The 70,916-nt window shown below is 32.4% G+C and overlaps 9 protein-coding genes across 9 annotated transcripts; 5 read left to right on the top strand and 4 right to left on the bottom strand.

The window, feature by feature from the left end:
• Positions 1 to 8,101: 8,101 nt before the first annotated feature.
• Positions 8,102 to 13,741, bottom strand: LOC122593544. Its single transcript, XM_043765966.1, has 10 exons — positions 13,601 to 13,741; positions 12,614 to 12,680; positions 12,254 to 12,507; positions 11,580 to 12,138; positions 10,215 to 10,817; positions 9,197 to 9,637; positions 8,924 to 9,118; positions 8,709 to 8,765; positions 8,379 to 8,441; positions 8,102 to 8,280 (listed from the first exon to the last, which is right to left on the bottom strand). The coding sequence occupies exons 1-10, from the start codon at positions 13,630 to 13,632 to the stop codon at positions 8,194 to 8,196; spliced, it is 2,358 nt and encodes a 785-aa protein (XP_043621901.1). The 5' UTR covers positions 13,633 to 13,741; the 3' UTR covers positions 8,102 to 8,193.
• A 2,268-nt stretch (positions 13,742 to 16,009) lies between these two features.
• On the bottom strand, positions 16,010 to 17,562 carry LOC122592628 (photosystem I subunit O). Its single transcript, XM_043764911.1, has 4 exons — positions 17,386 to 17,562; positions 16,853 to 16,925; positions 16,456 to 16,638; positions 16,010 to 16,275 (listed from the first exon to the last, which is right to left on the bottom strand). The coding sequence occupies exons 1-4, from the start codon at positions 17,468 to 17,470 to the stop codon at positions 16,179 to 16,181; spliced, it is 438 nt and encodes a 145-aa protein (XP_043620846.1). The 5' UTR covers positions 17,471 to 17,562; the 3' UTR covers positions 16,010 to 16,178.
• Positions 17,563 to 27,071: 9,509 nt separating this feature from the next.
• Positions 27,072 to 30,496, top strand: LOC122592863. The gene is made up of 3 exons (XM_043765183.1): positions 27,072 to 27,542; positions 28,691 to 29,038; positions 29,403 to 30,496. The coding sequence occupies exons 1-3, from the start codon at positions 27,120 to 27,122 to the stop codon at positions 30,024 to 30,026; spliced, it is 1,395 nt and encodes a 464-aa protein (XP_043621118.1). The 5' UTR covers positions 27,072 to 27,119; the 3' UTR covers positions 30,027 to 30,496.
• Positions 30,497 to 35,446: 4,950 nt separating this feature from the next.
• On the top strand, positions 35,447 to 39,392 carry LOC122592838. Its single transcript, XM_043765156.1, has 5 exons — positions 35,447 to 35,574; positions 36,850 to 37,737; positions 37,833 to 38,033; positions 38,538 to 38,733; positions 38,964 to 39,392. The coding sequence occupies exons 2-5, from the start codon at positions 36,937 to 36,939 to the stop codon at positions 39,146 to 39,148; spliced, it is 1,383 nt and encodes a 460-aa protein (XP_043621091.1). The 5' UTR covers positions 35,447 to 35,574; positions 36,850 to 36,936; the 3' UTR covers positions 39,149 to 39,392.
• Positions 39,393 to 40,866: 1,474 nt separating this feature from the next.
• On the top strand, positions 40,867 to 42,682 carry LOC122592888 (SWI/SNF and RSC complexes subunit ssr3-like). Its single transcript, XM_043765213.1, has 2 exons — positions 40,867 to 41,271; positions 42,287 to 42,682. The coding sequence occupies exons 1-2, from the start codon at positions 40,933 to 40,935 to the stop codon at positions 42,413 to 42,415; spliced, it is 468 nt and encodes a 155-aa protein (XP_043621148.1). The 5' UTR covers positions 40,867 to 40,932; the 3' UTR covers positions 42,416 to 42,682.
• Positions 42,683 to 44,217: 1,535 nt separating this feature from the next.
• On the bottom strand, positions 44,218 to 45,892 carry LOC122594388 (zinc finger SWIM domain-containing protein 7). The gene is made up of 5 exons (XM_043766853.1): positions 45,741 to 45,892; positions 45,613 to 45,634; positions 45,405 to 45,510; positions 44,615 to 44,722; positions 44,218 to 44,521 (listed from the first exon to the last, which is right to left on the bottom strand). Exons 1-5 carry the CDS (start codon positions 45,826 to 45,828, stop codon positions 44,420 to 44,422), a joined length of 426 nt encoding a protein of 141 aa, XP_043622788.1. The 5' UTR covers positions 45,829 to 45,892; the 3' UTR covers positions 44,218 to 44,419.
• Positions 45,893 to 47,440: 1,548 nt separating this feature from the next.
• Positions 47,441 to 52,058, bottom strand: LOC122592619 (probable E3 ubiquitin-protein ligase RHY1A). Its single transcript, XM_043764895.1, has 3 exons — positions 51,692 to 52,058; positions 48,443 to 48,603; positions 47,441 to 47,815 (listed from the first exon to the last, which is right to left on the bottom strand). Exons 1-3 carry the CDS (start codon positions 51,887 to 51,889, stop codon positions 47,482 to 47,484), a joined length of 693 nt encoding a protein of 230 aa, XP_043620830.1. The 5' UTR covers positions 51,890 to 52,058; the 3' UTR covers positions 47,441 to 47,481.
• Positions 52,059 to 54,754: 2,696 nt separating this feature from the next.
• Positions 54,755 to 56,978, top strand: LOC122592620 (leucine-rich repeat protein 2-like). The gene is made up of 7 exons (XM_043764896.1): positions 54,755 to 54,964; positions 55,281 to 55,413; positions 55,516 to 55,587; positions 56,011 to 56,154; positions 56,233 to 56,304; positions 56,403 to 56,474; positions 56,661 to 56,978. The coding sequence occupies exons 1-7, from the start codon at positions 54,886 to 54,888 to the stop codon at positions 56,725 to 56,727; spliced, it is 639 nt and encodes a 212-aa protein (XP_043620831.1). The 5' UTR covers positions 54,755 to 54,885; the 3' UTR covers positions 56,728 to 56,978.
• Positions 56,979 to 62,967: 5,989 nt separating this feature from the next.
• On the top strand, positions 62,968 to 67,097 carry LOC122593295 (PXMP2/4 family protein 4-like). The gene is made up of 4 exons (XM_043765687.1): positions 62,968 to 63,432; positions 65,053 to 65,281; positions 65,402 to 65,526; positions 65,697 to 67,097. Exons 1-4 carry the CDS (start codon positions 63,094 to 63,096, stop codon positions 65,778 to 65,780), a joined length of 777 nt encoding a protein of 258 aa, XP_043621622.1. The 5' UTR covers positions 62,968 to 63,093; the 3' UTR covers positions 65,781 to 67,097.
• The last annotated feature ends 3,819 nt before the right edge of the window (positions 67,098 to 70,916 follow it).

The following is a 70,916-nucleotide window of genomic DNA, read 5'->3' as shown; positions in this document are numbered from 1 at the left end:
ATGCCATTGTTTTTGTATCTACATCCACATAACACAATCTATTCTAGTCCAGATCGACGTACACTTGCTTGCATGCCGTCTGAATTACATCACATCCATTGTGTTCTCATATATATCGATCCCCTGATTATATTTCTAACGCTTCCCGAATAACCTTTAATGGTTATTCAAGTTATGCAATTAATTAGCCACTTTTATATGACTAATATATACTACAATGAACAAATCAAATCTGAAAATTAAAAAGACGTCCCAAACATATGTGTCGTCCTATATATTACGAGTATTATATATACTATTGATCGAGTACATATGGTCGACAATGATTATCAGTAAGAGGTAGTAAACGGTTCGGTATCTGAAATAGATTCTATTAGGATGTGCTCAGTTCAGTACATTGTTGGGTCTATGGCGAGGAGCGTGCAATGATATATATTTGACGAGGACAAACTCGCTATAGATCACTAAATTAACGACATAAGATGTTCTTATCACCTGACTATTTCGTTTGGCAAGGGCGCGCAATATTTCAGATAAACATGACAAAGTAGTGTTGTTGCCAGAGACGGAGGGAGAGGGGGGGCTAGGGGGTGTTTGGTCCCTGCCAACAGTCATGATTTTTACCGGAATTTACATGTTATGGCGGAAAGAATGGTGGGTTCACAAGTGCCAAACCACCCCCAACACTAATATGCTCAAAGTGGTGGTGAAAACGCTGAAAAAGATGATTTGTTTCTTTTTTTCTTTTTAGTTGTTAGACAATACCTCTATAAAAAAAAAGATTTGAAGGTTTAATGGATACCGTTTGCAGGTTCCTAACGAGGAAGAAGACATTATTTGCAAGATTTGATAATATATATTTAATATTATATTTCATTTAGCCCCTAAACTATCACATGTTTTATAAAATAGTTATTTTAGTCATGAAAAGTTTTCTTTTAAACCCTGGACAAAATAAACTGGTGTACTGTTATGAATTTTATAATAAATGTGTTTTATTTTCTAATTTAACATGATATATTTAATAATTTAACATAATCTTTGGCTACTACAATAATAAGACGGTATTTAGATATTTTATATATATTCGAATGTTTGTATAAAAAACAATGGTTATGTTATTCGGATTTCAGACAATTGAACTAGCTCTTAACCTTCAACAATTAATTCTTCTAATTAAGTTAAATTTGCGCATAAAGGAGCCTTATTTTAAACCCTTGGGTTGTTTGTTTATAAATATTTGATAAAGGCATATTCTAGTTATCTCGCTTAGGGCCTTAGATAAACTCAAGACCGATCCTGTATCTTTCGTCACCCGGCCCCCGTGAATAACAAATCCTGGCTCCGCCCCTGCTTGTTGCCGTCACTAATCAATCCTGATATGATAATTGTCGATAACTGAAATCCATGTGTTTAGTAAATATATGATGGACGTATTTACTTTTAAAGACATAATATAGAGTTTTTCATTAGGTGATTGTAACTAAGAGGACTAATAGTGCACACATTAAACACCAAAAGAATTGTAAGTGTAAATACTTTCATTATAAATAGAGAGTCATTAACCCTAAGTTAATTAAGGTTAATCTCTTCACACATAAACCCTAAAATTCGTGTGTGTTCTCCTCACTAATTCATGCATAAGCTTACAACCAAATTACACATCCCATTATTACTCAATCATTTTGTTTTAGGAACCCAAAATCAATGACAACTATGTTTAATGCCTTTAATTTACCGGTTCTACGGGATCTTTTGGTGACGAACTCTTTGTTTTCGGTGAAATTAAGCTCTTTCAAATCTCATTGACAGTAACTCATCCAATGATTCTGTACATTAATCTTCGTCGGTGGAATAGAGTTGCCCCCATAAAAATTAACATCAATTCTTTGAGACTTGCATTGAACCGGCTTCCTACTCGGGACAACCTCATCACAAGAAACATTCCTGTTCTCTCATCATGTTGCTCAATTTGTAATGCTGCTCCCGAGAATAGCCTGCACTTATTCTACCAATTAATGCACGTTTTCAACTACAATTTGGAATTATATAAGTACCTGGTGGAACTTTAATATGCCTTTGATCATCTCGGTTTAATCTCGATCTCATCTCTTTGACTGATACTCTGGGGTTGAATTATATATAGGAAGAAGATACACTTGGATGTCGTTATTCAAACTGCTCTTTCCGGCCTCTTTGGGTTATTTGGAAGAACACTAACCAAATATGCTTCCAAAGCACCTTTTGATGAAATAGTGCTACTTTCTTTTAATTGGATAATAAATAGAAGCAAAAACTATAATTTTAGCTCGTTAGACTTGAGAATCAATAAATTCTCCTGTTAATTTTTATCTTCTAGCATTTTGCTAGAGTATATATTATATATTGCATTCCTTTAAAAAAAAAAAAAAAAAAAAACTAGAGAAAAAAAAAGTACTGTAAAAAAATGATAATATATACGAGTGTGCTTGGTAGAGGGTTTTTAAGGGTGGGGAATGGGTAATATAATGATTGATAATGCTTGTTTACAAATAATGTAGGTAATCAATACCAAAATTAGGTAATAGGTCGTTATAGAGTAATTTGGAGGGAATGGTTATCATTGCCTTATTTTTCTCACGTTATCTTTCACCACGTTCAGAGTTTTTCTATTTTTTTTTCTTTTTTATCTTTTATTTTGATTAACTCCTTCTTCCTCATCAAAATTTATTATTTATTTATAAATCATAAATCTATTTTATAAACATATAAAACACAGCCGATGTATCAAAAATTGAAGTAAAATTCAATCATCACTCAAGGTATCTCGTATTATTATTATAAATTATTTTTATTATATATATATATATATATTGAACAACACGTTAATAATAATAATGGAGGATAAGAAATACCGAAAACAGTAAAAAAAAAAAAAAAAGACGATCCTTATTGTCATTGCAAATAACATTTTTTACTTTTATTATGGGTTTGTTTATGGTGTGTATGTGTTTTTAATAAATTAAAAAAAAAAATGAGATACAAGAGAAGATAAGAAAAAAACGTATGATGATGATGATGATTGAGGAAAATATACACTAGCAAGAAGAAGTGATGTTGGGAGGTGATCATTGCATTCCATTTCCGATTCCTTTTCATTCTTTAGTTTGAACCAAGCAACACTGATACAATACTAGTATTCCTTAGTATTTGATTACATTCTCTTTTTTATTCCTTTTATCATTCCTTAGTTTGAACCAAGCACACACCCTTAATTGTACGTAGGGAATGAGCAATTAATAGCTACGTTAGACGGATTCACTTTTAATATCATCTATCATGCATGCGTCTTGCTTCATTGGGACACCTCTTGGAAAATATATACTCATATATATTAATTGTTGCTTTCATCTAAAACTTTGAACCTCTAAGTGGCGTCCGAAGTGTTTGTAACTCTTTCTTCATAGCTTACTTAAGCCTTTAATCACAAATTAAAGAACATCTCTGCACATCAAATATTTTAGGTTCATATGACTTTTTTCTTTAACGATAAATTTGAGCTCAGTGGCATACTAGCATGCTTCTTTACATACTCAACTCCAATTTTATAAGAAACTAGATTAAACACATACGTTGTGCGGGACTGACAAAAAACGTCAATACAAAAAACAATAAATCATAGCTACATTATTACTCACAATTTATGATAATATAAAAAGTGATAGATTTCAACTGATGCAGACAATAAAATTATAGCTTATGAATATATGAGTCAAATATGTTAAAATGTGACTAATGAAACATAATATTTATAAAAAACAAAAAAAAAAATTAAAACTTTTTTTAATGATAAATTTATTACAATATAATATATAAAATACTTTCCAAAAAAATAAACATAATATAATAAACAGTCTCATTTAAACAAAAATAATTATCATTAGATTATAAAAAGTATAATGTATATATGTAAATATTTTTTACTCATATAGAATAGATTAATAAATATTAATTAATGATTATGATTATGATTATGATTCGTGATTAGGGTTATAGATAATATAAAAAACTGATAGATTACAATTGATCCAAATAATAAAATTATAGTTTATGAATATATGATATATGTCAAATATTCAAAAACGTGACTAATGAAACATAAATATTAATAAATAACAAAAAAAAATTAAAACTTTTTTTAATGATATATTTATTACAATATAATATAATAAATACTTTTCAAAAAAATAAACATAATATAATAAACAATCTCATTTAAACATAAATTAATATCATTAGATTATAAAAAGTATAATGTGTATAGATATTTTTTGTACTCATCTAGAAATAGATTAACAAATGTTAAAGATTTTTTAAAAAATTAACAAATAAACCAAAATTTTACGTGGCTAACAAATAATGATAATGATGTTAACTAAGTGAAAACTTATACTTTATTAGTTATAGATTAAACCCGTACGTTATATGGTAAAAAATATATAATTATTAGTTGATAATAAAATTTAACAAATCAAAATATATTTTCATACAAAAACTATATACTGATAAATTATTTTCATCTTATAAGTTTGTTATTAAAAAAAAACTACTTAAACAATAATGATAACTTAATAAAATCATTAAAGTAGTTATAGATACTTAATAGAAAATTACATTAGTTGTATTGTATTAAAAAAAATCTATGCCATTGTATTATAAAAAAATTAACTATCCAATTAAATATAAATCTCTCAATATATATAGGGCATGTTTGGCAGAAGTTTTTAAGGAGCTTTTAGAGAGTTTTAGTTTTTATTTTTAAACGAAAAGCTCCTATATTTTTAAAAGCTTTGTTTGGAAGGATTAGTGGAGCTTTTATTTTGACACCAAAAGCTCTTTTACAAAACGTTGATTGAAGCAACGTTCCATTGTGGCTTTTAGTAAGCTTATGCTAACAACTTTGGTGAAAAGCTATAACTTAGAGCTCTAACAAAAAGCTACAACAATAATAATAAACGTACCTTTGTAAAAAAGAAAAGAAATCCATCCATATTAATAAATTTAAAGAGATATATAAAGATTTGGTTTAAAAGGATTTATTAATTAAGATATAATAAAAATAAATTTTTAGCATACACACATACATATAGCTGTCCGTAACTAAAGATAGAATATAAAACAACAATGATAACAATGATAATGATAACGATAGCATTATCATTCATTTTTATGATTCAAGATAGTAACTTTGAAAATAAGAAAATTAACTAAAATAATAATAATAATAAGAGATTTTAACCATATATACGTATCCATATATTGCAGATGTTGAAAACTAAAAAATAGCACATGGTTTCTAAACTTTCAAGTTTGTACGTTCCTATGATTTGTTAAACTATTCTGGATCGAATGTGAAATTTATTTAAAAGTAATATTTAAGAGATGATTAGATTTAAAAATGAATAAAAAGTAATATTTAAGAGATGATTTGATAGCAATATTTAAGGGAATTTTAAGGAAAATAAACTAAATTTTTACACATAAGCAAGACGCTTAGCAATTTCATAAGACATCCACCTAAGCAAAAAACTATCATTTCTTAGTTGTATAGAGAGATCCATGTTGAGAATACCTCTGCCTTCATTCCTAGAAGCATTATATATTTTATTTAAACCGGGATTTAAATTCAAGATTTCATAATGTCATGCTCCATCATATATCAATCAATCTATTGATTGTGTTGTCAGGTTCATAAGCCTTGTTGAGTGACAATACTTGTAAGATACAACTCTCTTTAAAGATATCAAGGAGTTCCAATACAGGTGTTGATATTAAATTTTTTGTAAGCAATATATTTAGTGAGTAGTACGTTAAATTTCAAAAGCTTAGTATATTTATCAAGAATTATATCAAACTTAAAAAGTTGAGTATTCGATTCCAATCATTTGTAATTTATCACACGTGTTTACTAATCATATTTAAAATTGTAAGATCAGGAAAATTGAATATCAAGTTGGTTGGGTACTTGGGTCATTGGGTGGATCTTATGTTTATGTTTATAAGCCCCTCTTATAAGTTGAGTTATCGAATAAGCTAGCCCAAGCCCAGTTTACAATAAAATCATGTAAAAGGCAAAACAATGTTTATGTGATTTTTGGATGCTTAAAAAGTCAATAAGAGTTTTCATTAAATCATACATTTAATTTGGTAAATTATTAGTTACACGATATATCACATTCAACCTACACATATAATATTTTAGTTAATTTTCAACTTTTCTTCATTGGCAGGAGAGTGTTTTGAATTTTAAATTCTAAGTTAACTGCCGTGTTTTTGTTTAAATCTTTGGTTTTTGTTATTTATTTATTTATCATTTATATATTTATATTTTATTATTTTGATTATGGTCATTTTTATCAACAAGATCAAGACTAATAATATAACTCTTGAAAAATGGAATGTCATGTACTCATGTTCAGAGCTAGTTTTTTTCTCTATTATAAATGTAATATTAAAATGCTAAAAATGAATCATGTTGTCGTCGATATTCCATATGTCACTTAGTCATCTCTGCCTCGCAAGTCTTGAGGTTATATATATTTTTTAAACAACAGTGGTGATTGGACTTAGTGACATGTCTATTCATCGTCCGGTAGAAATAAACTACGTCACCAGCACAGTCAATCCAAGGGCATGACTAACGGTGGAAGTCTCACTACTATTCTGAAAGAAACCAACTAAATGCTAGAGAAAACTTACATACCCCACCTCATTGGCAAGACTTCCCAATATGCATTTCAAAAGTTTCGAACCCGTAACTAACATTTGGCTGAAAGACATAAGGGGCATTAAATGTCCAGTTGGGCTAAATTTCAAGGACATGAGGTTATCTTATTATTGTTAAGTTTTGTGATACTTATTACTCCGTATTATACTTATTTAGTTCTATCTATCTATAGTGTTACTAAGAGTATAACTACTAAAAATGTAACTCTTATAAAATGGAATGTTATTTTCATGATTAGCTCTTTTCCGTTATAGGTGTAAGATCAAAATATCAAAATTGGATCAACTCTTGAAATTATGTTACTGATCGTGCAGTGGTTTGTGATACTTAATATCATATTTATTTATTTATTTTCTAACTTTTTTTGTGTTTTATTTTAATTGTCTTTCTATAGTGTTACACTTTCACAAGTTTCAGTCATGCTATAAAAACGTTCATGTACATTAATTTTTCTTAACTTTTACATTATATATACGATCATTCATATGCTATATAAAAAAAATCAATTGTCAGTCTATAAATATTTTCTAATATAAGTTTCTAATGTATGCACTACAACAGTGTTTATAATTAAAAGTCTAAAACTATTATAAATAACATATATGAGTTATTACTTATATATGTTACCGTCCAATGGACGGGTTTAATCTAGTAACATAATATGTCAAGCAATATTAATTCCCAAACAATTATAAAATTGTATTACATATGATTACATTTATAAGTGTAACTTAGAGGGTGTTTGGGATTACATTATAAAGTGATTATCTGATTATTACATTTGCAAAACGCAAATAATCTAAAAAGGTGTTTGTATGAAAAAGTGATTATTGGCTATGAAAACGCAGTTTTGGAGAAACGTGTACCTACATGTTTTTTCAAAACGTAGTTTGAAAAATGCATAATCTATTTTAAAAAAACGGATTTTGTTTTATAATCGCAATACCAAACACCCCCTTAATCTATAACTATCTGATTATTTTTTATGTTGTATTTTAAATTACAAATAAATTTTTTTTAATACATGTTTGGGATTTTCATAATTAAATTATAAAAAGTAGAAGTTATAATATACTAAATTAGGATATAAATTGTACGGGTATAATGTGTATTTTACATATTTAGAATTATAGAACTTAACAAAAAATGTAAAATTGTTATTATGAAAGTATAGATGAATTAAAAAAAAAGAAAAAAGAAAAGAAGGCCCCTAACAAACATAGAAGAATGTTAACTAATTGCTTGACAAGCTAAATATGTGGTGGTTTAGAAATGATTGAAACATGCCACAGACAATATAATAGTAATAATAAAGTTTTAACAGTTTTGAAAAGCTTTTTGAAAATTCGTTTTAATAATCATAACTCAAAAGATGTCATTAACATTTATACGCTACATTATTTGATACTACAACAAATGTACAGAGTTCAAGCTCCTCCCAAACCATGTGTAGGATGGGGATGCTCATCACAGAAGGATTCTTTATCAGCATCCTTGGACGTTAACATGTTGACCTGCCAATTTTGAGGCATGCAAGTCAAATTTCTCTTATGTGAAAGCAGAGATTATCATATATTACTCGTATAAAATAAAACATTAGGAGAAGATCAACCTTGACAATTTCCGGGATTGAGCTTGGGGATAAGTAGGCTGCTAATATACTCAAGTTGAAATCCTGAACACAAGAAGAAAATCATTTACTTTCAAGCGCCACAAAACTAAGATAGTTCCGTGTGCAGGGTTTGCAGGCAGAACGGAATGGATCATTCCGTAATCAATGTGTTTGTTTGCTATGTAAATTGAAACGAACTATTGCATAAGAAATGCAATCCCTTCGATTTTATTGTTTTCCATACTTAGAGGGTGGGGTATTTTTTTCTCATCCTTTCAAACAACGAATGAAATGTAAGTATACATCTGCATAGAAGAAAGAAAAACTCACTCTAAATGGATCCCCTCTCAAAGACTGCACAAACATCGACGACCCAGAACTTTTTCCCTGCATACCAGCAACCAAGCAAACATGAAAAGTGATCACAAATTACCAAAAGATGTTTGCTATTATGCATTATATTACAACAATTAGCAGTATACCAACACTTGAGCATCTTTAACTCTTACTATCACTGTAGTTTTAATGTTTGATGAAGCTCTTACCTCTAATGATATATCTCTGAGGCGTCTTCCTGTTTGAGCACAGCAAATTCTTACAACATGTTCATCACAACTTCCACTAAGAATATAATCCCTTCCATTCATGTAATATGAGCGAGTATAGTTCTGAGAACTTCCCGTTGGGGGTATACCAAAATCTAAGTGAAGCCTTCCATCAACAGCCAGCAGTTGTTTAACCTGTAAAAAAGTATGCACATAATTACTAACACGCACATAGTCCATTGAGTAAATTTAATTCATACGTTCTAGGTTTACCTCGTTGTCAACAGCCGACGCAAGAAGATAATGATCATCTGGTGAAAAACAGACCATTACATTTCCTCGACCACTAGAAGATGTGTAGCACGGGGAGTGTGGGTTTTGTCTTAAATCCCACATTTTGACATCATGATCAAATGAAGAAGTGGCGAACATAGATGGCGAATGATTTGCAAATTTCACAACATTAATGTGCTCCTGGTGCATGTCGGTGAACACCTGCAGCCGTTTACCAGTGCAAATGTCATACAAAGAAACATGTTTTGAATACCCACTGGCAAGAAACAGCTCGTCCAATGAGTTGACATGCACAGAAGTCAATTGGTCAAACTCATCGAAGGAAGCAGAAGCACCACTCCTGTAGACACTGGAATGTGTTGAAGGGATATGCTGGATATCATATAGCTTGAGCAAACCATTGTCCGAACCAGCAATAAACTGAAATATGCAACCCAGAATGAAATAATGAAAACTGTTAAATTCCATCACTTTGAAATTCTGTATAAGAATGCGACAAGCAGATTTACTAGAGGTGACCATTTTGACCCATTTAGTTAGGAATAGGTCGATTTGGGCCACAAATTATCTCTAACTGGTCAAAAGCTGGTACATAAATAATTGGTCAAAAAGAAAATGAGTCGAGAATGAATCAAAATATCAAACGTTGCCTGAAGGGAAATATAATGCATCAAACCTTGTAAACCAGTGTTTCAATAAATTAGATTATTTTATAGAAATAATACAGCTTTTGTAATCATGTTTGACACACAATTATAAAAGTTCGTGTTATGACCCAAACCCATTTTGACGTGTTACCTACCCTCCCAGCTTTCCACCTCTAAGATATATATTCAACGATAACATTATAAAAGATGAAGTTCAAAATATATGATATTGTATGCATGATGCTATCCGTTTACATATCAGTAATCTTAAGTCTTAACAATATACAGGGACGAAGACATGTATTTTTTAGTTAAACTATAGGTCAAAATTTTGAAGCATAGGGATATACCTTTGACGGATACTTTTTAAGCCAACATAGACCTAAAACACTATTCATTGCTCCATGTGACGGGATGTACCGGACAATCTTCTCACTTTCATGGTTAATGACAACAACTTCACCATCCAAAGTTCCAATAACCATGAGATTTGAATTAGTTGGATGATACTCAAATTGTCTTGGACGGAATTTTCTACCATCACCTCTTGTTAGGCCGCTGGACATTATAGAAAGTGGATGCAAAGAAGGCAATACTGCACACCCAACTTTGGAAGCACCAAGTGATCTGGAATAAGAATACTTTGATTTGATCTCACGGTTTTTCAGGATACTAACAACGCTCTCTTTATTTGCTCTTTTATATGGTAGATACTCAAAGTTATCAGAATAGATTTCAGCAGCTCGATCTCTGTCGGCCTTTCTTATTGGCTGGTTATCCAAGATGTTTAAATATGGCATTGAAGCTATCATGTATTCTCTATAATATTTTTCGTAGCATATTGGTGAAGTGTGATAAGAGCGGCGTCTTTTACGGGAAACATATGAGATAGGTCTTGATACAGATGCACTTGGCCACGACTCTTCGGCCTCTTCTGACCCCCAAGGGATAAACTGATGTAAGATAAAACAACCTTAGCATTGTAAACAGGCATTTGGCCTAGTGGGATCCAAGTGTAATGTGCAAGTCCCAAATGGTACAACGGAAGGAAGGGTGTGAGGTTTTCCATTTAAAATAAATGTTAGCATTGTCCTCAGGAGGATAGAGTTATTAAAGCTATTAGTCCACCGGGCAACATGCATATAAAGCTATTAAATGTTCAACTTGAATATTATAGCAATGCAAAATAAGATAATTAAAAAGATAAAATTCATATAAAAGTCCAATCTTTTAAAGAAAGAAAATCAAGGTAAGGAACTTAAATGATATAGTTTGGGAAGGTAACTTTTTCGTTTTTTTTCCTTCCTATTTTGGAAAGGTATTTTATTGCCAGGTTTATGAAGAATGTAGTTCAAATTATCACTAAACTTCAGGATTACCCAAAGCAAAAGCTTTTTGAAATTTTGTGCTGCTTAGTAGTTAAAATGGGGGCTAGCCCGGGAGAGTCGAGCCTTTGGCTAACATGTACACGACCTAACCGGTATTCCCACGGCCGTTCCTGGACTCTTCCCTGGCCATCACAAGGTGTTTTTTACGCAGGGAGGTTTGGAATCCAGACCTCTTCTGAGACCTTGGGGCCTCCTTACCACTAGGCTACCTTGTAGATGGTTTGCCTTTTTGGAGTGAAAAAAATAATAAACATATATTTGTGTAACTAGTCCTAAAAATACTAAAATATAAGAAGCATGGTGCTTTCCAAGCAAAATACTACTTACCTCATTAGGAAGATCAAGTAAGCCATTCCAGATACTAGATCCATAAGTGAAATCTTCCAGCAAATTCATGCCAGGGTGTGTACTTGAAAAGTCAACTTCACTATCTGTTGAATCATCAGATTCGATTACTATTTCATGAATTGCATTATAATTCATTGGTTCATCATCGCCATTAGAATACAAATCTGTGTGTTCTTCCTCAGTTTCATCCATTGGATCATAACTAGTGCTCTCATCTGTTTTTGTCCCAAAAGCTCGAGGACATGCCTTTGTGTCATCACAACATAAGCAGCTCTGAAAGCGGAGTTCAACTAAAGATGGGAGTTTTGCAAGTGACGCACTTGTACTCCACAGATTGGATATTTTTGTCTCACATAAAGATAGACTCTTTAAATTTGGCATATACGAAAAACAATCCTTCCCAAAACTGGTTAGCGATGTGCTAAAATCCAGATTGAGTGTGTGCATCTGCATGAACTTCCCAACCATATTTAGCTTCCGGAAATGGGAAAACTTTAAGTTTAAAACTTGGCATGCCAAGCCTCCCAATGAGAGCCCCCTGGCGAAAGATTCATAAGCAAACCATCATATCAAGTTATTTTACTGCTGATTATCTAATAATACATACAGAAGAATATGGAATGCATGTAAATTGAAGGAAATTTATAACATACAATAAAAAATCCTTGCCAAAAGTTCTGTCATGGAGATCCACGACCCTGAGCTTTTGGTTTACCGCACGCAATAACAATAAAACAGAATCGCCTTCCAATGAACATGATGACTTTTGAAGAATGTCGACTGCATCTATCTCTGAAAGGTCAATGTGGCCAAAAGCATTGTAAAATGGATGAAAGTCAACCCCTTTTATATCATCCAAGAAGATCACAAAGCTAGATTCTTCCTTATTCCATTTCTTATTCTCAGCCTTGCATCATAAAAAATGTTAAGTATGCAACTAATTACGATACACGCATTCTGTGATACGCCTTCACCAACACAACATAAATCAAGATAATAGCAATGTAGCGAACCTTAACGAAAGCTGACAGAACGGCTTGATTAGGTTTGGTTTTCCAAGCATTGCAAAAATCAATATACCTACAAACAAAAGAAATGTAATAAGAAATCTAACAAACATGTATGGTAAACTCTTAACAATCTCCATTATCTCCCAATCCATTACATCCAACCTAAAACAATTACATATCGTACCCAAAATGAACAAAATCCAACACATCGATAGTTAGAATAGTGCAAAAGAAGATTAAAACAATGTTACATTTGAGTGAATCATCCCAAGGATAAGCCTGCAATTACTTGTTCGATAAAGACTAGTCCTAAAACTAACAAAGGTAAGGGCATTTAGAAATATTAATAAGGAACCCAATTATCCAAACAAATTTTTTGATGATGTCAGATCAGTTGGTTGTTTCATAACTTGCAGCTACATGAGCTTGATTTACCACTCACATAATGGGCATAGAACATTCTAACGTGTGTAAGTTGGGATTGTCGCAAAATCAACTTTTTAAATACTTTTTAGAATAATCATGTTATTACCAAGGCTGGAGGTTCGATCCTCATCCCATACAAAGGCCGGAGGTCCTTTTCTACCAGTTAGGTAAAACCTAGCCTCTCTATCTAGGTAGAGGTAAGGTCTGTCTACATCTTAACCTCCTCCATACACCGTCGAGGTCAGAACCCGTTCCTTTTTTAGATAAACCCTAAAGTCATTTGGGATTTTCTTGATTTTTTTAACACCTATTCTTTGCATACTTATCAAATCAACTTAACCTCACAAAGTAAACATCTTGAGAAACCTTCCCTGTAGAGGGTCCGTTTATTTATCAAATCCAGTTAAATTTTTATTAAGTACAAATCTAACCAATGCAATTTATATAAACACATAATTTCACCATATTATCAAACACACAATATATATACATATATATATATACTAAAAAAGAAAAAAATGAAATATTGCAATGAAAAAACAACACAAAAAAAAAGGTATTTACTTGTGTTTTAGGATGCCGATATCCATTGCCATGAGGGATTGTAAGATATTGAGGACGCCGGAAAAACGTCAACGCGACGTCGTATAGCCGTACCAATCTAATTCAATTTGTGAGGTTCGATCATCATAAATCGAAATTTACGGTCCCAATTAAATGGAAGTTCCCGGAAATTTACTTTTTTTTTTTTTTTTATAATTATTATTGGTTCAAAGTCGTTGTATCATGTCAAAATTGTACTTTACTTTTCATTTTTTTTTCTTTCTATTTTTCGTTATTTAGAGTTTTGGAAAATGTTAAATTAAGCCCAAATACAGTAAGGGTTGTATTTAACGTGCATAAAAAAATTTATACCTTCCATGTTAAAAGTCTGCCCCCTGATTTTCATAGTAAATATATAAACAATTTATGCACCTTAAACACAGCCCTAAAAACTGTATTTAGCAAACCCCGAGAGTTTTTATTTATTTTGAAGTTTTCTTGTGTTATGTAATAATTTATAAACTAAAATGCCCAAAAATCAATCTAATAATAGGATTGTGACACTTGGATAAATCAAGAGATAAGATTAGGAAAGAGAATTAGTGGATACCACGTGTCAAGTTTAATAGTTTAGGTTGATTTTTAGGCATATGATTTAAGTTGATTTATCATTTTCTATTTGTATATTAAAAAAGAAACTAGTTTTTTAAGATTGTCATTAACTCACGAAACATAACGATACTACATACGTAAAAATAAATGTATATTACAAAAGCGTACATAAAACTAAAAGAAATGCATAACATAAAACTAAAAGAAATACAACACGAAGAATAAAAAGTTGTTCAAAACTTTATTTAAAAAAACAACACTACATCATAGTGTTACATAATTATTTGGTCGTTGGTCATGCATTATGTTGAAGACTCTCTGTAAAATAATTACCAATGACTATACTAATAAATGAATGAACAAACAAATGATATACCAGCATTAACGTCGTTAAAAAATAAAAAAAAAAAATCAAATTTACATGCTTAGATCTTTAAAAAACGAATTTAAAAATAAAAAACAAGCTGAGCGTCCTCAATTGAAAATGAAGTGCAACAATTAAAAATGTTTCAAACTTTCAATTACGTTTTAGCTGTGTTAGTAAGTAAGTGTTTGGAAAATTGGTTTGTGAAAGAAATCATGCCTTTTAAACACATAATTTGTTTGGAAAAGCAACATGCTTTCCTAAAATTGCATTTTATTATATAAAAACACATATAACCACATATTTGTATAATCTTTTTTTATCCTTATTTGCGTTATACACAATATATAATTGGACAGCTTATGCATTTATGAAGGTCAAACTCCTTTAATGGTCAAATTAAACTCATGTTATAAAAAGTTCGGGAAGCTTTCAATATTATGATGAAAGATACTATCGGAGAGACAAAGTGAAAACAATTTTTTCTTAGTTTTCTTACAAATGTTATAAAAAATTCGGATAAAATGTCATACAATCAAAGTGACATCTCACTGATTCAAGGATCATCTATTCATCTCATATTATTTGAGGGTAACTAAAATGGATGGCCGAAGAGTTTACAAGTTTTAAGTTTTCGCGAATCAAAATGTACATTGGTCACCAATGAAATCAAAATGAAATCAAAACTCAACAATATATGATAAAAACAAAAAGTATAATAAAATTGGTGTAAAATTAAACAACATGGAATGCTTGATATTCTAGTGGGTATATATATATATATATATATATATATATATATATATATATATATAAGGGATAGCATCGTTGCAGCGGGGTGTTTTTACCATGAAAATCAAGAGGTATTTTTGTAATAAATCAATCACTTAAATGGTATGTGAGTGCAACTGCGGCCATGGAAGTTGTAGTCGACTGCAGCTATCATTTTTTAAAAAATAAAATAAATTAAATTAGTTGTACCGGCTGGTATTAAATTAGTTTCTCATATGTAGGTGTATATATAAGTTTTTGATTTGAGTTTGTTTTGGTTTTTGATTAAATTTTTGTTTGGAGGTTTGTTAAATACAAAGATGAAAAAGGCAAAAACAACAAACCATAAGGACAAATTTTGCACTTAACCATAGGGACAAATGAGTGAAAAGACATATATGCCCCTCACGTGCCTTGATTCAAAGACGAAATGCAAACCACAGGGACGATTTTAACCAAAAGTTAACGGCAAGGATATAAATTGCTTATTAAAAAAACCACAGAGACAAAAAAAGTACTTTGGCCAATTCTTTTTAATGCAGAATTCCCACTTGTGAAATGGTCTCTAAGCCTTGTAAACATTACTAATGTACAATTTAGCTATAGCTTTCACTTGAACACTATAATTTACCTACAACTTCCGGTTATCATATTTTGGATTTCGTAGCTAACTTTTAACCTTATTAAACAAAACTGAAATCGTTATAACTTTAATTTAATGGCATAGTGATAATATATTACACAACAAGGACAAGGAAGATTAGAGAATCCGTGATTCCCAGAGGGCCATTTGGATATAAGCAAACATAGATTAGGTACTGAGAAATAAAAATTTAGAAACACACAAAGACTCTACTTCTCAAAATAATCTTCGGTCCTTCCTTTGAACCCAATTTGCCCAAAAGTGAGGCATATAAAGAGTCCTAAATGCCATGTCACCAACCACAACCTAAAAAATCAATCAATCAAGATCAACAATAAATTAACGGATTAAATTGAGAAAAAGATATATAAACGGGTAAGGTTCAAACTTCAAACAAGAAGAGGTTTTTTTCTATTCTTGTTATTTAGAAAATGGCGAGTATTTGAGTCAGATATATATTACACACGATGCAAGATTCTAACTTACCAAAAGGGGGAAGTGAGAGCCGGAGGGGTGGGGAAGTGAGCGAGCTCGGTTCCAATGCTCCCAAAGAATAAGCCACTCAAACTATCACCATTTATTGCGGGTATGCTTGAGGGTGCAAGCCATCCGATCAACCCAAACCCGATCACATTCAAGTCTCTACGTAGCCAGTCTCTTGGAAAAGTACTAGTAACATTTATTTATTTATCAACATATATAACAAGTTAGTAATCACTAGCTAGCTAGAGTTTGTGAATAAGAATCATACATGGCTAGTTAATTACCTAGTTATATATATGTCCTAATTAGACATTAGTTAAGGCTATAGCAGAATTTTATATGTCGATAACTTAATTAGTAAACGAGACTTGTCGAAAGTAGGATTTTGGTTTAAATTTACCATGTGTACTTGCCACCGGAAGCTTGTGCAACCCTTAAAGGGTTCCTTGCTATTGTGGGAGACTTCAAGAAGGCTGAAAAACATAACAAAGTATACAATTATTACAACGCTATTAAAACGTACCCTACATAGTTAGTTACTATATGTGTAAATACATATACTGGATTAAGTTAAGAAAACTAAAGGCCTATTTGTTTTTTTAACAAGTGACTGGATGAATATTAAAAAAAAAAGTGACTGAACAGTTAAATAATATTTGTATGATTTAAGTTAATACAATTGTTATTTTATTTTATCAAGTCAAAAATAAACAATTTTGATTGACTTAATGGGTTAACTATTTTTTTGTTAAGTGCATTAAGTCCTAACAAAAGGACTTAATTAACTTACATTTTGACATCGGGGCATAAAATCATTGAAAATATATACTGCAGTTTTATAACTTGGTTGTGCGTATCGCGAGCCTAAAATCTAGTTAATATTAGTAGTTTAATATATAAGTCGAAAAAGAAGCGTTGATGATGTGAACCAACCTGAATTTAAGGTGGATTTGTTGCGGTTGAGTGGTGAGAGGGAAGAAGTGGCCAAGCCCACTACGGTTGAGGTTGCTGCGGCCATGGTTAGTTTTGGTTCGCTGGCTAGCTAGCTCTCAAAAATTATTGCAAGATAGAGTAGAATGTTGAATTGGTGGTGGTGTGAAGTTTTGGACGGACTTTTTGATCATATGGGAAGGATAGATTCAAGTGGCTCTAGATTGCATTGGTTACTAGATGCTCAATAGCATCTTGCCACGTGGATTATCCGTGGATAATATAGATCTTCATTTGGTTACATATTTTGCCATGTGGAGTCCTTATGGATAATATGAATTTTTCTCAACGTTGACTACTAATTATTTTTTTTTTCTATAATACCTTAAAAAACAAACTGGATTCCTCCCTTAACTTAATTAAGAACTTAATAAGACAAAAATGCCTTTAAATAATCTTTCATGCTAAGCACCCTCTCACGTGATATACCAACTATGCCCTTCAACCATTTCGTCTCTAGCAAAGTAAAACCCTATCAACGTCACCATCAGATTGTATTCCCCACCACCGCTGCATTGCGCGGGTACTATGCTCGTTGTTCAAAATCTAAAGTATTTTTAAATTTCTAAATACATATTTGGTTATGTTATGGCAAAAAGTTTTTGTGGGTTTAAAATTGGAGTTGGACCTAGCGGGAACTTTTTTGTTTAAGGTTAACTAACTTATTAGCCTGGCTTCAATTCGAGCATATTGATAAAAGTTTTATAAAAACGTATCTTCGTTATTGAACCTGTAGTAGTACAACGATACTCATAACCTCGACATAATATACCTTATAATTAGCCTATTAACCCGCATAATATGCGGATAATTTGAAAATCTATTATGACAAAATTATTGAAATGATTCCCATCTATAAATTATTAGAGTTTTTTTAAGAAAATAAAAGTATTTTTTAAAGAAAAACATCCTTAAATAACAAAAATAAAAATGCAATAAATTTTAAAAGGAAAGTTTTTATGACATCATAAATAAATAAACTAAAAAGAATAAAACTTTAAGAATAAATTTGAAGATGACAAATAAGGTATTTATATAAACTAGTGATGTCATAACAATCTTCTTTATTTAGTATAGAGATAGAGATTACTTTAATCACCTTTGGTATTGAGGTTTTTAAAGACCAGTGATCTTCTAGGTTCTAAATGAGTTACTTTTAGATAAGTTTTCTTCAACTTTAAACTTTGAAATGCTCATAGTAAAAATTTCTTAGACACACCTAGATGAAAGTGGAGATATTTAAGCAAAATTTGTATCTTGACATCCAACTATTACATGACGTACATCGGTACATGTAGCTATGAGACAGGTATAATATATATTAATTATAGGGATATATGTATCTTTGTCTTACTTGGTATATTTGGAATCTAAAATTGATGTAGTTTTCGAACATCAGAGATCCTGATAGAAACGAGAGAGTGAAAAAGGTGCAATGAGTCAATGACTATCATTGAAATGGTGATGCTGAAATAATTCAGCTCATGTCTTTTGATGTTCAAATGTGGTTGTCTTCGTCAAGACATATACTTTTGAGCTAATTAGGAAATCTTCATGTTTTCAGGAGATATTCATGTTTTCTTTTCAAACAATAAAATTTTGAAGTCTAAAAAAATGATAGAGTAGAGGTCAAAGAGTACAAAATCTAAGATTACACCAAACTGCACAAATTAGATTGATTAATGGAAAATACTCGCACCAATTACAAATAACACGACAGGACCAAATAGAAACATGGATTTTGAAGAGGTAATACGATGCTTGTCAATGTTCAAAAAAAAAAAAATACGATGCTTGTGAAGTGTTGGGTTTTAAATTATTATTTTGGGCCAAGATATTACAATGATAATGAGCCCAATGAATTGAATAAACCAACTTTTACCAATTGAAATTTGAGAATATTAATTTTACATTTTTACTTATTGGCTTATTGTGATGATACAAATGACAAATCTATGATATATCATATATTGATGGGCTGCCTTAAAGGTTTTTTTTTAATAGTTAGTCGGTATTCGACATCAGGGAACACCTCATCGTATAATGGTAAAGCCCTGCACGTACTATAGACTACGAGATGTAGACCATAAGCCGTTACATGTGATTCTGGAAAAAAAAACCCCACATATTTATCACTCCTAAGAGTCGAACACAAGACATGTAGGAAAAAGCAGGGATGCATCTGCTAGTTGAGCTAGCTTCATTTTCCCTTAAAAGGTTTAACAAGACATATTTCCATATTTTCTAGCCATTGATAATCTAATTACTTTCATATATTTCAGTAATTTGATATTTAAAAAAATGGTGTTAAATAGTCTAGCATATGAAAATATCGATGCGTCTTGTTTGATAAAATCTGAAGTCCGTAAGAGCATCTTTTATTTTTAACCATCACATTCATAGTCACATTCACACTATTGAAGTCTGAACCAATTTTTTTACCACGATTATAACAAAAAAAGCTGGACCTAACATTTACTTAATTGTCTGGTTTGAATAAAAATACAATACATTTAATTAGGAATATACAATTCATTGTGGTTCAATGCTTTTAACTATATAATCATGAAAGCCGAAACTTCAACTATTTGTTCTCACTGTGATTGTATGGAATCACATGGCATGTTTTAACATATTTAGAGATATGGCAACGTGAATCATCATTATATTATGTTGGTTTCAAAGACGGAGTATTGGTAGAGATTTTATTCTCTATTGCATATCATATAATTAGTCTTGTCTTATAAGTTGTCTCCCAACTTTCTGAATTAAAGTTAGATGATAGGAAAAAGTTTAACTACAATTGTTTGATGGTTCACAACTGTTGTGTTGTATCTATCAACTTTTCTTGCTTATTTAACCTATAATTTGAACATATAAAACACATAATGATGGATTGGTACATGGAGAAGTCTAAGACTTAAAGGTCTTCAGTTCAAATCCTAAAGTGAGCAAAATGTTCTCAGGAATGTAAAAAATAATTTTACTATAATGAGTTTCCTTTGAAATTAGAGTTGAATATATAAATAGACATGTCGTTGAACATTTGAACTCAAATTTGCCATAAAAAATAATTGTTCCAAACAATATCATAAATCAAAATATAACAAACACAAACTCCCTTTTAATAAAATTTATAGCATACCCTTTATAAGTTTGGAAACGCGTCGTGGATCTTGCCTCTCTTAGGCAACCGAATCGATGGGTAATTTTACTTCATAAGAATTTAGTTTGATGAAGGAGTAGACTGTATCTTTAGCTACACAGATTATATGTGAATAGCTTGCGATGAAACATCTCACGTTATCTTAATGAACTTTTGTAACGTTTATTTAACAACAAGAACCATGTTTCTTTTGTTGCATTTCCACTATCCACATTCGACACACTCTATAGACTATAGGCTATAACCATAGAAAACCAAACTATAAATCGATAAAAGATACTAACTTACATCTTATAATCGAACTATAGAAATAGTCAAGTGAGCATTTGAAGCAATTTTACACAACATAATACCGCAATATCAGTCGATGCACAATGTGATTACTTGGGGTATGTTTGCCAATAATAATTGTTATTATAGCTTATAGCTGTAGCTTTTAGTTGGAACTATAAGTTTTAGATTTTAAACAAAATTGTTATTAAAGCTTTTATTTACCCTCGGTAGGCCACTAACTTGTACGTGTGAACTTGGCCCATTGTATTAAAGATATTGGACCAAAGATTGTATTGTGGGCCACTCTTAATAAAGAGCATTCATTCATTTCTTGGCCAGTCAAAATCCGTTGGAAAAGGCAGAGCAATAGCTTCATGAAATAAACACAGTTATTGTATAATGCTGCGTTCTTCAAGAGCTATCCGTAAGGTTAACAAAATACATTAATTAAGGATTTTATTACCCATACATGTTTATTTCATTTTTTTTAATGGCTATATTTGGGCTAATAGCATTGTTTATTAACATATCCGAATCTAATTACAAAAATCTTATTCTGTTCCCGTTTTTACTCATTTAAGATTTGAATTCAAGACCAAAAAATACCAAATTTTCGCAATTATCAATAATTTGTTAGCACTTGTGCATAATTACAGAACTTGTTTTTGAAGCCTAAATATACTTTACTGAAAGAAGAGTTCAATTAATGCAAATAACAATAACTTGGAAACAATGATATTGTTAGTATATTAACAATAAATAATTTTAAATTAAATTATAAAAAATACAGTGAAATTCAACTTCAAATGTGTATGTATATATATAGATATTTTTAGTATACAACTAGTTGTTGACCCCGTGCGTTGCCGCGGGTTACGTTTTTGGCAAGTATCTGAGTGAGTTGAGTGAGAAAGTGAGGGCCCTGAGGAAGCGGAGGGTATACAATACAGTTTTGGCAAATTTATGTCAAATAAACGAACCAAAACTTGAAAAATTACAACTAATTATCTAGCAATAACATTAAAAATATTGTAAATGAATAATAAGTCGTATAAGAACACAAATAATAATTATATCAATGCTTTAAATGTTTCATAAATGTAAGACGTAAGCATGATGAAAATTATTATATATTAAAAACGTTATATATATATGTATAAAAACGGAAGAAAATAATCAAAAACTAAATCTTTACAATTAAAACCATAACTGTGTACAAATTGTATAATGAAAACCTGAGAACCTAAAAGTTAAAAATGAAAACGAAAATTTTGATATGGGATACAAGTTAAAATATGAAAACTTTCAAAAGAAAAACAACTAAACATGTAACAATACAATAAAAATAATGTAAAAAATATTAAAATGTATAAAAACATGAACAATAACTATGTTAATGTTTTAAATGTCTCATTAACGTAAGACGTAACGATGATAAAAGTTATTGTATAATGAAAACGCTATATGTATGTAACACCCCAAATATTTTAAGGTAAAAGAAATTAACCCTTTTTCATAGTTTTAACATTAAATTAATTTTCTAGTATTTTATTTTTGGATATGGGGTTAATTTAGTTGGAACTTTAACGGATAACGGGTAAAATACCCACAAAAGGTGGGATGGGTCGTGGCATCTCCAAAGAGTGTCAGCCATCCATTTGACTTGTGAGTCACTTCCCACTCTCTTTTTCTCTATCTTTTCATGCATTCCTTCCCATTTCGTTCAAAATCAAAGCTTAATTCCTTCAATTCAAGATAGAAACTATCATAATAACCATCACCATTAATCCTTATCAAGCAATTTGAAGAGTTAGGGTTTGTGGGTTTTGTGGTGTGGCTGAAATTCCTAAGGAATTTGGGGGAGAAGAAATTGTAACTTAAAGTCTTGAATTAGTTCTTGAAAGTTTGAGGTATTGATTTCCTTAACCTAGTTTTATCTTCTTTTTCTCTTGAAATTAGGGTTTTTGGGGATTTCCAATTTGGGGGGTTTTTACTAGAAATTTTTTATGGATGGATTTTTTCCCAATTCCTTAGTTAACCTAGTTGTCATTAAGTTATTTGATGTGTTTGATTATGAAACTGATAAGTTCTTGTGACAATTTAAGTTTATGAGAAAAGATGAGTTTTTCTAGTTATTGAAATAGTGATGAAAATGGTAGGTTGAACTACCTTATTGTGATTGTGAGAAATGAAAGTAACTCAATGACAAATGGGTTGGGTTGGGTTTAGAAAGGCTAGTTATTTAGTATGACTAGGTTGAGCTAGTCAAGTTGTGAATGTAAACTTATACATTTTATGATATGATCATAGGTTGAAGCTTGTAGTGCATAGTCGATTAGCCTTATTTTTCCAAGTTGCGAATGAGATGAGTATATTTGCATACCTTTAGGTATATGTTGGATCAATTGACTACACATGTTGAAGCCTTTTGTCCATGGTGGTGTTGACCACCATGTTGAAGTCTATTTGTCCATGTGTGGTAATTGATGCGACGTTAGCCCATGTGGGGCATAGCATTTGTTGAGGCCTAAGAACCTCCGGGGCCTAAGAACCCCGATAGTTGATCTAATGAGGCCTAAGAACCTCCGGTGGCCTAAGAACCCCGATAGATGATCATGATTATGTTGTTTAGCTTATATGGATCCATATATGTATTGTTAGTGTACAAGGTGCATATGTAAATGTGACATGACGATGCCATTGGTTACATGTAAAAGTCCTTGTACTTTGCCCTCCTTCGTATTCGTAAATGTATGCAAGTATATTCACTAAGCCTTTGCTTATAATTTAGTTGTTTACTCTCTTATAGGTAGTTCCGGAAGAAGGAACTAGTGTGGTTGAGTTGAAAGATTTGTAGAGCTTGAAGTTGACCTTGGCAAGACTTGAAGGTATTAAGTCATTCTTGGATGAATGACTACTTTGGTACTAGAGGCTTAGAAGTCCCTCTCCCTTTGGCTCTTGATACATTTTGTTTTCATGGTCTTGTCTCTGTTAAAAAGGTGCAAATGGTCAAGTGTAAGTCTTTTTGGAAGGGTTGTGAATTGAACTTTGGGCGAAAATTATGTCTATTTTGGTAAACGACCCATTTGATGGTATCCTCGGAATTTGAAACAAGTTATATTGTAAATTTGTTCAAAATGTGTCTATATTGTTATTGGTCATCTTTGAAATGTGTTTTATAAAGTTCATGTTGAATTGTGAAGGTTGCAAGTTTGTTCAAAGTGTTGGAATGGTTTAGGTTTGCTGATCAGGTGTCTCACTGCGACGCAGTGGGGGTAGTTTTGCCCACTGCGGCGCAGTGGTTTCCCACGGAAATGGTTTTGGTTCCTCCTACGGCGGCGCAATGGGAGATGTATCGAACCTACTGCGGCGCAGTGGGGGCAGGTTCATCTTCTGGCCAAGAATTTCCACTGCGGCGCAGTGGGGGTATGTATAAAAAAAAAAAATTTCTTATGTTTTCGGTTTACCGAGTTTGGTTCTTTCAATGTATAAAAAGACAAATGAAAATAAATAAACATCAAATGTTTAAAAGTAAAACCGTAACTGTGTGAAAGTTGTTTGATGAAAACATGAGAATTTAAAAGTTTAGTGTCATGAAAATGAAAGCGAAAACTTTGATGTGTGGTAAATGTTAAAAAATAGAAATTTTAGGGGGTTAAAACGAAGTTTGGTTTAAATTAAAGGGGTTAAAATGAAACTTGGTTAAAATTAATATGTGTTTTAAAAGCTTGTACATTACATGCATAAAGTACTTGTACATTTGCATAGGGTTTTAGTATATAATCAATAATTATATAGTACTATTAAAAAACAAATAAAATTTGTTTATATTGTTAGAAGACTAACAAACTAATTAATTGTATCGGTCGTGCTAGGGATGTGCAAATGACCCGTAAATTCGTGACCCACCCGAACGGATTGCCCGAACCGACCATCCGAACCCTAATGGGTCGGGTCACATGTGAAGTTTTTGTTGCATTCCCAGGTCGCGGGGCATGCCGGGTGATGCTAAAAATCGAAAATATGTGAAGAAAACCCGCGTCCAGTCCAAAACTGACCCGAACCTTCACATGCTGGGTCATGGTTCGTTTTTCATGCACTTGCGGGTCACTTTTCGACCCGATTCGGGTCGTGTCAGACCGGATTTCGATTGGTGTAAGTGTTTACTTGTGTTTGATATATTTGAGAATGTTCAAAAAAATATTTGAACTGTTCACTAGTAATATTTGTTTTGATAACTACGATAAGTGAAAAAGTTTTACTTAGAGATATGTTATATGCGATATTTAGATTCAGACTAGATAAAAAAGTAATGTAATGCGTGATATAATTAATGCTACTTTTTTTTTCCTAGAACGGCATTTAAAATTTTATTAAAAAAAGCTAGTAAGAATTTAGCAAGTACAAGGCACATGCGAATCGATCCAACTGAAGAACGAAAATAAGGAATATCGAAAGAACTTATTTATAACACTAGACAAATATTCGTGCAGTGCAATGCAACGGTGTGGTGGTGTGTTAATAGCGGGCCGTGGTGATGGTGGAGGCAATCGGTGGTGACAACGGCGGTAATAGTGGTGATTACGGTAACGGTGTAGATATTAATATAAAAATAATTGATGTAAAATGAGATAATATATTTAAAACTTGATATATGTATGTATGTTCTGAATGATTTGATTAAGATAAATATTATCGGATACTTGGTATACTTAATTTGGTTCTTGATAGGTTATTGCATATACAAACAATTAAAATATATAAAATTATATAAACTAGAGAAACGATTTTGGGTTCGGACCAAAACTATCACGGACATCACGTTCCACATTGCGAAGTGGATACGAAGTATATAAAATAATATTTTAATAGATTTTATACATTATAATAATTATTATATGAATTAAAATATAATAATTAATATATGAATTAAAATAAATATATATACATTAAATTTAAAAATATACTTAAAAAAGAATTGAAATAATTAAATGTAAATATTGAATGATAAATCATATCAAGGTTTGATGGTGTAACATAGTTTCTTTTATACAAACTCTTCCAAACAAGCAATATCTTAACTTTGATGACAAAAATGACTGAGTTTTCATTGATGTCTTGCAAAAAGTTATTTTTTTTTGTTAGCCATGATTGTTAAAAACAATAAAAGTTGCAGCTATTTCGTGAGGTTTTTAATAATTTTGTTTGTTGTGATTTTATTTGTAGGTTTTAGTTATATAAGAAGAATATATCCTAAATATGATTTGATTTTAATTACTAATAACAATCATGATTATCTGTGATTGATCAATTGAGTTTAAATCAGTTACCTTTTAGTATATATTAAGATTAAGATTAAAATTGAATAAAAAAGTATTACCCAGAGTACTTATTGTCTCGTAAGCACTAGATCATATTAATGGTTATAATAATAACTTTTATAGGTAATTTTTATGTTATTATGATGATTGTGCTATATATAAAGTAGTTGAAAATGTGTTTAAACAAATAAATATTTGATATATATTAAGGGGAATGTTACTAAAGTTGAAGATTTTTTTTTTATTTTACCCCTTAAATTTTAATAAATGTACACAACAAATACTCGGGATGTGAGTGTCGTAATACCTAATATACGTACTACAAGCGGTACGTATATTTTTCCCATATATTAATACATAGATACATTAACAAGTAAATACTTAACTAAATTTAATCGTATATATGTGAACTAAGTTACATGTATATGATTCAAAATAGTTAAAGACTATGTTGATTTTTAGATATAATAACAAATGAAAATTTTCATATTTGATTATAAAAAAAAAAGGAAAAAGTAAAAGGGAGGTTCCGATGAAAATTCAGGCGTCGTTAAGAAAAAAAATAAAAAGAAAGAAAAATTCACCTCTTTTACCGAATATTGACTGTCAACTCACTACATACACCCTACCATACTTTCCATAGGCTTCATCCTACAATATAACTCCCCCACTATATCTATATCTATATTCTATACATACAGTCAGTTAGTATAAACACTATCCTTCTCACAGTCCCATCAATTGTCTCAGTAAGGAAGCAGTTATTATTTTTCACTCCAAATTCCCTTCTCACAGTAAATAAAAATAAAATGCCTTAACATTACATCTATTAAAAAGAATATATACTCTATTTTCTATATATATTTTGAGGGGTTTGTTTTATTGTTATTATTATTCCAAATTCCAAAAAAAAAATTATGGAAACAACAACAAAAAAACAAGGTGGTGGTGCTGGTGGTTTTTTCACAACACTAAAAAACGAGGTTGTCCGAGGTTTAAGTCCATCCCGTTCGTCACGTGCCAGGAGTCCGTCAAGGTCACGTGACATGGTTGTTTTAAGATCCGGCAGTTTGAACGGCGAGGCATTGGCACCGCTGATTGAAGGGCCTGATCCGGCGGCGTGTAATGGCGAGGTTAAACGGGTCGGGTCGGGTTTAGGAAACTGGGTTAAAGGCCATTTGTCTAGGGCTCCCTCGATGACGTCATCGTCGTCGGCGGCGGTTTATAGACAGAAGTCTGATTTGAGGCTGTTGCTTGGTGTTATGGGGGCCCCACTTGCTCCGGTTAATGTCTGCTCCGGTGAACCTTTCCCTCATCTTAGCATCAAAGATACTCCCATTGTAAGTATACATATATATATATATATTTCCATATTTATGTATTTTTTAATTTCATACTTTATATATAATATAACTTTGATTAATAGTTTTGGGGTTAGGGTTAATGACATGTGTAGTTTTTGACTCAAGTGTAAGTGGCCTGGCTGTTTTATGATTAAACTGAACTCAGTGAGTTGAACTCGGATGGCAAACAATATAGGGTGTGGAAGTAAATTAAAATATTATTGATATATAAAAGATCTGATCGAAGGGTGGATTCTAGTAAAATTCTAAATAAATTTCTTAGATACAAACTGTTTTAGTTTGGAGATATTTTTTATAGTAATATGTTTCTTTGTTTTTTTATAGTAAAATGTGATGTAATGTTTATTTATAAAAGTAAAAGGGAAAAATGGAAATCAGATTTGATTACATTTTCGATTCAGTTGGTAATGAATTAGTTGTGTATGGGGGATACGATACGTGTTGTTGGTGGTTAAGCTTTTATGTTTTTTAACTAGTTTCCGCATTTTCGGAGTATGATGATACTTTGTGATCCAATCTTGTCGATTTTAATAGATTTAAACGCAAGTTAGCATGCAAATTATACCTGCGTATGTGTTGAATGCAACTTCACCTTCAATTTTGATCCTAACTGCATTGGCTTTTCAATGTATATGTTATTAATACAAAGTTCCGTTTTATATTATATAATTTTTGCCGTGGGTTTGATCAGGACTGTTAGTGGTAGGTTGTTCATTACATCTTACTGATTCGTAGTGTAATAAACTAATATTGTTCATTTTAAATTTGAATTTCAAAGATAGAATGTCCTATATTCAAAATCAAGTTGACTTTTTATTTTGGGTATGAGGGAATGTCAATTAATTACTCTGCATCTAGATTCGGAAGAATACTCGTTAATGCTTACAAGATTGTTGGCCTCAATTATTAACGGATTACTTGTATATGCTAAGGGTAAACAATATTTTATTTTTTCTGATTACGTGTAACGAGTTCACTCTACTTCATTGAATATTGTGAAATATTGGTCAAGGCTGATCAAGCAACCTAGTTCATGAGTATTATATGCTTAAATGTGCCTGTTATTTAGTGATATTGACAGCTGCTGATTTCTTGTCGTGCCTTTTATTTTTGGTTTGCTGTAGGAAAGTTCGTCTGCTCAGTATATACTGCAACAATACATGGCTGCATCTGGTGGGCAAAACCTTCAAAGCTCCATTAAGAATGCATATGCCATGGGAAAGGTGAAGATGGTTGCATCTGAGTTTGAAACTGCATCTAGGGTGATTAAGAATAAGCATGCTGCAAAAAGTGCCGAGTCTGGTGGGTTTGTTCTGTGGCAGATGAAGCCAGATATGTGGTATGTGGAGCTATGTGTTGGTGGAAGCAAGGTTCATGCTGGTTGCAATGGAAAACTCGTTTGGAGGCACACACCCTGGCTTGGTGCTCACAGCGCTAAAGGGCCTGTTAGACCTCTACGTCGTGCTCTTCAGGTGAATCATTTTCTCTGTGAACGATTCTAAAACTTTTTTGATAATCAAGAATTGATTAAATTCTCTATACTTCTATAGAAACATCTCAACTTTTAAATGTTTGTAAATTGATAAAAAGACTAATAGGCCACCAAATCTGTTTAAAAATTTGGACATTTTTTGAAGTCAAGGGAATATTGTTGTTTTACAACTTTATGGCCTGTTTTTTGGTCAGATCATGCGTTAACAGAACCAAGTTGATACTTGGGTGATTTTGTGGCCTTGAGTGTAAACTTATCATTAGCTGGGTGGTGTATGCATAGATTTTCTGTTACAAATGAGCATTGGTTATTTGGTTTTTATTTAAAGTATGCCAATGATCCAGGGTCTTGATCCCAGAACGACTGCAAGTATGTTTGTGAATGCAACATGCATTGGTGAGAAAAAGCTGAATGGTGAAGATTGCTTTATTCTTAAACTAAGTGCGGATCCTCAGACATTAAAGGCCAGGAGTGAAGGTCCAGCTGAGATCATAAGGCATGTGCTGTTTGGGTATTTTAGTCAAAAGACGGGTCTAATTGTTCACATGGAGGATTCACATCTGACTCGTATTCAAACCCACGGTGGTGATGCTGTTTACTGGGAAACTACAATAAATTCTTTTATGGATGATTATCGGTCTGTGGACGGGATCATGATTGCACACTCTGGTCGATCTGTGGTCACTCTTTTTAGGTTTGGTGAGCTGGCAATGAGTCATACCAAGACACGAATGGAAGAAGCATGGACCATTGAAGAGGTTGCATTTAACGTCCCAGGATTGTCAAGTGACTGTTTTATCCCTCCTGCTGATTTAAGATCTGAATCCATCAGTGAAACATCTGAACTCCCCCAAGGAGGAGAACGAGGAAAAGCAAACACTGCTCATCGTTCAAAGGTTGCTGCCTTGGAGAACGAGAAACCGCTTGAGGGAAATTTAGGTAATATTACTTGGAAGATGGAAATCTGATGAAGCTTATCAAGAAACTTGAGGAAAATTGTTTATATAGGGTGAGTGGTAGCTTAACTAACACCTTACAAGTTACATGTTAGGAGGTAGTGTTAATCAAATAATAATCCTATCGTAGCACTTAAAATGGAGGTTTATTTTTAGCTTAGCCTCTCATGATCGTACAACGAAGAGCAGCTAAATGATCTACTAAACATATATATACACCGGGGGGCGGCATAATGAAGAAAAATTTGCAGCCTTAGATTTAATAGTCTCGGTTTTTTTTTTTTAATTGTTATGTTTTTAGGAGTCATGTGCTTGTTTTGCTGGTTGGTACTAGAGACAGATGAATGAAGGTGGTGTTTTTTTTTTTCACCTACTAATATGGGTGTTAGGTGTTTGAATGAATGAATGGTGACAAGAAACAAGTTGTGAAGAAGAATATTTTGTGAAATCTTCTTCTATTATATTTGCTTGAAATTTGTTCATATTCATATGCATATGTCTCCTTTCTGTTTCTTTCAGTTTTACATCTGGTTTTGGTGTAGTGTTGATCTGTAAAAGATTCTTCACCATGTGTATTCTCATATGCAAATTTCATAGATTATACAACAGATTTACTATATACTAATATACTAGATGCAATTAAATATGCTTCAAGCTATCCATATGTTAGCGGCACATGTTTCAAGCTGCCCATATGTTAGCGGCGGGATTGCATATCGTTGTAGTAGTTGTAAATATGCTTCAACCTACCCATATGTTAGCGGCGGATGTTTCAAGCTGCCCATATGTTAGCGGCGGGATTGCATACCCTTGTAGTAGTTGTAAATATGCCTCAGGCTACTAATTACCATATGATGCATTAGTAATGTACACTTTCGTACCTACCAATCTTCATGTTTGAACTTTGAAGTAGCAAGTATCGTGACTTGAATTCACAACCACTTGATTAACAGATCTTAGACATGATTATAATATGAGAAAATGATTGGTGTTACAGCTGCTGCTAATTGGATGCTGCATGCCTGCATTGCTGCTGCAACCGTTTTTTATTACTCGTAGAACGTATTGTTTGCCTTTTAAAGTTTATTAGAAATGGGTGTGAGATTAGGTGCTACTGAGACACTGGATAATTTTCGTTATTATATAAATTTATATTAAATTAACGTCTATTCTTCTTTTCCCAAAATCTATATTTTATCATTTGTAATGTTTATGTTGGGGAGCATGTTTCTTTGATTTGAACATACATTCCAATTTATCATGTTGAATCATGCTTACTAACTTTAGATGACAATAATTCACTAACACATGTATGTTCCTATTAATACCATTTTAGGAAAGAGTGAATTGATTATAGAATGAGTAAATGATTAGGTTTGTGGGCAAAATGATAATAATAAGATAAAATGAGTAAATGAATAGGTTTTCTTTCTATATTTAATCTATACTTGCATTATAATTTCATTTTCAACTTTCTAACATTGAATTTTACATTTCAATAATTTCCAGGAACATTTAAAACATTTCATTTCTAAATAGAAGAGTCATTTTTAAGTAGTGTTCGATCGATTATTCATTAAAACCACAATATTACATCATAGCCTATACTACTCCCCGCCGCCGCCACTACCAATCGCCGCCGCCACGCCATTACGTCACCACCACTCATCACCGCTGACGCCATTACATTGTCGTATCTCGCGGGTAACGTTCTAGTATATTTGGAAAAAGATGTTTTGTTTCAAATTTTATTTTGAGGCATGTGACCTAACGGGGTATTATGTCACAATTATTGAAATTTTCTCAAATCAACTTCAAGATTGAATCTAGCAAGATTAAACTTTACAACTCTTGTAAAGATCTCAAGTCGACAAGGAGGTGAATTGTTAAGTCCACATTCTACATTATGGAGTTGATGGTCCAGCTTTTTAAGTAGAAGTAGGAGCTGCATTAATTCTCAAATTCAATAAATATGCTCTCTGTAAAGTCGTACACATTATTGCTAGTAAAGGCAATTTATTTCATGAGATTGTAACCTTTTTATATCCCTATCTAAAGCTAGATAGTTTGTTATGAATGCCTGTAACACATATGATGACGGATAATTCTAGTTAATAAAACTGTCATAATAACTTGGTAATGAAACGTAGTAAACTGTACAAAAAATGAATAGAAATAGAAATCATAAAAGTTTAATATTTTTGGATATAAGCTTTATATGAAATGATAATGACATCTGTTTGATATTTATGATTGAAATCTATGTGAAAATGCCATAGCAAGTAGTATTAAAGTTGAGCACAAGGGGGTGGCCCTCTAGCCCAGTCCCAACTCCATCACTCAATTCATGATTCACACTATTAAATGTCATTCTTGGATGGTCTTCTTTCTTACATTTATTAGAATCATTTTAATGTAACTTAATGGTTTTAAAAGCTATTCCATTGTAAACAATGAGATTTAATTGTTACATAAGTTATTAGTGGTACTTCACTTATAGCTTAGTGGTTTGACCACCAGCTTTATATGCCGGAGGTCTCGAGTTCGAGACATGGGGAAAACATTTAGAATAATTTCACAATAAAGACCTCAAGTGAAGCAGGTATGAGTCTTGCAGAGGGGACATGGTTTTATTTCAATTAAATGTCCTGCCTTCGGGCGTTTTAGTTGGGAGTTTCTCCCACTAGGTATTGAGGCTGATGGAGCTCTCTAACGTGAACCCAGTTAAGACAACGTAAACTAGATCCCCTATTGCGAGCAAATGATCCACACCATTAAAAAAAACGCATAAGTTATTAGTGAGAAATTACAACACTACGACTTCTCATTATATATTTATATGTAGACCTTTTTTTTTTCACGTTAAATTTTTATCCATGTAGGAAATTTGATGGAACTTTTGAAGTCTGATTGTAGACAATTAGAAGGCATCTAAGGTACCATCTTCTTTTTTTTTCTCCCGATAGATAACTATACAATACCATATTATTCGTTTGAGATTCCAAAAAGCACGATCGTGTTGCTCTATTAGATCACTTAGATGATATCAACTAAAAAGATGAAGAAGAAACACCAACTTAGGCATGAACAAGAGACAAAGAAACATTTTAAATAATTAATATAAATTTCTTTTTTTTTTTATCTCTATGCGCCTTTCTCTTAAATAATACCCACATTTAGCTCTCTTAAACAAACGGTAAGGTTTTTTTTCCATTTTTCCTATCATGATGTGGAAAAGTTTTTCCCGTCAATATGCCACCTCGTACGCCTTCCTATACCCTCTAAGAGCATGATAAGTTTTTCTTTTTACATTACATGCACACACATAAATTTACTTAAAACATTCTACATCTCACCTCTTAGAGCGCTCACATTGCCCAAGACTCATCCTTTAAGGACTAGTCTATGTCAGCTCCACATCAGCCGAAAGACTAACCAATGACTCATTCCTCAAAACACCCACAATGTTAGGACTAGTCTAGGACCCACCATTTATTTTACTTTACACTTCTATCTAACCAAGGAAAAAGAAAAATAAAATAAAATAAGAAATTCATGGACGAGTTTGGTCCCTGGGGGGACGGATGAGTCAAGGACTAGTTAGGGACGAGTGGTGTGCACTCGTCCATGGCAGAAGTACAAGTGAAGGATGAGTCAAATGACGAGGGCATTGTGAAAGCTCAATATCCATCCTTGTTTGATTAAGTACCCCTCCGTCCCATTTTAGTTGTCCATTGTTGACTTTCAAAGTCTTTTTGCTTCAACTTTGACCATAAATATTATTGTTTGTATTATATAATACTTGATGAAAGTTACAATATTGAAAAGTTCGTTTAAAATCAAATTTGTTTATAAATATTATTTTTTTAGAACATTGTTTATAAATTTTATATCAAGTGTTACAAAATATAAACAAAAATATTTGCGTTCAAAGTTGAAACAAAAAGACTTTGAAAGTCAACAGTGGACAACTAAAATGGGACGGGAGTATGTGTTTGTGTCTTTTTTTTTAACGTTCGTGTCACGGGACGGCTAGTCGTTACATCCATTCAGGCAGACAGTCACTAGCGACCGATCCACGAAGTCAGGGACCATAGGGGAGGAAAAACCCATCAATTTAATCGCTACAAAAGGCTCGACATTAAATTGGAAGTAAAGCCTCGTATGCTAAGACTCGAACCCTGGTCTACCAGGATTCAAGCATCATTGCAGGATTTCGAAATGACGTTGATTTTAACCCATTGGCTGTTTGTGTCTTAATTTAAAAACTCCTGCTTATGTCGAAAATGAAGTAAAGCCCGTAATTGAGCCGACCACGTTTATTTTGGGCCAAGAAGATTTTGTTTGTTTGCTTGTTTGTAAAGCTAAGGTTGGGCCTAAAAGTTAGATGGGCTTTTCCCCTATTCTCTATTTCTATATATATATATATTATATATAAAAAAAACCTTAAATAGAGAAATTTAGATAATCTCAAATTTTAATTAAACCCCATATCAGAATGCTGATGTCATCTTTTTACATTTACTTCTAATTTAATTAATATAAAATTTAATGTTACTTACGAGTATTATCTATAAATTCCTATTTATCAAATAATTAAAAGAAAGTTACCATATTATTCATTTGAGATTCCAAAAAGCACAATCGTGTTGCTCTATTAGATCACTTAGATGATATCAACTAAAAAGATGAAAAAGAAACACCAACTTAGGCATGAACAAGTGGCAAAGAAACATTTTATATTATTAATATGATTATTATTTTTTATCTCTATTTGCCTTTCTCTTAAATAATACCCACATTTAGCTCTCTTAAACAAATCGTAAGTTTTTTTTCATTATCCCTGTCAGCTCTACATCAACCAAAGGACTAACCAATGACTCATCCCCTAAAACACCCACAATGTTAGGACTATTTTAGAACCCACAATTTATTTCACTTTACACTTCTATCTAATCAAGGGAAAAAAATAAAATAAGAAATTCATGGACGGGTTCCATGTTTGGGGGGCGGATGAGTCAAGGACTAGTCAGGGATGAGTGGTGTGCACACATCCATGGCAGAAGGACAAGCATAGGATGAGTCAAAGGGCAAGTGTATTGTGAAAGCTCAATATCCGTCCTTGTTTAACGTTTGTGTCTTAATTTAAAAACTCCTGCTTATGTCGAAAATGAAGTAAAGCCCGTAATTGAGCGGACCTCGTTTATTTTGGGCCAAGAAGATTTTGTTTGTTTGCTTGTTTGTAAAGCTAAGTTCGGGCCTAAAAAATTAGATGGGGTTTTCCCCTATTGTAAATTGTAATGAAAGGACAAAAAAAATAAAATAAATAACAATGAAAGATAAATACAAGAAAATATTGCAAACTTCATCATAGTGAAGGGATTATTTATGTAAATATAGTTGATAGAGATAAAAATTGGGGGCATACATGAGAATCAGATGTAGGAAGAAACCCTTGGTGGGAAACTAAACGTAAACCATTCGGTCTTCAATCCATCAAAATTAAATCAACACAGAAGCAACGCAATCCTAATTTCCGATCAAATTAAAAAAGAAGAAGGTAATTTCGCTCATATCTTATGTTATATCTATAACTATATAACTATTATAATTGTTATAAGAAATATCAATACTAGAATCATTAATTAATAATGTATTCTTATTGTTATTATTATTCGATCATATATATGTGTGTATATATATATTAGAATCAGTAATTATTGGAATTATTTATTTACAAATTGTCGGATATTTGTAATAGTTGCTTGTGTTACCGTCTTGATCGGAATTAGTTTTAACTGCAATTGTCTTAGATAGACTCGAATCCGAAAAGTTGCGACTACCGAATTATGTAAGAGACCTGGTTTTTTTGATTAAACCGGGCACTTGTAGCGTCTCTAACTATGCACCCGAAAAATAATGAATGAAAAGAGAAATATGATCCAATTGTAAAAAAGATGCCAACTTTTTATGACCCTTTAAAGTACCTTGTGTTACTCTTTGAGGTTCGGTCGACCTTATCGATCTTACACTCGTGTTCTAGTGCATGCGTTCATTATGTAAGAGGAACCGGCTTTCTTTTGTTTTGCCATTAACTTATTATTTTTATTTCCTCGACAACTGTTTTATTGGAAAATTTTCTCTGTAGGTATCTTGACCTGATTCAAAAAGTGTTGACCTCATTATTGTTAATCTTAAATGATAGTAGTCATATTAAGATTCCTAAACTCAATGAGAGGTTTAGTAACAATACGTCAATACCTCCAGAATTGTTGTCTCCATTTCTACGATGTACTTTTTTTTTCTGCAATATCTTTACCATCTAGATCTTTTATGTAAGTTCTATGCCATTAAAGAGCCCTACGCTTTGAATGGATTGCTATATTTAGAAACCGATCCATATTTAAAAATAGCTCACACATGATAGTTCACTCTTTGTAATCCTTACCATCAAGCGGTTGAAGTTCTAGCTTTGCTAAACAATTAATCGACTTATTATCCTTATTTAACTGTTCTGCTGAGTTTTCAACTCTAATGTTGAATAATTTTTTCAATGTATCATTCCAATTTTTTTTTAAACTTAGAGCATCCGTAATCGTGGACCTTTATCAATGTCAATGCCATGCCAGCTTCTTATAAGCCACTATTTTTTTATAAACTTACTACTTTACTCGTATCAACATTACAATGCCATAGCTAATCATCCTAACTGACTTGCTTTAACCAATTACCTTAGGACATGTAGACTAGCCTCTAACAAACTTTGGCGGGTTTGGTAACCATTTTTACTCTGTTTGACTTTGAGTAACTGATTTGAGTTTCTTTGTGTTTGCAGACTATTAATTAGCGTTAAGGATTTGGTAAGAGGCAAATATCATCTGAACTAAACAATTCTGGTTCTTCAGCTGTGGTGGTTGTGGATATGGAGAAGTACAGTTACCCATCTGTTGATGATGACTATACTGATTCTTTGTGGGCTGCTCCTGAAAACCAAACTCGGGGTACAAGATCTATAGGACTTGAGCATTCTCACAAACCTTCTTTCGAGTCTGAAGATTTTATTGATGGAGATAATTATGACTTTGACGATGATGATCGTAGCAACACTGTTCAGCCTGAAGTAAATTTGAAAAATGTATTGACTGGGATAATGGCAATTGTCACGGGTCGTAATAAAGATACCAACGGAGATACTGTTTCAGAAGTTTCTGGTACAGACGTTGCATTTCTTGGATCTGCTAAGAATGGAGATACTTACCTGCACCCGTCTGTATACATTCCCAGTGCCCCTCCACTCCTTGATCTGAGTGGAATTAACTATAATGCTTACAAACAAGTGTTAGAAGCCGAGCCACCGGAGTGGCTTCGGGACAGTTCTACTAAAGTTTGTATGCAATGCAATGCTCCCTTCACTGCGTTAACTCGTGGTAGACATCACTGCCGATTTTGTGGAGGGATCTTTTGTAGGGCCTGCTCAAAGGGAAGATGCTTATTACCTGTTAAGTTTAGAGAGAGAAATCCGCAGAGGGTGTGTGATACCTGCTATGATATGCTTGATCCATTACAAGGTGTATTAATTAACACCATCAGCAACGCAGTTCAAGTCGCAAAGCATGATGTCATGGATTGGACATGCACAAGGGGATGGTTAAATCTTCCGGTCGGCATGTCTATGGAACATGAAATATACAAGTCTTCTAGCACGTTGCGGAGTTACTCCCGGGTACTTTTATCTATCGCCTGACGTAGTGATGTGACTTCTTTTATACTTGATATATGTTTATCTTAGCGTCAGCTAAATTATTTTGAGTTGGGCAGGTTGCTAGGTTAAATCCTGAAAAGTCTATTCCTGCAGCAGTTATGAAAGGAGCTAAAGGTCTTGCTATTTTAACGGTTGCTAAAGTTGGGATGCTACTTACTTACAAGCTTGGTACTGGTTTGGTCATGGCTCGAAGGGCAGATGGTTCATGGTCTGCACCTTCTGCTATAATTTCAGCTGGTCTCGGATGGGGTGCTCAGGTATTTACCATGTTTGATATACTTGTTAACTACATATTGATTTGTTCTAAATAATATTTTCTTTTAGAAAAAATAAAATCAACTAATGTAGTTGCATGAATTTTTCTGATTATAAATTTTTAATATTTAAAGAAGTATACGATAAAGGTATAAAATAAAAACATACAGCCGAAAGATTTTTGTTGAAAGTATAGTTATTTAGTGTAAAATGGCAGGGTGAGTATTGTTGTATCCAAATTTAGATCATTCTGGTGTCCTGGTTAGAGAGGGTATGCACCAGGTTGTACACCTTTCTATTTTATTTTATTGTTTTGGTGCATATATTTGAGATGAACTAAGGTCTGATCTTGAATAAGCAATTTCCTAATATTTTTCTACTTTTATATAACTATTAGACCTTTAATGACCCAGGTACAAATGTTTAATGTCATTCTGTGTTTTATGTCTTAGGCTCTCATATTTTTTGTGCAAGGTCAGACTTTTTTATGTTATTTGTTTTTGTAGGCTGGAGGTGAGCTTATGGACTTCATAATTGTGCTTCATGACTTCAAAGCTGTGAAAACGTTCTGCAGTCGCATGCATTTTTCTCTTGGAGCTGGTTGCAGTGCTGCGGCAGGACCTGTTGGGAGAGTTCTAGAAGCTGATCTACGAGCTGGTGATAGAGGCTCTGGCATGTGTTACACTTACAGTTGTAGCAAAGGTATTTATCTTAGTTACTATGCCTTGTTATTTTATTAAGAGGATATTAACAACCGACAAATAGAGAGATTAGATGACATATGAGCAATCAAGGACTTCTGGATAGCCTTAAAGCTGATATGTCTTCCGTATCACTACTAGTCAACTACACTAATGTGTTATTTAAATCTATAAATATACAAAGTTAACAGATGGCTTACATTTCTCATGTTGGTAAAATATTGGTTCCAGGTGCATTTGTTGGAGTGTCCTTAGAAGGAAATGTTGTTGCAACGAGGATGGATACTAATCTTCAGTTTTATGGCGATCCGTATCTCACAACTGGTGATATACTTCTTGGGACCGTGGACAGGCCGAAGGCTGCTGAACCCTTGTATGCTGCTCTGGACGAGCTTTACTCTAAACTTCAATGTTAGACCACATCTTTCGGAAGCTTGTTAAATAATGTCACAATGTTTCTATGTGTATATATTACAGCTGTACAGAATTCTTCTAAAAAAATGCATATGTTCTTGAAAAAACTTCAGTTGGTTTAATTATTTTCGAAAGGAAAAACATTGTTGGTTGCACTTTGTCAGTTGTATATAGTGAAATTGTAGACTTACACAAGAGATGCAAGATACACATAATTTTTGAAAGTTTGAAATTGATTTCTTTGTTGCCTGCTTGTTATCTATCATGTTATTCCCTCTTTCTCTCAATCTACCCTTTTGACTTGATGGGTAGACATTGGTGTGTTTCGGAGATAAACTTGAACTGAAAGATGGACAAATGACAATGGTTTAATGGTATTGTATTTTTTTTGAAGGATTCTGTAGGGATTTATTTTCATTGGCTTAGTTGCCGGTACTGGAAACCTCTATCTAAACTAGGCCATTGTATATTTGTATCAACCCAAACTTAAAGTCATCACTGGAAACCTGTACCTATCTTGGACCAGTTTATTTGCCGTGTTGTTGTCAGAAATCCGACTACGCAATTGACTGCGTTTGTAAACAACAATACATATGGTGAGTCCCCAATAAGCCATCAACAGAATTTCACCATCGAGCTTTCTCAAACTAATCTTAGTTTTCTCAAACTTAGAAAGGTTATGTGATGTTTTGTAGTACTTCATTGATCAACAGCCATAGAGTTAGTCGTATCTCACTCACTTAGTAACATACCTACATACCTCTACCAACACCACCTTTCCACTTCCTCTTGTCACTTTATTTTACACACATTACATAATACACAAATCCTTTAAGGAACCCTCTCAACCGGACATTCAAAACCAATGAGTCACAATGAAGAGGCTCCGTCAATGATTCACAAAACCAAATACCGCTTTGGTATACGTTGACACCTTGGTCGCCCCAGCAGCCAAGGTGATATCGATGTGAGTATTGTTGCATCGTCAACACGAAAGACAAGGTAATTCTAATGAATAAAACTGAGTTACGGTATAATATCAACGATTAAATATAAAATATTCATAATTGAAACTGAATTTGTTAGAAAATTTATGATCTTGAATCAACAACAATCAACAAACAAGATGCAGAATATGAAGATTTTAGAGACGACAACAAGCAAAGAGAAAGAGAGAATTGTATTACAGTGTATCTTTCTCATTAAATAAGAATTACAATATATGAAGGGAATTGATATTCTATAGAAGGGAATGAGAGGGAAATCTGGAATTTTCCATTGCCACAAATAAAAAGGTTGGTTTTAGATCAAGTGGCCACTGGGGCTTTCTTTGAAGGTTCTGGTGGAGACGATGTTGGCTTGAAGACCAGGGATCGAATCTCAATTTACCATAGTTTCGAGTATTTATCTCTTCAGACGCGTGCGAACCGTGTTATCGCACAATTGGTCTCCAAAGGTGCCTTCAGGTTATAACCGCTAGCATACTGACCGTTTGAATGTCACTACTAGGGTTCGAACCACTAACCAATTAACACGCCGTTAAAAAAAAAAAGTATAATATTGTTATTTATATATATTTGAATTGGTATTTCCAAAATTAAATGTAATTTTTTTTTGAAACGTAAAGGTGGGAGATGGACTCATTTTTAGCATTCATTGGGTCCAAAAAATTCAAACCCATTTCAATTTCCTTAAAAATAAAAACCCCCAAAATTCTCTTCTTTCTTACACTCACTCTTTCTCCTTATCTTCTCATAAAAACACTCAAAAAAACACACACAAAAAAATGGCAGCATCATCATCAACATCCATGCCTTTAACATTTTCCCCCACATTCTCAGCCACTCCCAAAACCAAAACGACGACGTCTTTGTCGTTTAACAGATCTACACCATCTTCATTCACAGTTACCAAACCGACGTCGTTTCGTGTGCTGACAAAAACAGTCATCTACGCCACCGCTTCAGAGCCTGTGACTGAAACTAAAAAGAGAGCTCCTAGAGGCTTCTCGAAGCCTCGCCCAGTTTCCCCTGAAATGAAAGAGTTCCTTGGCGGCCGGACTGAAATCCCTCGGACTGAAGTTCTTAAAGTCATCTGGGCCCACATCAAAGAACATAACCTACAGGTATATATATCTATATCTATATATGTATGTATATTTTATGTTTGTAAATATAGATTTGTGTTTTTGGTTTTGGAGTTTCAGTACTTCTATATGAAACCCTAGCTTACTTGTATACATATAAATGTTTGTTTATATGCATATGTATATATATAGTTGTTAGAGATTTTTTTTTACAGAAAAATGCCCTTTTTTTTTTTTTGCAACTGAGTATGCCATTATTTTTCTAGTTCTCAAATTGTTATCTTTCTCATGTGTTGGTTTCTGCAATTTGTTGTATGTATGAAATGGTAGTATTCTTCGATTTTGGTGCTGTTTGAAGGTTTTTCGCATTAATTGTTTTGCTTGCTGTTTTAGTTTTTGAATTTTAAGTTAGTAAAGCCACTTACTTTTCTGTTGAAATAAAGTTGCTAGTAGTAATGTACTATGAAATTGTAGCTGGTGTATACAAATAGACGATTTTTTTTTTTTGATTTTTTAGAAATTATGACTATGATATTATTGCGACCGACAGGCCGTGGGGCGTCTGAGATGTTTTCCCAACCAAGTGGTTGTGGGTTCAAGTCTTGTTTGGGACATGTGTATTAAAAAATGTGTTGATGATTGTCTTTGAGTTTGCTGCTCAACAAAGGAATGTGATATCGTTGCTTGGTTTTCGTACTGTTTGGAGTTTTCTTTTTCAATCCACTGCTAGTAGTTAAGTTTCAGTTGGATTGGGCTCCATAATTTGTGTGTAAAACTTTTACGTCTTATGACTTAATTGTATTGTTATCTCAGCAGTTTCATATTTTCAATTTTTAAGCAGCTTATATGAAATTTCAGCTTGCTTATACACGTGGAATAGATGTTCTAGCTATTACTCTCGAGTTTTTAGTGTGAAATGCTGTTGCCTGATTTCTTCTCTTATTTCTCAAGATTTTTAGTGTCGGTTGAGTTCTGATTGGTAACTTTTTTCTGTTGAAACGCTTATTATCAAACCACTTGTTTCTTATTTTGTGTACATCTTCTATGTGTTCAGGATCCAGCAAACAAGAGGGTAATTGTATGTGATGAGAAGCTGAAGAAGATATTTGGAGAGAGGGATACTGTTGGTTTTCTTGAGATTGCTGGGCTAATTAGCCCTCACTTCCGGAAAGTGGAAAGTTAGGTTCGATACACTGACCGTGAAACCTGGTGCAATGTAAATGGATATCTATTTTGGTTGATGATATTACTAGGGAGAAAGAATAGCAGTACCCGCCCCACCTTTTTGGTAGTTTATGGCTATGTTAGGGGATTCTAAAAGCCAGTAGAATCTTGTTTCTTTAGTGTTTTTGTCTTCTGGGATCTGTCTTCTTTTGAATGTTTCGGCTTCTATGACGTTGTTATTATGCCTCGTGGATTTATATATGCACTAGTTTCATATTTCTTAGTATGTGATTTGTACTTTTATTCGTGGATTGTGGTCATTTCATACAATGTTATGCTGCATGCAATACTAATGAGCATCATTGTGATGTAAAGATGCTTCTGGTGTCCAGTATAGCTAGCGCCTAGCAGCAGTGGTTTTTTAAGGCTTTCATTTTTAGCAATGGAGTGTTCTAGAGGGAGCACTTAGTCGGAAATATGGGGTTTCCTTTACAAGTTGAAAAGATACACAACAGACTTTGGGGGTTTTTGGTTAGAACAGGGAATTGGTTTAAATATTTATGTGAACGGGAATGGAATTTCTAAACCCAGGGTGACTGTTATAGACTAAAGTATGGCGGTTTTGATTTATTTTTTAGAACTAAATCCAACAAAGCTCTTCACTTGGTAATAGAACCCATTTTCTTAACCAGTATTATAAAACTGTCCCTTGGTACCCTAACAAACATTTGCGTGGTTGAACGCTTAAGGACATCAGTCGTGATGATAATAATCGATAAATGTTTGGTTGATATGACAATAAAGCAATGACACGTTTTTTTGGACATCGATCAAAAACACACCTTTGCTACTTTAGCTTAAAAGCTCTGGTTTTTTTGTATGGTGTACATTTGCTCCTTTAGTCCTTTAGCTTAAAATCTCTGGTTTTTGAAAGATTCAGGTGATTCAATGCCACACGGCACACGCCAGTGAGCTGAAGAGAGTAAAAATATTTGTGAGAAATATTTATTTGGTTTGAATAGGGTATTGTCTCTATTGCAAGTCTGTCTAGGTTGTATGTCTTAGACAGATCAAACATATTATGTTCCTCATACAAATGTTCTACTGGCATTGTTATTCAAGCTATCAGGATTCAGGAGTAATCATTACAATTTATAACTGTTCATTGAATAGAATAAGTGTTTAGCAACCAAACATCTTTGATGCAAAGATAATACCAGACAAAATTTTAGTCATCATGTTTGTTCCTCTAGCATTCTTAAGAGGAACAAAGCTTTCCCTTGATCTTTAGACACCAGAAATCCATTTATACGAGGTAATAAAACAAACTCTTTGATGTTCAAAAAAAAAAAAACTCGTTGCAAACTTGCAGGAAAGATCATATACAGTCTTGACTGCCCATTATTCGCATACCTGAGTATTTGGTGTGTTTTCGATGGTCTCAATGCTCCAAAAATTTAAAATATAATGCTTTCCAGGTGTCTAAAATGCTATTTAGTTCAGCTCAATGACCACATCTTTGCATACCACCTCGCATTAGGTATCTATTGAAATTTATTACCCTGACCAGTTACAATCTTGTCATTGCAATTAAATATTTAAACCTATATAATTTTCCTTCAAAATTATACTTAGTTGCAAGGGCGGCAAAATGGGTGGATTGGGTCAGGTTGGGCAATGGGTCAGGTTTTTCCGCTTCTCATAGCTGCTCTTTCCACACCTCCGGATATCTGGTGCCAAATCGTCGCCCCTTTCCTTATTTGAAACTACCACCTCCACTTAGTTGGATATTTTGTTTTGACATCAAGTATAAGACGCCTATTTTGGATGAATGTAACAAAAGCAATACAAGAATAACAAATTTGGTCCTTTACAATACTAAACCTTTTTGCTTTGATATATACCAAGCATCATGATGCAAACCATGCTTATAGCAACTAATACAACTTGAAAACTTTAACTTTACTTATCCTAAACAGAACGAGATTTTCTTATCCAATATCCACAGTTAACTTGTTTGCAGTTATAATTTCGCAAGCAGATGTGCAAGCTGCTCATCAGAAACTTTGACATCAACACATGTACCCAATGAGACAGCAAGTCTGGCTGCCAATTGATGTTTGCACTGCAAAAGTAAAGAGAGAAAAAAAAAGCAGAAATATCAAATCAAGATATGAGATGATGTTAATGAAAAGAACACGTTGTAAGAAATGCTTACGCAAAGTTGCTCTCCTCTGTTGACAATGTCATAAAAGAATGAATAACATGCACAATAGTGTTGTGGGAAACATAAGTATTCTTCTTTCTTTCTTGACTCCCCAGTAACCTATAATTACAAATTCAATGTTGCATGATCAGCTTACAAGTTACAATTACATACTTTATGTCCTCCCATTATAGTGTGATCAACTATTGAATAATAACCGACTTGGCTGACAACACTTTCCCTAATGATACAAGTCGGGGAACACTGCCCTATCCATGAGACTTCATCCCAATGACTACATATGTCCTGCCAAGGAGCGGACTCCCTCAACGGGTTGGTAAAGCGCTAAGAAAGGGCCATGGATGCCTCCAATGAATATCCAACATGGGTATTTTCAACAATCCCCATCCTCGAGAAGAACCAGAACCTACTAGGCCATATGCCTTGCAAACTTTGGGTGTGCATATTCTTATGGCTTATCGCTTAAAAGCTATGTTCAAAATAAGCAACACTCATTTGGCTTTAAAAAAATGAGTGCGTTTTCACTTAAACAAGAACAGAAGGAACCAAACTGCATCCTGGCTTTAAAAAATCGCAATAAACGATATACACTTCCAAACGCCCTCTGAGTTTAGCATACTTAAAGATAACCCATACCCACAATTGGTTTTAGTACAATTCTACAATTTAGATAATGACTATGCAATATAAACAAGCGCATTTTCTAGTAAAAGACTAAAAACCAATACACTGAGTGATCTGACATTAAACCCGAAATTCCAAGTTTGAGAGGAGGAGAAACCTGGAAGATGGAACGACCACTCGGCTGTCCGGATATCTTCTTGACGCCACATTGATCGACTATCTTGGTAGCTCTCTCCAAGTTCTTCCCAAACAGGATATGCAAACTATACGTGTGTTTGTGTTTTCATCATATAATGTAATAACAGAATAAACTTACAGATTATAATTATCATTTAATGTAATTATTAGTTGATTGATATACTTACATGGAGAGCTGATCATCAGTCACTGCAAATTTGAAACAAAATAAAATTAAAATAAAGAGTTTAATATTCTTTTTCTCAATAAAGGGAAAAATCTACTCAATTTAATATATGAGAAATGAGTAAAGTACCTGAATGAGTTGATTGGATTTGGGTCCAGATGGTTTCTGCAACTAATAAGCTCTTGCTGTTGTTATTATTGTTATTGGATGAGCTCATTTGTAACTTCTTTTCCAGCAGCTTGATATCTTTTTTTTTTTTGAACACTTTTATATATATATATATATGTATTAAAACCAAAAACCCTAAACCCTAAATATAAATTTGTATCAGGAAAATGCAAAAAGAAAAAGAGTGTTTGCATTTTGAGACATGGAATTCAGTTTTCCCCAACTAACGATTATTGTCAAGTGTTACAAAGATACAAGGCAACTTTGACATTTTTTTTTGTTACACGCTTAAATGAACCATATTTCGTAAGCAACAGACACATTATCCCAACATTCACAATTTTATGTTTGTATTCAAACGTTTAACGGGAAAAAAAAATTACCTGATGTCTTTTTTTATGGGTTTTGAATCTTAATAAAGATTGGAGGTTGAAATGTCAGAACCTTATCTCTACATATGTTGAGAGACTGTTTTCAGTTTCTATCTAAATGATAGAAAAAGGTACCATGTTACTTTATTCATTCGTTTAACGGGAAAAAGAAAAATCTAATTTGTGTTATTTGTTTACTAAATCTTATTAATATTAATATAAGCGAATTTTCCTTCAAACCATTACACTAGAGTGGGCGGTGCCTCCCCACTCTTTCCCACTTTTCCTCACTTTTTTTTTATCGCTTCCAACCTTTTTCCAACTTAGCCGAAATGCGTCACCATTTTCTCCTCATTTAAAAAAAAAAAAGACAAAATATAAGAAAAGACTAAATAAAAGAAAAAGATGAGAAATAAACCGCTTTACCACTTTGCTCACCACCCATTTGGCAAAAACCGGCGACCACTTTTTTCCCCGGGACACTCCGTGTACCCTAATTGTTGTCAAACATTCTTTTTATATTATTTATAGATAACCCGTTCATGTCGTAATTGGGTAGAGTTGTTATTTATGTTGTAATTATATGAAGAAGTTGATGGTTTATTTTGATTGTAATAACGTCTGATTGAAAAATGAGAAAAATATCATGTTCATTTTATCACACACGACTACACGAATATAATTTTGATGATGAAGTATTTTTAGTCATAGTTCAGTATTACTTAGTTGGCTAATCGGACAAATATTTAAACAAATTGTCTTTTCTTTTTTTCTTAATTTTTTGAATGGCAAACTATTTATTCATACGTCTAAACTAAATCTTTTTCTTAATTTTTTGAATGGCAAACTATTTATTCATACGTCTAAACTAACTCAAATGTCTCAGATGAAACTTAAGTCTTCACGTCTTCACAATCATGCTTGAAAACACGTCTCCCATCTTGTAGCGAAGAACACAGTTGATAAACTATACATACAACACTAGAACGTACGTTGAATGACTAGTTGATCATGCAAACATAATAAAAGCGATAGCATAATATGCACCCATATATGTATGGAAAACCAAGTTAAATTCACCAACTAAATTCACAGGAGCTACAATACGTGGGATTCAGTCGAAGTACCAAAATCTATGAAGATTGAAGACTATCACGCTCAGCTTTTTTGCTTCCTTTTCATAGATAATGTGACATTTTCACAAAAACGGAGTTACAACAAAAGCAGCATAAGTCAGAAGCCCGCCTGTGTCACTCAGTTAAAATAGACATATAGTGAACAATGGTAACATAACCAAAGGAAGCATTAATAAAGAACAAGGAAAATGAGTATTAGTTTGTGGATACATTTAAATGTACAGGTTTTCTACAATTGGGGCAGGCCCCACATATTCGGAGCCAAGGAAACAAGCAGGTTGAGTGGAATGTGTGTGCACAATGCAAGCGTATGAGCGCACCACTGCCATTCTGGATATCTTCAAGACAAATCGAACACCCTCTAAAGGCAATTGAGGTTTCATCATCATTTTCACTGCTGAAACTCTCCGACTGTAAGCAGTTAAGAGCATCCTGAGTGAGTCCAGGAACATGCTTTCTTGTTAAAATCTCTTCCATCCTTTGGTTTCGGATTTCTAATGGGTAGTCAATTCCTGTAAAGCTATTGTTTCTGTTGGAAGAAATGGCATATTGGTTGATGTTAGATGATGACTCTCTACTTTGCTTGTAAAGAGATACAAACTGTCATTTGTAGTTGTAGAGGTGATAACCCCAAATCATGTGGATATTAGTGAAGGTATTTTACCGGCATCATAACCCTTACAGGGTGGGATGATGGGGATCCAATGTGGTTCTGGGGGCAGGGCGCCCTCCTTTACCCTTTTTTTTTTAACGTTGACTCATTAACTTAGAAATGGGTTGATATTCTAAAGGGGCAAATCAACAAAAAAGAAAAGAAAAACAAACACAAAAGGTTAGAAAACGGTCCGTATGATTAAAAGAGTTATTTATACTTTTTTAGGCATAAAACCACCTAAATCATTTTATTAAAAAAAAGTTTTAACTATTTTCTAAATAATACAAATTTCCAAATCATAATCAACACACTAATTCCTTTTACAAAGTCAACAATTTCAGAAAACCAACCTTACCCGACCCATACTAAAACCTGGCATGTTTTGAATAATTACCCAACCCACCCACTTTGCCATCTCCAGTTATTGTCAGTTTTAGAAATTATGACTCATTAGTATGATTTCCCTAGATGTAACGAGTCTTGTGATGCAAGCAAGTATACCTATTTCCAGAAACAGAGACACCTCTCAGTCTTTCCAAAAGTCTCTCTCTTGCAAGTAATACGGCTCCAGGAAGCCTGTCACTTTCACTGCCTCTACCGCTGATACCATTGGAATTACCCAGGGGAGATTGACTACTAGTACCATCTTGTTCCTCATGTTCCTGTGTTTAACAATTAACATAATCAGATATCATCATCATCATCACAAATACTTTTAACACTCATGAATACATAACATGACAATGAAACAATCGGAAGTCAAGTTATGAAAGATGATAATTTATTTTCATCAAGTTTCACATACAACTATCTTTTCTAAGATAAAATTAATCGTTTTTGGACCAAAAATATCGACCTTACATGTCTCAAAGTGTATATTTTAGCTATGGATGGACTACTTTATCATACACATCAAAACTTTTGCCATGCTTAACCTAACGTTGAAGCAAGCAAGTTTAGCAGCCTTGTCAGTATCTTATGTAGCCATGTAGGCATATCCTACAGCCTGCGAGATTGCACAAGCACCCACATTGGTACCCTAACAGATTAGTAGTATGAAAATTGCAAGACAGGCATATATTACAATCATTTCATAAAGGTGAGATTCTTGCAAATAGATAATGCACACACTTGATGCTGGTCTTATAGTTGTAAAAACGTCAACTCAATTTTGCATAGATAAATTATAAGCACAAGTAACAAACCATTTCTATCAATGTCATAATAAAAGCTCAAACACAAGAGCATCAAGTATCAGAAAATTATAATAACCCCAAGTATGACAAAAGTTCTTTCCTGGTAATCATTGATCTGGACATATGTCAAAGCTCAAGCACATCTGTTGGCCCAGCATGGATCTTCATCGACCCGAATCACAACACATAGCGAACCAAATTGACAGAAAACTGAATTTCTATTTAGTCACGGTTACAAGTCTGTTTCTACGTACACACATATATATAGGGTTGTAAAGACACCCCTTTGATAATGGTTACATCCCTACGCGAACAGTCACACCCGTTCGTCACACCCTTTCACTAAATTACGGTTATAAACTTCTAAATATACATATTTGACCCAAACTTTAACTATTACATATTGACCTTTCTACCCAGGACTTATTAACAGATTATATATCAACAACATCAGGGTGCAGTGTTAATTACTATCAAATTGTTGAGATCTATTATTTGTTACAAAAAATTCTGAACATACAAACCAACTAGCATAGTAAATGTGCATTAGAGATATATAGTGTCCGCAGATTTCTCCATTTAGGATGGAGAATGTGAAATGTAACATTTTTATTAGGTGTGGAGAGAGTTCAATGTGGCACGGTCCTATATGAGTGCTATAACCCAAATTGGGGCAGGAGTAAATCTATATCTATATACATATCCAATACATTTGATACTTATTTTTCAAGTATGTGTGTAGAATGGGTTTGTCACTCGTATGTGTCTTTAAATTGGGATATCCGATTGGGTGTAAATGCATAATGTTTGATCATAAATGTATATATCTAATAGAAATCTTATTATCTAAAATAGCCATCTACTACTCGTTTTAACCATGGTAATACTAAAGCTTGTTCATTTCTAACCATTTTGTAAACCGAAATCCAGAAAGAAGGATATAATCGTGCCCACTTGTATAAGGCATGGCATAATTTATCTTGTAAACCTCTAATAGTGATACAAGGATTCTCTAACCCTTAGTTGCATAGTATTTATACAATCCAAACATAAGTCATTACTCATTAGAGAACCTAACCAAACGGTGTCACATCGCGCTTGTAAGCTAAATCATGTCACATCATACTTAGTTTAACAAAAAAAAATGCTATCCTTTTGCAATTTTGCGTTATACGATAGTTAAAAGTATAACTTTAAAGCTAAAATGGCTTAATACGACATTATAAAATGTGTTGTCTTTTTTTTCGAACATTCAGTCGGTATGCGACATCAGAGAAACCTCACCGTACAATGGTGAAGCCTTGCACGTACCCTAGACAACGAGATGTACACCAAAAGCCGTTACAAGTATTCGGAGGAAAAAACCCAAGACTTGTTGTCATCCTTAAGGATGGAACTCAAGGTAAAACCTGGGATGCCTATGACCAATTAGACTATTGGCAAAAAGTATGTTGACTTACATGGGCCTAGTTAAGATCTCTGATGCACGGAAACGGCAAGAAGGTGCCGTCCCACGTACCAGAAACTTCCCGGGGACGGAAACGTGTACGGGGACGGCTGGAAACGTTTCCTGGACGTTTCTTGACCGTTTCCTTAAGTCAACCAACATTTCTTGAACCGTTTCTATTTTGGGGGACGTCTTTTAAAGGTTTCCAGAAGTCCAGGGGCGTTTCTTGTAAGTTTTCAAGGCGTATTGTGTAAGCTTCTCGCCGGAATCGTTGACTGTAAACTGTAGTTCGAAGCTTTGCTAGAAGAGACAGCGGGAAAGTTGCACCAGGGGTGGTGGTGGTTGCTAGATCTGTTGAGGAAGAAAGGGGGGAAAAAGTATTTTATACCCCTATATGTACTATGTGCTTTTTTTTTTTGATTTTTAGAATGACAAATATGAGTTGTCATGAACTCATGACTAATTATATCTATCTAATTATTTAATATATAGATATTATCTATATCTATCTAATTACTTAATTATTTAATACCAATTATATTTAACTTGTTTTACGAGTATTTATTAATTAAAGCATAAACTTAAAATAGTTATTGAAACTTATATATGTTTGTTAATATTAACTGATCTTGTATTTAATTTTCTAAATTTGAAGTATTATGTTTAGATTTTCAAACAATTATGTTAGTTTCAAGTTTTTAATATATTTTTAATTTTTTATTATAGATAATTTTATAAATTATTATTTTTATATATAAAACCCCAATAGAAAGTATGGTGTATATTTATTTTTCAATTTCATAACTATATTTTATATTTTTTCATTGCCGTACCCATGCCCATTTTTTGAGTTTTGTCGTTTCCCCTTCCCGTATCGTACCCGTTTCCCGTTCCCGTACCGGTTCCCGTGCAACATAGGTTAAGATTAAAAAAAAAAAAAAACATTTAATTGACCAAGGTTCAAAAATGTATGAGTACTATTTTTAATGATGTACACGGCCTAACCGGGGTAACGTGTGACCGTTTCCAAACTTTAAAACAAAATAAATAAATAAATAAAAGACACTATAAAGAAAAAGTATATGAAGAATAAGGAGAAAAAGTTACCAAATGAGAGTTACTGCAAGGATGGTGATGGCGGGAAGAAAGACGAAAGCGATTGTTGTGGTGATGACTACGGCAGATTGTGGAGGTACGATGGGGTTGCTTAGCTGCAAGAGATGGGTGTGTGACGTCACCACCACCGGGGAAGCTGAAACGGTGTCTCCGGCGGTTATAGTGAAAAAGCTCCGATGTACTTGTCATCAACAATATCCACCAGAATTTCAATTGTGTTTTGATTGATAGATAGATATGGATAAATCTTTAATAACTTTAATAATCTTGTGAGTCAGCCAGTCAACTAGGTGGGATTGGTTGTCACGGGATTTCTACACCATTTGTGTTTTCATAATCGGCAATCATCCAAAAAATTGGTGTTATAATAATTTTATCAATTGTTAAAATCAATTAAGGAAATAAAACTAGGAGAAATGATTAGGAAATTACTCTTATAAGGTTTAGAAATATATACATTTTCTTTTCATAGATGTATCTCTACAATGTGACGGTTTTAGCGGTAGCGATAATGGGTGATAACAGAGTCGATGAAGGCGGGTTAGCGATCGTGATAGGATTATTATTAATATAAAATTTTTTATTAAAAGGAGTGTTATAGTTATTTTATAGGTATAGAGTGAAAATTGCTTAGGATATTTTGTTAAATTAATTGATGAGATATGACGAAAGTGAAATGTTTTGGGGCATAATAGTCTTATCAAAAGTTGGAAAGTTAAAAAAGAAAAAAAGAAAAAAGTGAAATGTTTTATTAAAAAAATTTAGATAAGATGCACATAACTACGTTAGTAAGATATCAAATTACTTAATAATTAAATTGTAACGACACGTAATAAAAATGATTTTTTTTTTCATCTATAATTGGTTATTTATCTTATTTTGTTAATTTATAATAATGCAAAACTATAGACCTTGATCTTGAACATAAACTTAAAAGCCTCAAACATAAATTAGAATATTTTTATTTTTATTGTGAATTTGGAGTGTTATTTTAGTATATTTCAAACAAGAACTCTTCCAATCGGTGAGGAAAGAACACCACCAACCATAACTTTGGTATCACTAGCATCGAAAAAAATCCATTTCATAAAAGCTCACTTTGAGAAAAAAAAACCCCTTAGAATTAGGATTTAACAATGCACCTTTGGTACCTAAGTCTTTCCTTCATTCATTTACGTGCTATTTGATAAACTAATTTACACTCTAAGTTGTATCAGACTAAAACGATTGCCTAAAGGCTTGCTAATATCAGAAAAAACCCATTTACATCAATGTGGGGAAAAAATATAACCCAGAATCAGGATCCAACCTAGGACCTTTGGTGCCTAAGTCTTTCCTTCATTTATTACATGTTACTTGATGAATTAATTTAAACTATAAATTGTATCTTCAAAAATATCTCCACTACCAATGTTATATCAGTTACATTTACACCAACCTATACCACTCATCGTCGTCACCATCACTGATAGTCTTTGCCATCACCACTAGTCATTTGCCACTAACAGACCGTCGTCGCATTACACCGTTGTATTGCACGTGTACCTTTTCATAACTATTTTATATTTTTGCCTTTTAATTTGAAGGTGATGTGTGGGTGCCAAAAGCAACATTAAAAAAACCTTAGAAGACTGCTTAGATACTTTTCTTATTTGCCCATATGATTATTTGGGAGGGGATATAAGGAGTTTTATATATGTCACTTTTAATTGGAAAAATTGTTTTTCCAGTCTTATATACTTGGCTTTATGAATATACATATATTTATAATGTTTTTATGTTGTTAAATACGTTCAAATATGGTGTATATTTTTGTTATATTCTAATCTATTTTTTAATGTAGTCATGCAATACACACCATCAAATATGGTTACTTACATTTTACACTTTAATATTTGTTTTCTTTTGGTCAAGAGATCTTTATGAAAACAGTCAGTTTACCTTTAATAAAAACAAGATTATCTACATTTTACCCTCCCTATATCCCGCCTTAACAAGGACTGGATACTGTTGTTGTCATCGAGTGGGTGCTACAAATGGGCCCACCGTTGACTTGAAAGCACTTGAAATTTAACATGCCAAAAAAGAACGGAAGTCAAGGAGATCAAAAGCCATTTTCATGATGGTCCTTCCGTAAATTAGATATTCTTTTCTAGTCCTCTACGTATATACTCCGTTAAAAATAAGTCGTCTACCTAAAACACAAAATGCTACTATCTAATAAGAAATTGTGTAGTTCCATCTTTTGTCAAAATAATCATAAAATTGATGCAATAATCACCTGTTTTCCACTTACTTATGCTTCACTTTAATAAAAACTGGCTTACTAATACTCAAATGAAATTAGTTGCGAATTTTATTTCTAAATATAAGTATTTATATAGGTTCACAAATTAAGACATTATATTTAACGTGACCTGATGCTGTATAGGTGAATACTATTTGGTAATGAACTAACGATGAAGGTATTTTGTGCACGTTAAAAATCTATTGACAGTTTGACACTCATTAACAGGATCAACAAAAACAAAACATGATTCTATGAGAGTGTACATTGTGATTAACATGTTACTCATTTCATGATGACTGTTTCTTTTCTAGTTTCATTTCAAAAGAAGACTTTATGTATTATAGAAGAGTGCCTTTCAAAAAAAAAATATTGTAAGAAAGTTTATTTTTAGGTAAAAGTCATAAGTTAAAATCTTTGGTTTTGGCGTTTGAAAAATTTCCAATCATTGTATGTGTAACTCACAAAATACAAGTTTATCTCTATTTTATTTGACTTGGAAGTGAAAATTATTTTTTATATCTAAACTTTCGCAAATCGGTGAAACACATGTATTTGTAAAATTAATCTTTTGCCAAGGACAAAAAGAAGCATGCAACAATTTACAAGAATCAATAAAATCAATATAAGACAAAATAGTTGATGGACCATTTTTGTAACTCCCCAAACATTATACAGTAACAACTTTATCTAATAAAATAATAATAAAAAAAACATCAATCATCACAATCAACACATGACTTTTCCCATCTCCAATTCAACTTCCAATCAAAACCATTCTGCATTTTTCCATTGTCTTTCCTTTTGACCCAAAATTCACTCAACCCAAATTTAAGACCAATTCTACTCTCATTTTCTTCAAAACCCCAACTGCAAAATCCTTTCTTTCTCATAAAAAATGTCATCTTTTACATTCTCAACCTTCATTCTCACAATCTTGTTATCTCTGACTCCCATACTATGCACCAATTCTGAAGGTAAAACTTACTAGTTCTGCTGCTTCCTTCTTTAGGGTTCCCAAATTTCATCTAATTATGTTTAATTACTTTGTTATTTGGTAAAGTATTCATGGGTTTTGATCTTTAGCTCAAATCTTGAACACCCATTTCATGATTCTTGATAAAGTTTTGATCTTTGACCAAAGTATTGAACACCCATATCATGATTCTTGATAAAGCTTTGATTTTAACTAAAATCTTGGAAACCTATGATAAAGTTTATATCTTTAACTAAAATCTTGAAAATTTATGTCATTATCTCTCATAAAGTGTTAATTTTTTTTGGATTTTACAGGAAATGCTTTACATGCTTTGAGAACCAGGCTTTCTGACCCTAAAAATGTATTACAGAGTTGGGATCCTACACTTGTAAATCCTTGTACATGGTTTCATGTTACTTGTGACTCTAATAATCATGTTATTCGTTTGTAAGATTTCAAGCTTTTAGATTTTTATGACACATTTAATATCTTAGTAGTAAGAATTATTTATTTCAAGCTGATAACTTTTTGTTGTTCTATTTATTTCAGGGATTTGGGAAATTCTAATATTTCAGGATCTTTAGGCGCAGAGCTTGGTGAACTCAAACATCTTCAATACTTGTAATTACTTAGCACTCTTAATTCTGTTCAAATTTATGTGCTTTAAGCTTTTAATCCATAACTATATCTGGCTCTGGTGGATGTGTTTCCTAAATCAAACATTATGTGAAATTTGCAAAGTATCATATCATTGTTAGTTATATTTGTGACATTACAGGTGCTTAGTTAGTGGTGACAAGCTATTTATAGGTTTCGGTTTTAGTTGATTTGGTGATTTTACAAATTTATGGGCATAATTTAGGGAAAAGTTAACTTTTTTCTTAAGAAAAACTGAGAAAAACTGAATCTTGGCAAAAGGATAAATTAGCTTTACTAGTAACATAAAAGTCATTAATTTGGAAATTTGGTCGAGTGTTGTGGTGTTGTTTTGCCATTTTAGTTGGTTAAGAAACCTTGAAAGCTGAAATTCTTGCCAAATTACAGGGAACTTTACTGGAACAACATAGAAGGCAAAATCCCAAAGGAATTAGGGAAATTGAAAAACCTCGTCAGCATGGATTTATATGGAAATAAATTCGAAGGCAGAATCCCAAAATCTTTCTCCAAGTTGAAGTCTTTAAGATTTCTGTAAGCATAACTTGATCTCAATAGCACAATTTGATCTTTATTGAAAATATAAATTGATATCATAAGTTGCAACTGCAGGCGATTAAACAACAATAAGCTGTCCGGAACCATTCCAAGGGAGCTCACAACTCTTTCTGACCTTAAAGTTTTGTAAGTTTCAATAATGTATTACAAAAAAACATATATTGATATCGTTATTGATTATGATTAACAAGAATTAATGATTTTTATTGGTTATGATCTTGCAGCGATGTTTCTAACAACAATCTTTGTGGCACAATACCAGTTGATGGCCCTTTCACTAATTTCCCAATGGAAAGGTATTTCTTGCTCTATACGTTGCAAACCTTTAATTCCTTTTTTAGTCATTGGTTCATGGCGACTCAAGGACGTTTAAATGAAATTTTGACCCAAACAAGATCAGGAATGTCAATTGTATAGTTTTAGTTCTTTACTTATGATGTGATAGAAATGAATATTTATTGTTTCGTTTTGTTGTTTGCCAGTTTTGAAAACAACAGATTGAACGGACCAGAGCTGCAAGGACTTGTCTCGTACGATTTTGGATGCTAAGTTACTAAATATACGCATTGTAGTCGCAGCAATGTATTTAGCAAGAAGCATTCCTTCTTCCAACTAGTGACCCTTTTTTTTCTTGTATTTTATAAGCATGAAAAAACACAATAGTTACTAAATAACCCTATTAAGTGGAGACTGTAGAATCTTTCATTGTGTCTAAAATTATTGAAAGTTTACTTCATATGATTACTGGTATGTGTTTCGGAACATATTTATAAACATTATCCGATATTTCAGTTTTAATATTTCGCTTTGTTTAGCGCTTATAATATCAAACTTGGCAGTAGATGTGTAATGGTTCTGCTAAGATAAGATGGTCATTTGTGGCAGTAAATGATAAAGTGTATTTGGTTTTGATGTGACAATTAAACACCAGAATGACTATATGTTGAAATATTTATCACTATATTAGTATAAAATGTTTATAAACAACCAGGAAAACCTGAAAGCACGTTACTATTTTGTTAGCATAAATTGATTATATATATATATATATAAACCAAATCTAGTGCATTAGTGTCGACCCAACAAACTTGTCTTGGTATGTCTACAGATCATGATAATTTAGTCAAGTTGTCCAACATAAACAATTGCAGTGGACTTAAAAAAAGAATGACACTAGTTCATGTGATTGGTTCTCATAGTTCATACGGTATTTATATAATCAAGAAGATCTACTTTCTCTTTCTCTGTATCTATAGAATTCATCTTCTCTTCAACATAAAAACAATAGGAAATTTTCAAGACAAATGACTGCAGGGTTTCTAAGAAATGCTAACAAATTGCACATCTATACTAACACCTTATGGAAGAGACACTTGATTTCCACCTCAATAAGATCTTTGGTTACCCGACCACTATACCAACGTCCAAAAGCTTTTCACTTCCGATTTCTTCAAAAACAAGTGCATGAAATTGAGTTTTCTGTTCCTCCGCCTACTATGAATACGAAGAGCATAACATGCTTTTCTTCCATCTCGAAGTATGGCTTTATTGGTTGGTATTTGGGCATGATTAAGACCAGACCCATGCTTACTAATAGCATCACAACCGCGCTTATTTGTAGTACTGCTGAGTTATCCTCTCAGGGACCCCAACTTAGTAAATCTTCTCTTCGTAGTTTCTTTGACTTTTTAGCTAAATTTCTATCCTTAGTTTCTTCGGAAGCAAAGTTAATACCCTGGAGGTTAATATGTTTGATGCTAGTGAAATTGTTGGCGATGATGGCCCGTGTGAAAGATTTATTGCTTGATTTCTTCACTGTTATTTTGGTGTGTAGGATTGTTCGAGTTGTATTTGTCGTTGTGGCTGTATGTAGATGCTTTTGACATGACCAAATTAGAAGACAATTGTAATGTTAGTTGTATGTTTCCACAGACTATGCAATGAGAATCTCTTTTTTGGTTTTCAAATGTTGATTTAAGCAGTTTCATTGTTGTATGTTCATAGTGTTAAATTTATGTACTCATATTTTAGTAGTGTATGAAGTTAGACATTGTTTTGATGGAAGAAGTTGTCCAAATTCTATCAATCAAATCAAATGCTTAAACATATAGGATTGCAATGATCAAAATAAAACCAATTTTAAGATAAAGAAAGCAGAAACTAGCAAAAACTCACCAAGTAAATGTTGCGCAGGTCGAGTTGGTGTTGAAACGTTTGACGACTCAAGATTAGGACTCGATCTCATTCAAACTTTCACAAGTCTCATTCAAACTTTCCATGGAGAATGACGAGTGTATGTGCCAAATGTTCAAATAAGAGAAATATGATCCAATCTCTTTCTAACTTTCCTATGTCTTATATAGAAAAAAAAGATATAATCAAAGCTTCCAAAACATATCCAAGATACGAGAAACCAAACTTCTAATCGCCTGGGAATTCTTCAAATATTCGGGTTCCAACCCTCATATCCGTCGATGTACTTGCCATAAGCATTGGCTCGAATAAATTTACAATGAAGCCAAATTATCAATCTATGATAAAATTGAAAACATATGTCATGATCAATGACAATAATGAATGAAAAAATTCATAATCCATGAGTCAATCATCTACTCGTAATAGCTGATAATTAAGGCTTATATTTTAGGTCCACTAATCAATTTTCTTTTATAAATCTAATTCACATCCTCAAATACCGAGAAAAAAGTTATGTTTAAAATTGTTGAGGTATTCCATAAACAGGAGTAGTACCAAAAGGGCAATAAGGGCCAATGTCCCTCAATTTATATTGTCATATAATTTAAATTTTCAAGGTTTTTTTTTTTTAATTGTCTCATTTTGGATATTATCTTTTATGGTATTTTTAACTTTGCTTCTTAGATTTTTTATGGTATCGCCTTTGATCATCAGAGTCATTTACTAACTCTCAGCTTATTGTCACAACTTGAAGACGACAACTCCGACTTTAAATGATTTTAACGTTTAAAACTTTTTTACGGTACTGGCCTATATATAACACTATTGAATTAAATGAGATATTTTTTATAATAAACATTGATATCAGCTCACCTAGTTGACTCACTTGAGATTTACTTACAAGGCGAAAGTTTAAATCTTGCCAGTGTACATTCATATTTATTAATCTCAAGTTGAAAGTTGAAGAAAACAGAGCCTGATTAAGACAACTCATATCTTTTGTTAGATATACCCTTACTTTTAGATACCGTGTAAATGTGTTAAGCTTAAACATGAATTATCCGAGTTTAACTCATTAAAAAAACTCCAATCCATCCGTGCCTAAACGAGTTTGAACCGAGTTGGAGCATAACTCAAAGATCATTTAATATTTGAGCTCTAGCTTTGAACAGGGGACTCGATTAAGCTTGCGGTTCTAAACGAACTTAAATAAACATCTAATTTAATATATATATATATATATATATATATATATATATATATATATATATATATATATATATATATATAGAGGGTAGCCATCTAATAAGAATATAATAAAAATACACATCATTGTAAACATCCACATCATCACTCATAAAAAAGGATATAATAGACAATTGGTAAATTTTCTTTTTCTTTTTCTCTAAATTAAACAGTTATAGTTGATTTAATTTTTAACTTTTTAATTCACGTTACATCAAACTTTACAAACTGTTATTCGATTGTTATATAAACTCTTACTTATTTAAATTGCTTTTGAATGATTATCTTTATTTTAGGATTAAAGTCAAGTATACGAAGTAAAATAAAAGATAGAAACTTGGATTATTTTATAGTTTTAAACATATTCTTTAATTGATTAATTAATTTTCTTATTGGATGCACCTTCTATCTGAAGTTTATCTAATGATTATTTTTTCTGTTGGATTATTTATATTGATGAATGATAATGTAATAGGCTTTTTTTTTCTTTTTCTGAACAAGTGAAAAGATACACTCTTTAGATTTATAGATGCATAAAATAATAAGTGCATCTACTTGGTTTTTATAAAAAAATGCATCCATTTTAACTTTTAAGCAGTGGTATTCTTTATTTTTTTTAAGCGTGCATCACTCTTATATATGGATGCACAAAAAGAAGGGATAAATCTTAAATATGGATGAAAAAAAAATAGATAAATCCTAAATGTGCATAACTCTGAATTGGATGCACAAATTATTATATTAAAAAAATGGAACGCAAATTGTTGTTCTAAAAAAAAAAAATGGGACGTGAATGCATACATGAGTAAGCATGGAACTTAAGTTACAAACTTAAGTTTGTAACTTCTTTTGTTTTAAAAACTGCCATGGAACGTCGCATACACTTTTTCTTTAATTTTTTTTCCCTTTTTAATTTACTATTATATCCTTAAAATTTTATGTAAAAAGACTTCTTCACCATTAATTTTCTTACTATTGTTCTTACCAGAAAATCACCATATATATATATATATATATATGGGTGAGATCTTTTGAGACCACCTCTTATTTTAGGACCAGCTAGGACAATTGATTTTTGTACACCATCATCATCTACTACGATATACAAGATTTTTTTGTAAAAATACTAAGACTTTCCGGCGACGGGCCCACCAGAAAATCATATGTAAGTTAAATTACACATGTGTACATGTGTAACTTACACATGTGTAAGTTAACTTACACATGATTTTTCTATGGGTCCGTCGCTGGAAAGTCTTAGTGTTTTTACAAAAAAGTCTTGTATATCGTAGTAGATGATGATGGTGGTGTGTAAATTATGAAAATCAATGGTCCTTTTTTGGATTTTTTATAGTTGGTCTCAAATTATCTTTCCCCTATATATATATATATATATATCCCTACATTATATAAATCTCACTTCAAAATTTGTTAGTTATTGCCTATGTGACATGCTTAAAAATGCAAGAAAGCCCAAAAATCATTACAATATTGCTCATTGGAAGGTCTACGGATTAGTTACTTTTAAAAGAAGTTCAAATTTTCGAAAACGGATTAGTTATGCTTTCAAGAAGTTCAAATTTTCAAAAATTTGAATATGTAACCGTTTGTGTATTGCTTGTGGCGGTTACTTCCTTGCATGTCTATGTCTATATAAGACCACTTCCATTCAGTTTTAAGACATTTCAAAACATAAACACATAACAGATCAATATCATGGCTTCACTAAACCATGTTTCAATTAGAAATTTGCGTCCAAATAATAAGCCATGTACGATAACGGTTAGAATTTGCGGCTATGGAAGCAACCTCTATATGGAGATGTTAATAACATAGATAGTATTGAGATGATCCTGATGGACGAACATGTAAGTATTCATTGTTTGTGAATTTTCTTTTTTGATTAGATTACTATTTAACATAACTTTCTTTCGAATTTATAACTAGCTTTTTAACATTCTAATGTATAAACATTTTCATTTTGACAGTTTAATAAAGTGGTTGTTGTTGCAACAATCGGTTTTATTCCACCCGACCAGTTATGGTATTCAATGGAATGTGTGAACTGTTCTCAAGAAGTTAAGTTGACCGATCTCTACATGGATGCAGTCGACATTATTGATGCTTTAAGGGACAACAAAATGTGGATTTGTTGTTCATGTAACAAGGAAGGAGTTCTCATCAATCCTAGGTATATATTTATTTAATGTGTGGTAAAATTGTATCTCTGTTTTTTTTTTTTTTTTGTAGGTTTAACGTGCAAGTTAGGATTGTAGATGCCACTAGTGCTATTGGAGTTAGAATGAATGATCAACAAATTTTAAATCTTATACAAAGAACAGCCTATCAAATTTGTGATGAAAATTATGAAGTATATTTGGTTTATTTTAGTGCTAAATAAGACTTTTCTATGCATTATAAGTCATTAATTTTTTTTTAAATGGTCATTAGTTGTAATAGGAGTACATTTACTTCGCTACATGCATGCTTGAATTGGTGTTAAAGAAATTATTCAAGGTTATAGCGCATCCACATGGGTTTATATATCAAAGTGTGGGAAAATTCATAATACCTATCATATCCAGGTAACCAACATAATCTTTCTTATATGCGCCTACTATGGGCAATCCATTTTATAATTTCTCTCCGGCGTGCAATGTACGCGTTTTAAGCCCTCTTGTATCATTAATAAATCCTAAGGTATATCTAGAATTCTTCTTCTTTAAATTAATCAACTCATAAGAATATTTTTATTATGTCCAATTCAGTTATATTTATTCATTGATACAATCTTAAAATAAAGTTTAAGAAAAATTATTTAGGTTATATATATATAAAATAATCTAATATCAGTTTACTTTGAATTTGATAAATGCATTGGTTGTGAAGTATGTGTTCACGTTATCACGTATGTCCTATAAAATGTACCTGTTATTGATTGGTAGTTGGAACTGATTTTAGAAAAAAAACAATTGCTTAATTACAGTATTGATTTCGAAATATGTATATTTTATGGTAATTGCGTTGAGTGTTGTACAACAAATTGTTTATAAATTAATAACCGATCTCAAGTCGATCTCCAACTTTAAAATTATTTACATGTCGAGCTCATACGCGTATGATTCGAAACGAGCCGAACTTTGGCTGTACTCGTTAGTTGCTACGCCCTTACTTTTAAATGATGGAGACGTCGTTTATTAGGAGTAAAATAAGATATTTCTTTCTCATGTCGATACGTTCCCTTTTTGTTGGAACAATAATAATTCAAAAAAAGAAAATGAGTAATTTTGTAGGCTCACGACAGTTCGACACGTTTTTCTAATATTGTTAGCCCAAACCCCACATAAACAAGCCAGCTCTGCCTTCTTCCACATTCTTTAAACCTCTCTTTCACCTATATAAACCCTAAAATTATAAAATAAAAATCACCACAAAATTTCAACTATCTTTTTCTTTTTTTTTTTTCAAAAAAAAATGAGTTCATCACGCTTTCTGAGAAATGGCAATAACGCCCATCATTATATAACAACTATATTGAAAAGACCCACTATATCTAACTCATTCGGAGCTCCAATAACCCGACCAGTTTTCCAAAACCAACCCAAATATTGGTATTCAAAATTTCCTGAAAAAAAGGTCAAAGGTGTTGACTTTTCTATACCATTTGCTGCAAAAGGTGTTGTAACAAGGTTTTCTTGGGTATCAAATAATGGGTTTGTTGGTTGGTATTTGGGTATGCTTAAAACCCGACCCGTTTTGACTAAAAGTGTTACTTGTTCCCTTATTTATATTGCTGCTGATTTATCTTCTCAGGTATGATATAAAGTTTTTAACTTTATGATTTAGTTATTGTAATTTTTAAGTTTATTTTTTTAGAATTTGGTATTGTGATTATTGTGCTAGGTTGAGTATAGGTTTTTTTTGGGTAATATATATTTATGTTAAGGGGTTCGAATCATTAACATTTAACACTTCCGTTCTAAAAAATAAATAAAATCTATGTTTTTTTTTTTAGAACAGCAAATCTATGTTTATGTTAAGATAGCAAAAACAGCCAAACAGGAATACACTTTTTATAGCGTTACCATTTTCTAGCAAAGTTATCTATAGCGGCCCCACAAGACCTTTACTTAGGGGGACTCATACCACTATGCCCTGGAGTAAGAATGCTCATTTTGGTTATTAACTATTAGTGGCCGGTAATTATAACTTAATTTGACAGCTAAAGCCTAATTTTTATCATTTTAATTGGTCATAATGGACTATGTGTCAAAGTGTTCCTTTTGCTGTTTGGCCATATGACACATATTATGGACTACAATGGTAAAAAGTATGCTTAAGCTGGTTAAATAGAGTTAATGGTTACTTAAATGGACTTAAAAAATAGTTATAATTACCAAAGCAGACTATCCGAAAAAGTTATATGCATCTTATGAAGTTATCATTTTAGATGATGATTAGCATGAAAAGACATTCCTTAAGGATATTAATTAGAGAATGTTGGAGAATTATGAAAGGTTTTTTGTTTGACAATGGGAGGAATCATATTTCATCTTGAGGGTGTTGGGATATTGTTTGAATACTTGAAGTATCGGCAATTGTATTAAGTGGAGCTAATCTTCATGGGTGATCATCACGCCTTGACAAAATGCCTAAAGTATATCTGTTGAGCCCCACTTTTAATATATGACTTGGTGCCAATTTGTTTAGTTGTTATTAATCTAGTTGTTTGTGTTAATCTAGTTGGGGTGTAATTGGATGAAGGTTTTTTTATTTGTATGCTACATTATAAAAACAACTCATCCATACTTCTGTTTTTTTTGTTCGACTTGTTTTATAGAATATGTGTTGGATTTTCATTTCTAAAATAAGCAATATATGTTCATCACTGTATTTTACTCAACAAATATCATATAAATTCGTGCCTGGAGTTTTGACTATTTATCCCAATCAGGCAAAATGGGTTTTATAAGCTTTTCACCCGTTATCCACTATGGTTTTTAGTACTAACAACGCCACCCTTCATGTAATTTTCTTCAGAAAATTTGCTTATGAAGTTATGATCATGTCTTATCCTATGCTGGCCAACATCTAAGATCAATTCTGAATCCTTGTTCTGTTATACTGTGGTCTTATCAGTTTTATGATTCTTAACTACTAGGTGCTAGTAGTTATACTTCTGATTTCTTGAAATAATGATTGGACTCCAACATGGCATGCCATGTGCTCCAAATATTGATGTGGCAAATTGTTTGTGATTTAATAGCGTTTGTGATTTCATAGTCGTTTTTGTAATGAATCCCATGAATTTAATGTCATCATGGTCTCAAACCTCTGATTACTTGTTTTGCCAAAAAAGACGGTATTTATGCGTTATTTGATTCCAATCCTTCTAATATTTGGGTTTATCTTTTTGAATCACCCCAAATCCAGACAATCACGCGGTCATCTTCAGACTCTTATGATCTAGTACGTACTTTACGTATGGCTGGTTATGGAATGATTATATTAGGTCCAGCAATGCATTTCTGGTTCAACTTTGTGTCCAGAATTTTTCCAAAAAGAGACCTTATTGCAACTTTCTCAAAGATGTTCATGGGGCAGTCAATATTTGGGCCTATTATGACTGTTGTATTTTTCTCAGTGAATGCAGGTCTACAAGGTACTACTTTGTTGCCTATTTTTATAATGCTTTTTACATTTTTAATTTATTTTACTGATTAGTCTTTGCAAATGGAGTGATGTTAATGAAGATGATCAATAAAATTATTGTATATTTCAGGCGAAAATAGTTCAGAAATAGTTGCTAGATTGAAGCGAGACTTGGTCCCTACATTGCTCAGTGGTGTTATGTTCTGGCCCATCTGTGATTTTATCACCTTCAGATTCATCCCTGTTCATTTGCAGGTAACACAAATGGTTTAGTTTTTAATTATTTCATAGTTTAAAAAATAGATAGGTGCTAAATTATGCATATCAATCATTTTATTTTTGTGGGAATGAAAAGGATATTTGCTTACCATCTAATACTCACTTTTAATTTTAATTAATTTTCTTTTTTGGTGTTGGCGATACAGCCTTTAGTGAGCAACTCATTTGCATACATATGGACTGTCTACATCACATACATGGCAAGCTTAGAGAAAGCAGAAACCAGTTAATGTAACCACTAGTTTTGGTGTTGCATGCTTTAAGAACTGGTGACTTTACTTTATCTGGCGATCTTACAAACTTGTAGCAAGGTGGAAGTTGACTGACTCCCAATTGCAGAAGTAATGGCAACACCGTCACATTTATTTTTTGCACGTAGTCGAGTCACATAGGCATATCCGTTAGTGTCCCTGTAAATGAGGCTGATTATTCAGCGTGTTACATCTAGAATTATAAAAACAATCTTAGGATAGTTCAACATTTTTTTGGGTTAATTTCTGGAGTATCCGTATCTTATAAAAAAGTGGTACAACTGACATAGTGAGAGTACAGGATTCTCCAATTTCTTCTTATCTATCGCTAAGTTACTGTAGCGTCAAATCAGAGTTTGTATTGGATCAAAAGTATAATTCTCAGGTACCAGCAATGAACATTATATTTTATTCTAATTTTGCTTCTACATGATATTGATCTGTATAATTTGAGTTTTTTGTATCTTATTTTTGATTTAAAATACTAACTATCGGGTCTCAGCATTGGCATACAGGCTTTCTAGTAAATTAATCAGTCCGTAGGGTCTACTCCGTATTCAACTTGGTTATCGATATGGCTTACTTTTACCAATATAATCATTTCTTGTGTGGCCATGCGAATTTCTTTTTGAGGAGATGCTTAACCAGTTCAAGTTTGTATGAAGAGTGACTAGAACACGGTGGTCGGTGGATATAGTTATCTGAAGGTCGGACACCACGATGACCAAGAAAAGCATTAGTCATAGTAACTTCCTTGTTTTATAGGCTTTATAGTATTCAGTAGTTATAGCAAGACTTAACAATTCCTCTATCTTAGCAAAGTAGTTAACAACATATATCACTTAGTGTTGGCCTGCAAATTCGTGGCACCATAATAGAATCATTACCAATAGCACGGAAAAAACCCAACTGTGAAAAGACCCAGTGGATTTTGCACTTTTGCAGGAGCATGTGAGAAGTAATTACCAGGTTTCGTCCAGTCATTGATACTCTGTAACCTGTGAGACTCTGATCTGTAAAGGTGATGAGTTGACATTCAATTGGTGAGTTAGGAAATTTGTATAATGGGTTAGAAAATGATTCACTTATAGACATCCAGAAAATAATTTTGTTGCATATTTGGGGGCTTGGAGTAGTTACTGTGAATCAAATTTTATGGTGGACGAGCTGCAAAACCGTCACAGTGTGTAATTTTTGTGTCTTCGCGTTAACCATGTTGTCATACAGCTTACTGGCCCTTCCATGTATGTCACTCTTTAAAGCCTTTTAACTTTTAGTCCAAGTTTATTTCATTTATCTCATCCTTGCAGTACTACCAAGTCTATTAACCTGATTCATTTATCTTTCCAAACTGTTGAAAACTGTGGATTGTAATAATTGTTTTATTAGTACTGTAAGAATTCACAAAATGTGGATGATTGCTTGCTACTTTAATTTGGAGAGTCAAATGTGACAATCTATACTGCAAGTGGTACATGGTCAACCTTTTAATGTTTCTTCAAGCCCATTCATGCTTATAGTTCAAATGTCGTTTTCTGGCGGTTCTGTTGAAGACTTGCAAGTCAAAACTATGGATTTTGCAGGGTAAAAAACTTTGTATTTTTGAATTGTTGCTTACAAGGTTTATATATTAAGGCAGTCTCATGGAGTAACTTTTTTGAGAAAATGTCAAAAGTGCAATTGTCCCTACATTTAATCACATTGAGTTTATGGTTATAGAGTCTACTCAAAACGATAACAAATGCTACAAACCGACTATAAGTGATGATATCGTTGAAATCACCTGCATGTACAAGCGTAAGGCGAGATAGACAATCTTGTACGCGAATTTGTCAGTGTTTGAAAAGATTTAGTAGTAAAGTAAGAGAAGATTGTGGGATCAACAAAGTAGTAGAAGTAGCAAAGAATACGTTAGAAGCAAGGCGATGAAATGACCCAACTAAAACGACGGGACATCCCATGAAAATAATGGTCCTGTCTAAGTTCACATGTATAAATTGGTTATTATTATTAAACTCTAGCTTTGTATGGTTCTATGTCACACTCACTCACTTTTTAAATCTTGACCGACCACACCTCCTTCCTATCATAGCTTGCGCAACACTTAGGTAACCTTTTTGCAACTCCTCTATAATTGTATTATGTTATGCGCTTTCATCTTTATTTATGTTTACCGGATTCAACAAAAAAAAATATTGCTCAAAAGCTAACCCCTTAAATTTTATAATAAATTTTATAATAAGTGTACGACTATTTAATGCATCTTAATTACAATTTATAAGATTTTATTTAACAAATCTTATTATTATTATTATTAATATTTGACTATCAAACATACTACTATAATCATATATTGAGATCATAAAATGTGTTTTAATTGTGTTTTGTGACATATAAAGATAATGTATATATTATTAGATTGTTTTTGGCCCTTGTATCATTTAGGTGGGTTTTTCCAAAGGTCTCGGGTTCGAGTCTTGGATTTCTCATCGGAAGGTATTTTCCAATGAGAAAGGGGTTGGAGATCCAACGATTTGTTGGTTTAAATTGTCTCTAGCACGTCTGAATCGAAACTAACTTTCAAAAAAAATTAAAAAAATCTACTCGTATCTTTGTGTGTGTGTATATTTGTGTTTCCAAAATCAGTATAAGAAAAGAAAAAGATTTAAAGAAGGTAAAACATTACGAGTAGATAATAAGCGTCGTCACTCACATCATGTATGCTTTGTTTATCCTAATGATAATGATAAAGATGTTTAAATAGCTACACTTTGCTCTTTTGTTACGAAACTTGTCAGAAAGAACAAATACCTTAATTTTATCTTTTTCTTTTTGCATATATAGTTCTGTTTTTGATAGATATAATATTTCACTTCTTTTAGAAAATTTTATATGTTTTGCTTTTAGGTTAATAAACAACGAAAGTTAATGATACCATAGGTTCTGGTTGTTAATACGCTAATATTTAATTTGCCGGCTTCTAAAATGTCGTATCATACCACATATTCTAGTTTTGTCTGAATTTGCTATTTTCGTTTGTTAGTCAGAATAGGTTTTAATGCTAACAACTTTTTTAAGACGGTCATTAAAATGTTAAACACAAAGTATCTAATGATTAGAAAGTACGATACAAGCACCATCATAATACACCAAATATAAGCTTGGAGTTGTGATCCACTCATAACATGATTTGCTTTACAACAAGTTCGTGAGAAAATGATATAAAGATAAGAATATTTTTATTTAGTCTTAGTGGTGTCTCGATTCCACTAAGGCTAAATAAAATTACAGTATATACTTTTGTTAGTTCACAGGATCTGAAACTACAATAATGCTACCAAATTTAAAATGAAACCGGAATCGACATCAAATGTTGTTGAATTTTGAAACCATACTACTAATACTCGGATCGATATATATCAGACAGTTCAGGGTCTTTTTCTAATTTGATGTAGTAACTGCATATATATCATGTACTAGTTTATACCGAATATAATGAATATTCACATGAATATGGAAGTTGTTAATGACACTATAATAATGACTAAATCATGATTAGAAAAAGCAAAGGTCCCCATGTCGCATGGCTAAAAAGGAATCTATAAAGCGCTCAAATTCAACCCCTTTCCATCTTTCCATGCTTGTAGTTGTAGAGATAGACCATTAGTCCCTACTTAGCCTTCCACCTATATTTATTATACAACCTATAACGGGATTAATTTCATTATTTATCCATCAAATGACGAATGGATAAAATTATAGGAATGACTATTCACACCAATTTTTTTCACTATATACACTAATATTTTAATATAAATCTTAATAATAAGGTAATCATGATGTTTTTTTCTTTTTTATATTATTTATTTTTTGACTTTTGCTATAAAAAATGTAATAATCATGATATACTAATCATGATGTTTTGTTATTTTTCTATTTTTAGTTTACTTTTTCATTTGATTTTTTATATGATAATCATGTTGTCTTGTTACTTTTTTTTTTACATATATATATATATATATATTCTATATGATTATTTACAATATCATACATTTTACTTTTTATTGCAATTGAAAGACTAAAAATATAATAAAATCATTAACATGCACCTCATATAATTATACATAATAGTACAAGATATAAATAATACTCATAGATAATAAAATATTTTAATCATATTCTTAATCAATATTAATACAAGTTCTTACACCTATTAAATTACGTCTAGGAAATTTAATCTGGTTGTACACATTTTGTGTATGTAAAAAAGGATTTTCCCATGGCCGATCAAATGCGTGACTAGACCATTGTGGATGCGTAGGAGGTACCGGAAAATCTCCCTGTAACACCAGTCTCACGAAATGATTACCATTGAAGCGTCCAATTACACAAATCAAGTGGTTGTGAACTTGGTGGGCTAGTAAAAAGCGGTAAGCACGTTGTATCTTCTTCTTCGCTCAAAAAAGTAACCACCACATTATACCTTCAAGCAAAGTGATTCAACATGTACTGAAGTGATTGTACGCCTTCTTTGTTAAAAATTACAGTGTATCTTGCATTATGCACATATAACTCATCCAATAAATCCGTACGAATTTGATGCTAATCATCTTGATGACGACCAATGCAAACAGCAGTCGCTCTAAATCAACAGTTTCCATCTCCTAGTACATTCTAAACCTGTGTGATATACGGAAGAAAATCTTTGAATTTAAGTCATAATTTTTCACACATAGAAAAACACACTTACACAAAACAAAGTTAAAAACTAACATAAAGAATTTAAAAAGTTGTTAGTTATTTTGAAAAAAATTACTACTGATTTTGTCATATATTATTTTATTTTACTTTTTTAAATTTCTTTTTAGGTATGTTAACTTTATTTTTTATTTTTTTTACGACATTCTATTCTACTATTAAATTACGCATATGCCTATTAACCAGGACTCTCGAAAAACCCCCAATTAATCCACCCCTATAAATGTGGGAATATCTTGATAAGTACAAATCGAATATCATAAAGGAAAAAATCTAAACTAGAGAGTCTTCCCACCTCCTTAAAGCTCGAACATAATTCTCTCCAAGCCTAATTCCATACTGTTGCGGACTGTTATT

This window comes from Erigeron canadensis, chromosome 3 (assembly GCF_010389155.1).
Source record: "Erigeron canadensis isolate Cc75 chromosome 3, C_canadensis_v1, whole genome shotgun sequence".
NCBI lineage: Eukaryota > Viridiplantae > Streptophyta > Magnoliopsida > Asterales > Asteraceae > Erigeron > Erigeron canadensis.
The sequence above is the reverse complement of the archived record's forward strand: the minus strand, read 5'-3'. Positions and strand labels throughout refer to the sequence as shown.

Coding starts and splice junctions, on each gene's coding strand:
- LOC122593544 (XM_043765966.1), bottom strand. CDS start 13,632: ATGGCAATGGATATCGGCATCCTAAAACACAA. Junction 10,818..11,579: donor TACTTGATCTTCCTAATGAG/GTAAGTAGTATT, acceptor ATCTTACATCAG/TTTATCCCTTGGGGGTCAGA. Junction 8,281..8,378: donor CAATCCCGGAAATTGTCAAG/GTTGATCTTCTC, acceptor CAAAATTGGCAG/GTCAACATGTTAACGTCCAA.
- LOC122592628 (XM_043764911.1), bottom strand. CDS start 17,470: ATGGCCGCAGCAACCTCAACCGTAGTGGGCTTGGCCACTTCTTCCCTC. Junction 16,639..16,852: donor TCCGGTGGCAAGTACACATG/GTAAATTTAAAC, acceptor AAATGTTACTAG/TACTTTTCCAAGAGACTGGC. Junction 16,276..16,455: donor GCTCTCACTTCCCCCTTTTG/GTAAGTTAGAAT, acceptor TTGATTTTTTAG/GTTGTGGTTGGTGACATGGC.
- LOC122592863 (XM_043765183.1), top strand. CDS start 27,120: ATGGAAACAACAACAAAAAAACAAGGTGGTGGTGCTGGTGGTTTTTTC. Junction 27,543..28,690: donor GCATCAAAGATACTCCCATT/GTAAGTATACAT, acceptor GGTTTGCTGTAG/GAAAGTTCGTCTGCTCAGTA. Junction 29,039..29,402: donor CTCTACGTCGTGCTCTTCAG/GTGAATCATTTT, acceptor CCAATGATCCAG/GGTCTTGATCCCAGAACGAC.
- LOC122592838 (XM_043765156.1), top strand. CDS start 36,937: ATGGAGAAGTACAGTTACCCATCTGTTGATGATGACTATACTGATTCT. Junction 38,034..38,537: donor GTCTCGGATGGGGTGCTCAG/GTATTTACCATG, acceptor TTGTTTTTGTAG/GCTGGAGGTGAGCTTATGGA. Junction 38,734..38,963: donor CACTTACAGTTGTAGCAAAG/GTATTTATCTTA, acceptor TATTGGTTCCAG/GTGCATTTGTTGGAGTGTCC.
- LOC122592888 (XM_043765213.1), top strand. CDS start 40,933: ATGGCAGCATCATCATCAACATCCATGCCTTTAACATTTTCCCCCACA. Junction 41,272..42,286: donor TCAAAGAACATAACCTACAG/GTATATATATCT, acceptor CTATGTGTTCAG/GATCCAGCAAACAAGAGGGT.
- LOC122594388 (XM_043766853.1), bottom strand. CDS start 45,828: ATGAGCTCATCCAATAACAATAATAACAACAGCAAGAGCTTATTAGTT. Junction 44,723..45,404: donor GTGGTCGTTCCATCTTCCAG/GTTTCTCCTCCT, acceptor TTGTAATTATAG/GTTACTGGGGAGTCAAGAAA. Junction 44,522..44,614: donor ACAGAGGAGAGCAACTTTGC/GTAAGCATTTCT, acceptor TTACTTTTGCAG/TGCAAACATCAATTGGCAGC.
- LOC122592619 (XM_043764895.1), bottom strand. CDS start 51,889: ATGACAAGTACATCGGAGCTTTTTCACTATAACCGCCGGAGACACCGT. Junction 48,604..51,691: donor CTTGCAGTAACTCTCATTTG/GTAACTTTTTCT, acceptor TGTTAAACACAG/GAACATGAGGAACAAGATGG. Junction 47,816..48,442: donor GTCTCTGTTTCTGGAAATAG/GTATACTTGCTT, acceptor TTCTTCCAACAG/AAACAATAGCTTTACAGGAA.
- LOC122592620 (XM_043764896.1), top strand. CDS start 54,886: ATGTCATCTTTTACATTCTCAACCTTCATTCTCACAATCTTGTTATCT. Junction 55,414..55,515: donor AATAATCATGTTATTCGTTT/GTAAGATTTCAA, acceptor TATTTATTTCAG/GGATTTGGGAAATTCTAATA. Junction 56,475..56,660: donor ACTAATTTCCCAATGGAAAG/GTATTTCTTGCT, acceptor GTTGTTTGCCAG/TTTTGAAAACAACAGATTGA.
- LOC122593295 (XM_043765687.1), top strand. CDS start 63,094: ATGAGTTCATCACGCTTTCTGAGAAATGGCAATAACGCCCATCATTAT. Junction 63,433..65,052: donor CTGCTGATTTATCTTCTCAG/GTATGATATAAA, acceptor CCCCAAATCCAG/ACAATCACGCGGTCATCTTC. Junction 65,282..65,401: donor AGTGAATGCAGGTCTACAAG/GTACTACTTTGT, acceptor TGTATATTTCAG/GCGAAAATAGTTCAGAAATA.